Source organism: Pseudorca crassidens, chromosome 4 (genome assembly GCF_039906515.1).
Source record: "Pseudorca crassidens isolate mPseCra1 chromosome 4, mPseCra1.hap1, whole genome shotgun sequence".
Classification (NCBI taxonomy): Eukaryota; Metazoa; Chordata; class Mammalia; order Artiodactyla; family Delphinidae; genus Pseudorca; species Pseudorca crassidens.
The window spans coordinates 121,483,908-121,555,996 of record NC_090299.1 but is presented as its reverse complement, the minus strand read 5'-3'; the positions used below and the strand labels follow the sequence as shown (position 1 = coordinate 121,555,996).

The 72,089-nt window shown below is 36.9% G+C and overlaps 4 protein-coding genes across 7 annotated transcripts in view; 1 reads left to right on the top strand and 3 right to left on the bottom strand.

The window, feature by feature from the left end:
- Window positions 1-12,254, bottom strand: part of PLRG1 (pleiotropic regulator 1) — a 13,884-nt gene extending 1,630 nt beyond the window's left edge. The window contains exons 1-14 of one of the 3 annotated variants that reach the window (XM_067736605.1): window positions 12,108-12,244; window positions 10,609-10,715; window positions 10,244-10,315; window positions 9,434-9,576; window positions 8,683-8,736; window positions 7,719-7,812; window positions 7,422-7,503; window positions 5,897-5,998; window positions 5,060-5,152; window positions 2,860-3,009; window positions 2,668-2,769; window positions 2,068-2,170; window positions 1,237-1,345; window positions 98-237 (exon numbers count right to left, since the gene is read on the bottom strand). In XM_067736605.1, the coding sequence (XP_067592706.1) occupies window positions 98-237; window positions 1,237-1,345; window positions 2,068-2,170; window positions 2,668-2,769; window positions 2,860-3,009; window positions 5,060-5,152; window positions 5,897-5,998; window positions 7,422-7,503; window positions 7,719-7,812; window positions 8,683-8,736; window positions 9,434-9,563 (1,159 nt within the window). In that variant the 5' untranslated portion in view covers window positions 9,564-9,576; window positions 10,244-10,315; window positions 10,609-10,715; window positions 12,108-12,244. Of the gene's footprint in view, window positions 1-97; window positions 238-1,236; window positions 1,346-2,067; window positions 2,171-2,667; window positions 2,770-2,859; window positions 3,010-5,059; window positions 5,153-5,896; window positions 5,999-7,421; window positions 7,504-7,718; window positions 7,813-8,682; window positions 8,737-9,433; window positions 9,577-10,243; window positions 10,316-10,608; window positions 10,716-12,107 lie in introns of all 3 variants that reach the window. The other 2 variants (XM_067736604.1, XM_067736606.1) reach the window with 2 other exon arrangements.
- A 7,709-nt stretch (window positions 12,255-19,963) lies between these two features.
- Window positions 19,964-27,628, top strand: FGB (fibrinogen beta chain). Its single transcript, XM_067736603.1, has 8 exons — window positions 19,964-20,093; window positions 22,731-22,922; window positions 23,402-23,585; window positions 24,528-24,755; window positions 25,289-25,402; window positions 25,740-25,865; window positions 26,076-26,361; window positions 26,969-27,628. Exons 1-8 carry the CDS (start codon window positions 19,989-19,991, stop codon window positions 27,198-27,200), a joined length of 1,467 nt encoding a protein of 488 aa, XP_067592704.1. The 5' UTR covers window positions 19,964-19,988; the 3' UTR covers window positions 27,201-27,628.
- A 24,003-nt stretch (window positions 27,629-51,631) lies between these two features.
- FGA (fibrinogen alpha chain) lies at window positions 51,632-59,532 on the bottom strand. The gene is made up of 6 exons (XM_067736602.1): window positions 59,409-59,532; window positions 57,392-57,517; window positions 56,414-56,597; window positions 55,174-55,319; window positions 53,287-54,586; window positions 51,632-52,546 (listed from the first exon to the last, which is right to left on the bottom strand). Exons 1-6 carry the CDS (start codon window positions 59,460-59,462, stop codon window positions 51,837-51,839), a joined length of 2,520 nt encoding a protein of 839 aa, XP_067592703.1. The 5' UTR covers window positions 59,463-59,532; the 3' UTR covers window positions 51,632-51,836.
- Window positions 59,533-70,096: 10,564 nt separating this feature from the next.
- Window positions 70,097-72,089, bottom strand: part of FGG (fibrinogen gamma chain) — an 8,355-nt gene continuing 6,362 nt past the window's right edge. The window contains exons 9-10 of one of the 2 annotated variants that reach the window (XM_067736601.1): window positions 70,842-71,011; window positions 70,097-70,317 (exon numbers count right to left, since the gene is read on the bottom strand). In XM_067736601.1, coding sequence (XP_067592702.1) covers window positions 70,303-70,317; window positions 70,842-71,011 — 185 coding nt within the window. In that variant the 3' untranslated portion in view covers window positions 70,097-70,302. Of the gene's footprint in view, window positions 70,318-70,637; window positions 71,012-72,089 lie in introns of those variants that run through there. The other variant, XM_067736600.1, reaches the window with a different exon arrangement.

Here is a 72,089-nt window from a genome sequence, read left to right as displayed (position 1 = left end):
CTGCTATAATACTTAGGTGTGATGACTTAGAAATTTTACTCACTAAAAGAAAAAAATGACAGACTAAAACATATTTATCATAAAAATCTTATTTTACCTCCAGATACAAGCACTCCATCAGAATTTACTGTCAGTGTATTAATAATAGCATTGTGACCAGAAAGATTTTGAATGAAACTTCCATCGGGGAATTTCCACTGTTTTATGTTATCTGGAGAACCAGACGCAAATGTGTAACTGAAATGAGATAAAGAATTAATGATAAAGTAAACCAAGTTAAATACAATGGTGGATTTTATAAAATCTGATTATGGTTGTATTTTGCATGTGTAGTCAGGATCTATGCAGTTTTAGCAAAATATTATCATCATACCAAGAGATAAAAATATCAAGATATTTGTTCCAAGTTAAATCAGATTTTTAAATTATTTTAAATGTACGTTAAGTCCTAGGTTGAAGTTTTATTTTCCTCTCATTTCCCCAATGCTCTACACTAAGCTAAAGCAATAAACATACAAACCCCTAAACTCACATAAAGGGCAAGGGGTGATGTAACTATTTTCAAGAAAGCAAGAGAGAAAGCCAGAGAGAGAGGAGAGAGAGACAGAACAAGAAGAAAGGGAGAAAATGAAAGAAATAGAGGCAAGAGGAAGAGAGAAAGGGAGGGGGAGGAATAAAGGGAATGAGGAAGACAGGGAAAGGGAGGAAGGACAAGAGTGAAAATAAAGGTAAGGGAGAGTGGGAAAGAGAGGAGGAGAGGCAAGATATGACTTGTGACCAGAAAGTGCCAGGTGATATAGTTTCATAGACAACAGGTTGTGATATTATGCTCCATCTCTTGGGATACTCTGACTATAATGTTCATGATTACTACTATTTTTTCCGATCGTATTAACTTCCTCCTTAAGAATTAACTATTCTATGTATAGCTCAGTGCCTAATAATATTTATGTCTAAAACATTAAATATAGCTACTATTAGCTTCGATTATGACATGCAACTTTTAACCATGATTTATTCGTGTTATTTCATTTGACATCATTTTCACCATGCAGAAAGCTTTCCTTGTCTTATAGAGGCCATGAAGCAAAATACTACGCAAGGAAAATAAAAGAAATGCATGTTCATATGTGGCACAGGTGAAAAAATGACAGTGGCTAAATGACTACCAAAGTATTTCTGTATTATACTAAGAACTGAAGAAAGAAGAGAAGCTACTTAGGAAAACATACTTACTGTCTTGGATGTAAAACCACAGCCCTGACTGATTTTTTGTGATTTGTTAATGTGACTCTTGTTTTTCCAGCCACCAAATCCCATAATCGTATTGTAGTGTCATGGCTTCCTGTAAGGAGAATACACACACATCCCCAAGATACACACAAATCAGAAAAAAAGAATGTGAAAGTTAAATATAATAAGATTGGAACCATTCCTCCACAGACATATATATATGAAATAAAAGTCATATTAACCCTTGGCTAATTGTTTTCTATAGTTCCAAAATATTTGGTTGATTTTAAGTTTAATTCTTAAAAGAATGTAATAAACGCTTGTTGCACTGTCATCTGAGTAACTAGAACAAATGTGAATAACAAATAAAACAAATACATGATGTCATCCCCTAGTGGAGAGGAAGGAAAAAACTCTAATAATCATTTAGTTAATGAAACACACGGGAAGGAATTATTTTCTAGTCTTGAAGATTCAATGATATTAACCATATTTTAAGCAAAACAAGACTCAAACCAGCTCTAAAAGTCTGAGAGTATTTTGTCTTCTAACTTTTATTTCCTAGACCGGTAATTCTGATACTATAAAACAATGCTTAGTTGTATCTAATAGCACTATTTTCTAGTCAGACATTACCTGATACAAAGATTCTATGATATGTAAAAAGTATGAGATAAAAACAATGGGATGAAATGTTACCACAAAAAATTTCAAGTGCACACAGAAACACTGTATATACAACACAAAGCAAGAGTCATAGTAAATATGAAAAGTATATAATCATAATGCACTCTGATATGAATATACTGTAAACTTGAAAAGTATCGATCGTACCAGTAATAATTTGTGGTTCCGCAGCTTGACACCTCACTGTAGCCACCGCATTAGTATGTCCAGATAACGTGTGTACACTGGCTTTAGTTCTCACATCCCAAATCTATCAAAACACAACAGACATACCATCAAAGAGAACAGGTATTCATATCTCAGGCAGGTAACTAGATCAATGCAAGCCTGGGAATCTACTCGACAACTTTGTGTGCCTGCCTTGAATATAATGAAGAAAGTGAGTAAATGAAATAATCACCTGTAAGCTGGCTGGGGAATGTATATAGGAGGCAGCCAGTGGGGAAAAAAGCTACAAGATCAGGGGACCTACTGACTAGAATGGGTATAATGGGGCTACTGAATGAAACAGCTAATGGACCACAGCTGTGGTGATAGACTGGCATGTGAGAGGTCGCATATCAGGGGCGGGGCCTCCCAATTATAGACATAGTGGGGCCACAGAACTCAGAAGATGAAGACTAGGTAGGGCATTGATGGGTCAAGGCAACTGTCTTTAAATACTCTATCAAAAAATACATGACTTTAGGACCAAATAAGCATACTGTAAGATGCAATATATGTACAGATCAGCTCTATTCCATTTACCCGTGCAGTTGAGTCTCGGCTACAGGTCACCAGCACATCGATTGTTGGGTGCAGATCTAAACCATACACTGCACTCAGATGTCCATGATAGTGCCTTATAACCTAAAAAATAAGAAAGAAAGTTAAAATCTCTACAATTAGGAAGATAAAACAGGGGCCCATAATGTCTCCAATCCTTAACTTCATGCTTACCTTATTATACTCAAGATCCCAGCATTTGACTTGTTTGTCTTCTCCACAGGAGAACAGGTACGGGCTCCTCGTGCTCACTATCACACCACGCACCGTACTGATGTGCCCAGTTAATGACAGTTTTAACTTGCCACTAGCCAAGTCCCAGATCTGCAATCAAAAAATATTTAATTTTTCTTATTATTCCAAAGCAAATTTTTAGAATCTTGATGTTAAAATTGTCTTCAAAAAGTGAAAGATAAAAATATATAAAAGTTTGCAAAATGACCCCATCAACAAAAATAAAATCAGGGAAAAGAGAATTAAAGGGCATGATCAAACTGGGAAAATATTTGCACAGATGACAAAAAGTTAATATTCTTAATATATAAAGGATATCACTGATAGTAGAAGTATGAATACTGAGGTATTAAATTAGTCAAGGATGGCATCAACTTAAAAAAAAAACCCTAAAAGTAGCAAATAAAGGTATCAAAAACTTCAACATCACTGTAAATTTTATACACAGTTTTTGAAAGATTAGATATTCACTTCTGCTTATCACAATGGTAAATATTTTTTAAAAAACACAAGCAATGTGCTGAAAAGGATCCTCTCACATGCTGCAAGTATCAATTCACCCATTTTGGAAAATAATTTTTAACTTTGGGTGTCAACTTCAAGAATGCCTGACCTTTAATACTTTTTTCTGGGAAACTATCATAACAAAACACTTTAAAATACAGAAAAAGCTTTAGGCACATATTAACTACAGCATTACTTATGTTAGTGAAAAATCAGGAAACTAAAAAAACTTTAATGCCTAACAGAAGGAAAATAGATTATAGAATATCTAAATGACATAATACTATGGAACCATTTAAAAACATGTTCAGGAGAGGAAAAGATAGGAGTTTGGGATTAGCAGATGCAAACCATAATACATAGAATGAATATGTAACAAGGTCCTACTGTATAGCACAGGGAACTATATTCAATACCTGTGATAAACCATAATGGAAAAGAATATGAGAAAGAATGTATATATATGCATAACTGAATCACTTTGCTGTACAGTAGCAATTAACATATTGTAAATCAACTATACTTAAAATAAATTTTTAAAAAAAGATGTTCAGTTTTTGACAGGAATATGCCTTTGACACAATATTAACTGAAAAAAAGCTGGGAACAAAATTACATATCAAACATGATTTTTAAAAGATACACATTTATATACACAGGAAAAAAACGCAGAAGAAAATGCAGATACACATACACAGAAATAAATGTTAAAAAGAAAATTCAAATATGACAGTGGTAGGATTATGCATGGGTCTATATTCTTTTTCTTTTCTTTCTTTCTTTTTGGCTGCATTGGGTCTTCATTGCTGCACGCAGGTTTTCTCTAGTTGCAGCGAGTGGGAGCTACTCTTTGTTGTAGCGCGGGGGCTTAGTTGCTCTGTGGCATGTGGGATCTTCCCAGACCAGGGCTCGAACCCAGGTCCCCTGCAATGGCAGGCGGACTCTTAATCACTGCGCCACCAGGGAAGCCCTGGGTCTATATTCTTTTATACTCCTTTACATTTTCCACATTTTTTATAGATAAGCATGCTTTAATTTTGTAACCAGAAGGAGAAAAAAATATGAAGAAATTAGTTGTAAACAGTCAGCATGTACTGTTTGGAAAAAAAACTGTTGCTTAAATACCACTTTTCAAACAGATATTTATTTGAGACTTTTTTTTTAATTTATTTATTTTTGGCTGCATTGAATCTTCATTGCTGCACGCTGGCTTTCTCTAGTTGTGGTGAGCAGGCGCTACTCTTCATTGTGGTGCACGGGCTTCTCGCTGCGGTGGCTTCTCTTGTTGCAGAGCATGGGCTCTAGGCACACGGACTCAGTAGTTGTGGCTCGTGGGCTCTAGAGCGCAGGCTCAGTAGCTGTGGCACAGAGACTTAGTTGCTCCACAGCATGTGGGATCTTCCCAGACAAGGGCTTGAACTGATGTCCCCTGCATTGGCAGGTGGATTCTTAACCAATGCACCACCAGGGAAGCCCTATTTGGGACTTTTAACTGGTATAGATAATAAATTTTACTCCACACTCGGGTCTAAGAAATCAGAGAACTAGAACAGCAATTCCCACCAGAGGAAATAAAACATTAAAATTACACGGCAAACACAAAATCATGTTTACATTTTTCTTCCTTCCTTATTACCTTTATAGTTCTGTCAGCAGATCCAGTAACAAACCACTGGTTTCCAGGTTCCACAGCAATACATCGAACCCAGCCAAGATGCCCACTGATCACCTGTATTTAAAAAGGTAGAATGAGCAGGCTCACTACACAGAAGCTAAAGTTTATTCAATTTCAACTCATCACACTTATGTTAAATATGATACAACTGAAAAGTACAACTACAGTGATCGAAAAAAGATGAATGGTTGGCAGGGGTGAGAAAGGATATGATTATAAGAAAACAGCACAGGGGTGTTTTTGAATCAATGGAACTTCTATTATCCAAATTGCGGTAGTGGTTACCCAAATTCATATATATATTAAGATTTGTTAGATCTATACACCAAAAGGAAGTCTATTCTAAGGTATGATAATTTGTCTAGCTGTACGTTTCCTACTATTTACATTTTATTTTAGATTTGGTACATTTTGAATCATTCCAATTTACTATAATTAAAAAGATAACTGGTAGGGCCACAGAAATGTCCTGATGTATGGATTTTCTCTTTGGCCTTCGCATAGAACACCTCGAACACTTTCCTAAATTTATTTTGTCTGCTCTCCATTTAGTAGCCTTCTATCAATACTGTATACTGTATCTTATACAATATACAAGTATAGCTTCCATTTAATGAAGTCTCCTTCCCAAAGTATCTTTTAAGATACTGTCTAAGCCCCTCCCTCCACCCCACCTCAGATCACTCTACCAGCTCTCATATTCACTCTGTTTCCTCCTTATTCCATTCCTCGGCTCTTGTTTAACTGGAAAGCAGTGATCATGTTTCATGTAGTGGAATAATATACAGATTCACTCACTCTGTAGAGTTTCCACGGTGGGTGCCACTGAGGTTTCGGCATTGTAGGGGCTTTTTTAGCCATCAGTGCGGAGTTCTTGGCATTGCCACTGTCCATAACAACCTAGATATGGAATAGATTAATTATTAAAGATATCTTACCTAATGTTTCATGTTATCAATTCAAAAATGGAAAGTCAAAGGGATTTATGAAAGTTTTTTTCCTTAAGAAAAAAAGATATCTGAAAAATATCTGCATACCTAGAAAATGAGTCTAAGACTTCCAATCAGAACTATATTTTCCGTATGTTAATTTTAACTTTAAAAAACAATTAAAAAATCTCAGAGAGGCAGAACCTTAACATTGAGAGCACATATCACTGTGCATGGGTTCAAAACCCAACTCTGTCCGTTACTAGCTAATGACTTTGGGTATAAATTATGTAACCTCTGTGCCTCATTAGTAAAATGGAAATAACAGCAACTATCTCATACAGTTATTATGAAGACTGTAACAGAGTAGTAAATGCTAAATGTAAGCTCCCATTATTATTTAAGTAAATATATGTGGATTAATGCCGTTGCTTTTGTCATATTTTAACATTATTGATTTCATACTACAAAGGAGAAACCGAAAGTTCCTTCTATTTATCTCCCACAAAAGTATTTCAATACTATCTTAAAGGGTATGCTAGCTGATATAACCATATACTGATAGCATCCACCCGTCCAAAAAAAGTTTGTAAAGTTACTGCCCTCAAGAAGCCTATGTTATATCCTAAGGAGGCAGAAAGCCTGGGCAGATGCTGTGAATGGAGGCTAAAGACCCTGGTAGGAGGACTACAAATTCATTCACTTCACAAAGCAACTGCATAATAAACTGAGGAAGTAAAGACTGCACTCACTTCAAGTAACAGCATAATAAAGCAAACTGCATGTTTTCAGTTATTCTTTCTATAACTACTTTCACCAATAACAACAGTAGCTGCCATTTACTTACAAACAAATAATATATTTCTAAATGCTCATTTGTAAGACTGTAAAGATTGTTAAGATTGTAAAAGATACACATTTATATACACAGGGAAAAAACGCAGAAGAAAATGCAGATACACATACACAGAAATAATAGCAGTCAACTAATAGCACTCAACTCTAACCGTACAAACCAAATGAGAGTTTAATAAAAAAACACTTTCATATCTAACACGTACTAATAGAAGCTTCAGAATAACCATGCTTGCATTTTTAATAGTGGGTAATAAAGAGCATCATCACATTATCTTCATCAAAATAAATGTTATGTCCAACGTGCAAGTAGACACAGAATTAACAGAACTTTAAATTATTCTGTCAATCCACTAGCAACTTAAATTTTAGGGCTATGAAATATTAGCAACTAGCTCAGGCCGCTATTTACTTGAACAAGTCCAACGAAAATGTTCATTTATTAATATTTAAGGTAAGAATCTTGGAATAAATGGAAATAGGCAACATGTTAAAGTTAGAAACCCACAGTGTGATGTGATTTGACACAGACAACTTACCGCCCCTGCAGGCTGTGACCGGTCAGAAGCCCCAGGGTGTCGGTATTCACCTCCAGCAGGTGCACTACGGTTTGCATCAACCCTGAGGCAAAAGAAACACCATATTCTAAGTACTTAATGTCTCCAGTCAGGTGTTCTGCAGGACTGACTCTATATTTTAAGTTTTTGTAAGCACTGGTAAAGGAAAATGTCATACAATACATAACTACAAAGAAACAAATTTAAAAATGAGAAAAAATGTGAACAGTAAACTATGCTTTCAAAATCTTTGTTATTTAGAAGCATAGTATCTCCTACCTGGCTTGAGAAGTAGGTAATGCCACAGCTAAGGACTGTGCAGCTGATTCACTTGGCATTCTTTGGATCTTAGTGTCCGCTGTTAAAGCAACCCCTGTTGAAATAAAAAAAAAATCAACTCCTTTTAGTATCTATCTTTGCTTCCATTTACATGCATTTACAATAAAATAGTGGAGGAAAACATAACAAAAAGGTAATGGTGATTATCTCTAGGTGGTGATATTACAAAAATTTTTGTTACATTTTGTAGGTCTTTTGTTTCTAATTCTTTTACAATAAATATTGCCCAACAACATATATCTCAAATTTGTCTCATATATTTAATCAAAACAGCTTAATATTAACATAGCCCAAGATAGTAAAGTTAAATTTCTATTATCTTGGGATATTACCTTCAAATATAAAAATTAAGCAGTTCCCCAAATACTAACAGAATGTTTCGAAGGGTAAATGTAAATTCCTACAACAAGAAGCACCAATTCATCTATACTTGAATATGGTGAATTCCGTCCTCTAAAATTACTAGAACCTGGATATACTAAGCTTTTTGTCCTCCACCCTGTTATACTGGCCACTCCATTTGTGTGCTAATTCCTCTTCACATACAACACACCCAGGATATGTTTCTATCATACCTGCTTCTATACTAACACTTCTAACACTTTTATAAGCTTCGTGATATTTATGTGTCCGACTAAACTTCCAGGTAATAAGCTTGTCTTAGCCTAGAGCAGTCTTATTGTCTTTGAATTCTTAGCACAGTGCCTAAAAAAAAATAAGTGGTTAAGAATGTTTGCTGAATGAATGCATGTGAAACTTAGTTAATTATCATCTAAACAGCTATGCCTGGATGCCTGGTTATTGAGCTTATCTTATATTTTACAGGCAATGGGAATCATATTATTGGCTCAGTCATGGAAATATAAGTGACAATAAGACATTTTCAAATATAACAGCTACTTACCAGGTCCTGGTGGATATGGATGTGTACCTGTCACCAAATATTCAACTTCTTGTCCTATTAAAAAAAGGGAGAGAGAGAGAGAGAAAATTCATCTGTGGCAAAATTATCTTATATACAAGTATCACGTCTTTTAATGAATTAAATAATATTAAATTATCAACTGGATATCTCAAATTTTCCCAACTAAGCCCAAGCCTCAGAAATAAGGTAAGTTGATCATTTTGCTTTGCCTTCTGAAGACCATGTTCACAGGTAGTTCTCTGATCATTTGCTGATGTGGTGTCAAGAAAGCTTGTACATTTGCTATATAGCAATGGTGTGTAGAGAGGTCATCTTATCAAGTAATAATCCACTCAGGTTTATCTTCCAAACAAATGGTTTTCCTGTGGAATCTTGGATTATCTTTATTCACTACAATTTTAGTACTTAATATCATCTTTCTGAATTATAGCCAAAACAGATAGATGAAAGAAAAATTCCCCACAGGTTAGGAATTTTTCCTTTAGTCTCCACTATGACTATCTCCATATCCTAAGAATTTCTGCCATCATTATACCACTGTTTTAATTTCCTATAAGGGAAAAATCCACCAACCAATAATCTCACTCACTACTCCAATGAGGAAATCAAGCTGTTAAATAGGGTATGGCTCTAATAAGTCCTTCCAGAAGAAGCACTAATAAGACATTTCATTTTTCTATTTTTAAAATTCACATATAAATCCTGACATTTCTGACAATGCCATACTCACCTTGATTGGCAGGATATTGTTTGTGTCCATATGAATCTGATGCATTCTGAGGGCCTTTCTCTTTAAGATTTTCTTTTGAAGTAGGCATATGCAACACAGGACCATACTCATTACGCAGCTTGATTGCCATTTTTCGTTTGTGACTATTTAAAAATTATAAACATAAAAATGTATCTTTGAGTACTTTAAATATATTCACCAATGTAAATATATTCACAGATATCCAGAAAACAAGTATTTAAGTAGCTTAAGTTTGCCTAATCATGTAGAAAAAGTTACTATTAAGATTTTAAAGTTAAACAATATTTTAAAAAATTTCCAAGTGCATTTCCACACTTTTGTTCACAATCTACCACATAGCATCCATTAAGTAATAGTTTAGTTTGTTAACCAATTATATAAAAACTTCCATGTTGATTTATCAAAGGTCTAACTCATTTTAAAATATATAGAAACTAATATATCCTTTAAAAAAAACCTCAAAGTCAGTATACTTTCCTTCAAATGTCTAAATATAAAAATACAGTAAAAGCTTCTATAGTAACCTTTCCTGGATATACCTAGAAAGATTAGTTCAAACTAATCCAAGTACTTAACTCAGCATTTTAGAAACAAATGCACTTATTATGCTACTTTTAAGGATAGTCCACTTGGTAAATTAAATATAAATGCTTGTTTGAGGAATTAGGTAGATTTTTAAAGAAGGGTAAAGGACAAAGAAGGAACACTGCACATAATGCAATCCCAGACTGGAGCTGGAGATGTAGAACCAAAAATATGCCACCACTCAAAAATCTTCATCATACTAACGAGAAAAGATGGGAGTAGAGGTACTGGCCAGGTACAATTTCAGCTCAGCAAGGCTCTGAGAGCAGCAGGAAGCTGAAAGCACATACAAAGTGATTGATTATAAAATATAACGCCTAAAAGGGACTCTCCTAATTACTGGGTATTTGTAAAATGCAATTAATTAATGGGACTTTTACTGTAAAAGATAAGGCCAAAAAAAATAAAGTTAACTCAGCTTAAATTATGCCCAAACACCACTCATTACTGAATAGATATCCTATGAGTTAGTATTACTTACTAATCTTTAAACCTTCCCCTCTCCCTGCTCTCTTCCCCCAATATTATAAGTTGAAATATTCTAGCAATTGAAAAGGAACTATCCCTACCTCTCTTCATCCAAAGGCACAGGTTTTCCATTATCAGCCACAAACATGTCATGGGTTCTCTTCAATGACCTGAACACAAGTGTGTGCACAGAATGTTTCTGTACCTCCTAGAACAAAAGAGTATAATTACATATCTAGCTACAAATTATATATACCATAACCTAAATTAAAGTGAAATTAGTTATACACTTTACATGTTTAAATATGTAAAAAGCTTTGTACCACTCACCACAGCTATCTGTAGCAAGCTATAGGAGTCAAGTTCAGAGAAGAGGAAGAAGCTCCTCTTGGGCCAGAGCCCCAGGTATACCAGCTGAGTGATGCCTGAGATTAGTCATTTACTCAATAAATATTTACTGAACTCCTACTAATTGAGTGGCAGGTATTGTGCTAGAAACTAACAACAGAATGATGAAAGGCAGCCACGGTCCCTGTGCTCAAGAGGAAACAGGCAAGTAAAAACAAACAAAGTAACTCCACATTTTAATAAGTGCTATGAAGGAAACAAGCAGGGGGCTGAGACCGAGGACAGAAGAAGACCTTAGGGTGGTAATGAAAGATCTCTCTGAGGTGGCAGTTAAGCAGAGAGGGAGTTAGCCTTGCACAAAATAGAGGTAAGAACAATCCAAGCAGAGAGAAAAGCCCATGTAAATACAAAGGCGTTTGGTAACCGAAATAATGCCAGAACCTGCAGTACAGCTGTGTATGTTTGGTGAAAGGGTGGGTTGATGATGCAAGACGAGGTTGTAAGGATAGACAAGATCCAGATAAGTTTTTTTTATACCATTGCAACGGTCTGCATTTTTGCTCTAGATACATAGGACCACTAAAGGGTCTTAAGCAAGAAAAGCTCGAACATCCTACGTTTTAAACTGATCAATTTACTGGGGGTGGGGGAAGGGTGACAGAAACAGAAGCAAGGAGACCACCAAAGAGCTAATGCATCAGCGTTGGTGGAAGATGATGTGGTCTGAATTCAGGTGATGGCAGTGGGCCTGGACAAGAGTCAAGAATTTTGAGATAAAACGAACAAGGCTTGCTAATAGTTGTTCAAGCTAGCGGAAAATGCAAAAATTCAAGAATGGCAGGTTTTCCCGGGGAAGAGCTTTAGTAAGACAAAAAATGAAGACCAGAGAAGACCGCCAGTTTTGTAAGACACAGAATCACCGACTCGACCCAGCAGGCAGCGAGTACCACTGGTCGAACATCGACAGAAACTCCGCCTCAGAGGACAGTGCCCAGCTCAAGCGCCCAAGGGCCAAATGAAAACTGGAGGAATTATCTCAGGCTTCCCGCCCAGACAGAACCTCCAACTTGTGCTCTCATCCGGCTTCTCTGCCTCCCTAAAAACCTTAAGAGACTACCCGGCCTCGGCCAAACAGCCTCCCCTCGCAGCCGCTACTCTCCCCTGACTCCCAGCACCCTCGATCCCTCACGCCCGCCGCCAAAGAAAAATAATCCAGAACAGATGGCCCCTGGGCACCCAAGTGTCACTTTACCTCGACCATGACGCCGCGGTCTACCCACTCGCTCCAGCAAGGATGAAACTCCAACCAACTGGACAGAAACCGCCGCCACAACTACTCGGCCCCTTCCTGAATCGGCCGTCCTGGCGCCGGATGTGACGTAAGACTCTGCGCACGCGCGCTGGTGGGCCGCAGGCAGTCGGGGGCCAAAGGGCGGGCCTTTCTCCTCGGGGGCCGCCTGTGGGGCGGAGCTTCGAGACTGCGGGGCGGAAGCTGCCGGAATCGCGGGAGTAAAGGTTTTACTCGCTTCTGCAGAAATCTTGAGATAATATCGTTTTCTGCCTTACTCTCAGCCTTAAATATTTTGGTTTAGGGCTGTGGTTGTTTGCACTCTGTTCTCTGGAATCTTAATACTTTTTTTTCAGACAACCTCAGCAGTCAGTTCTAGGGAAGGTCCGGAGAGCGCGAAGGCTCTTACCCCTCCTTGCCTTCTTCGGGGGTCGCCTCCGTGATTTTTGTCGCCTGATTCCGCTACTTGGCTCAATTTGGCTGGAAGCATTTAGAAATCTTTGTAGTCTTGGTGCCTAAAAAACAATTCCACTTACACTGTCCATGAAACACTTGTTGAGTGAATATTGCGGAATGGTTTCAATTTGAGAAATTTTGCAAAAGATTTTGGCTTTAACAACATATGGCAAAATCTCAAATTTATTTTCAGCCAGCATAGTTTTTTTTTTTTTTTTTCAATATCCCAACAATGGCATAACTCTTGGCCATTTCCTCGTTGTCTGATGATGAATGTGGCTTCAACAATGCCAGGGTACAGTTTGTCAAAGCTGGTGGAAGAAAAACACAACTGAAGACTTTAGCCATTTTTGTGTGTATACACACTGGTGCCAAAGGATTGGCATTTTGTTTTATACCCAGGTAAAATCTGCAGTTTGTGATCAGTCGTGCCTATTTTTCCACATAAGAAGGAAAATTGATGGAACTGGACATTTGCAAACTTGAATAGACAAGCATTTTACTGACTCTGCTTGTTCTTTAACCATAGTCAGTTTCCACAGATCTTGTCACCAGAGCATGTTGTGTATACTTTGAGAGGGAGAAAAATCTATCAAAAGTATAGCAATGTGAATTGATCATCTCATTTAGGAATTAATTTTTAATTCATTACAAAAATTAAGACCATCCTTCTATTTGAAAATACAGTCATCTCTGAATTTGAGTGTAAATTTGGCCTTACGAATTGATTTTCTATAGCAGTGGCCACTGATGGCAGGCCTTGCAAGGAAATGCCATAATTATAAAATATGTACTTGGGAAAATAAATCAGAGTATACCTTACCTATAGATAGAAATAACTATACAAAAGAACATGACCAGCAAAGGGCAATAAAATTATAGAAAGATAAGCAAGGTTCTAATATATCTATGGCAATATAGTTAAAGATGTGGTACATGTATACAGTGGAATATTACTCAGCCATAAAAAAACAAAATAATGCCATTTGCAGCAACATGGATTGTCATATTGAGTGAAGTAAGACAGAGAAATACAAATATCGTATGATACCGCTTATATATGGAATCTGAAAAAGATACAGATGAACTTATCTACAAAACAGAAATAGAGTTACAGATGTAGAAAATAAATTTATGGTTACCAGGGAAGGGGGAGGGATAAATTGGAAGATTGGGATTGACATATACACGCTACTATATATAAAATAGATAACTAATAAGGGCCTACTGTATAGTACAGGGAACTCTACTCAATACTCTGTAATGGCCTATATGGGAAAAGATTCTTAAAAAGAGTGGTTATATGTATATTTATAACATATTCACTTTGTTGTACACCTGAAACTAACACAACATTGTGAATCGACTATACTCCAATAAAAAAAAAAGAAAAGAAAAAAAAAAAAGAATCCCTGTCCTGGCTGACAGCTAGAGCTGCCTTATTTGAGCAGTAGGGGTCACTGCTGCTCTTCATAAGTGTAGGAGGTTTGTTCCCAAAAGCACACATGGTGAATACTTTATTAATATATATTATTAAGTCTGTTTGGGTGAAACCAATAGTACAAATCTTAAGGAAAGTCTCCCTTCATTAGTTAAGCTAATTTTTTTTTTTACTCACCAATATAGGACATCTCTATATTCTCTTTCAAAAATCAATAGCTTTTATGTATGCAGTTAAAATATATAATGGGGGAAAATCTCATAACAATAAATGAAAAGTATGCAAGTCATATGAAAAAAGCTTAAGGGACATAAAGAAGAAAATTTGAATCAATGAAAATGCATACCTTATTCTTGGATCAGAAGACTCAAAATTATAAATATCTGTTATGTCATTAATCTAATCTTGGGCATATTTTACAGAAAATACTATTAATTTAATTTAAGACATTTTTATTAAATAGTGAAAGATTTTTTAAATGAATGTTATAAAATACTCCAAATAAAACGTTTTTATTTTCTACAGAGTTTTACTACTGGTACTATATACTTAATCACTTTAAGTGCTTTATTGCATTGTGTGAAAATACAGCTTCTGTTTCCGATGTGTGATTTATGCTTTTTTTAAAAACTCAGTTTGATTCCCAAACATTTGTTTGTTTGTTTGTTTGCTGTACGCGGGCCTCTCACTGTTGTGGCCTCTCCCGTTGTGGAGCACAGGCTCCGGACGCGCAGGCTCAGCGGCCATGGCTCACGGGCCCAGCCGCTCCGCGGCATGTGGGATCCTCCCGGACCGGGGCACGAACCCGTGTCCCCTGCATCGGCAGGCAGACTCTCAACCACTGCGCCACCAGGGAAGCCCCTGATTCCCAAACATTTGATCTTAACTTTCCCTTTGAAATAGTTCAGCAAACCCCAGAAGCTATCTCAGCCACTAATTAACTTACCTTTTAGAGTTTTTTTTTTAATTAATTAATTTATTTTTGTCTGCGTTGGGTCTTTGTTTCTTTTGTTGTTGTTTTTGTTTGTTTTTTTGTTTTGTTTTGTTTTAACATCTTTATTGGGGTATAATTGCTTTACAATGGTGTGTTAGTTTCTGCTTTATAACAAAGTGAATCAGCTATACATATATCCCCATATCTCCTCCCTCCTGCATCTCCCTCCCACCCCTCTAGGTGGTCACAAAGCACCGAGCTGATCTCCCTGTGCTATGCGGCTGCTTCCCACTAGCTATCTTACATTTATTAGTATATATAAGTCCATGCCACTCTCTCACTTACCCTTCGTCCCAGCTTACCCTTCCCCCTCCCTGTGTCCTCAAGTCCATTCTCTACGTCTGCCTCTTTATTCCTGTCCTGCCCCTAGGTTCTTCAGAACCTTTTTTTTTAGATTCCATATATATATGTGTTAGCATACGGTGTTTATTTTTCTCTTTCTGACTTACTTCACGCTGTTAACAGTCTCTAGGCCCATCCACCTCACTACAAATAACTCAATTTCGTTTCCTTTTATGGCTGAGTAATATTCCATTGTATATATGTACCACATCTTCTTTATCCATTCATCCAATGATGGACACTTAGGTTGCTTCCATCTCCTGGCTATTGTAAATAGAGCTGCAATGAACATTGTGGTACATGACTCTTGTTGCTGTGCGCGGGCTTTCTCTAGTTGTGACGAGCGGGGGCTACTCTTCGTTGTGGTGCGCGGGCTTCTCATTGCGGTGGCTTCTCTTGTTGCAGAGCACGGGCTCTAGGCGCCCGGGCTTCAGGAGTTGTGGCTCGCGGGGTCTAGAGCTCAGGCTCAGTAGTTGTGGCACACAGGCTTAGTTGGTCTGCGGCATGTGGGATCTTCCCGGACCAGGGCTCAAACCCGTGTTCCCTGCATTGGCAGGAGGATTCTTAACCACTGCACCACCAGGGAAGCCCTAACTTACCTTTTAAATAGTACTCCCCTGCATTAACTTACCAAAAAAATATGGGGGTACTATTTAAAAGGACAATCAGGTGTCTCAGATTTCGCAGAAGAATCAGATGATCAAGTTTGGAAGTTTTGGTGGCTCCTGCTGCTGAAGTTGGTAGGCTTTCTCTCTAGAATGCTGCCATGAATATGACCTCAGGCCAATCAACCTAATTATTTCCTTTGCTTATTTCCTTTGCAAACATAAAACTGGGGGAGAGAAGCTGATAGGGCTAGCTTGGGTAAGGGATCTACCCCTACTCAGTCACCTGTGGCTAGAGGGTCAGGGTATCACAATACTAACAGAACTGCCGGAGCCCCACTCCTGCATTTTAGGGGTCATTCCAAGAGAAGGGAGCAGCACTCCAACTGGTGTTGGTCACACCCTTTGTGGTTTTGAGTCTAATGTGACAGAAGCAAAAGAGCATCTCTGTCTTTTCTCTAGCTCCTGTGATTGGCATTGGGTTGAAGGAGAAAATGTCCTATTTTTCTCCTTATTGCCGTGGTATCAGCTTCCGTAAGAAAAGCAAACTGATATCTACCAAGTCAATAGAAGGAGACTTTCCATAAGAGACAGAGCTAGCCCTACCCTTCTTCCCTGCAATGTGCTTTCCCATTGCAGATGCTAACCAGTTATGGCTGTCACTGTCACATTAGTCTCAGGCTTGCCCATCAAGCTCTGATCCAAGCTGGCTTCCAACTCTTCAGTATTAATTTCCCCTTGGATAGTGGTTCTCATACTGTGGTTCAGGGTAAGACAAAAAAAACATACAGAGACTAACAATGATTTAATATGGTTCTCAAAACCTATGCCTTCTTAGACAAAGAGAATCAGTATTTCATTTTATTTATTCAATCATTCACTCATTCTATGTTCACAAACTAGTTCAACAGATATTTGTCAAGTACCTGTCATGTGGCCGGTGTCTGATATAAACCACACAGTCATTCAAACCACAAGTTTCAAGTCCAAAAGGCTTTTCCTTTCAAGTCATTTTTCCCCTGGAAGGAGGTTAGGGTCCCTAAGTTACTGTTCCCAAAGCCTCACCTTTCCTGGTTCAGCACAGGGTCTTAGGTTCAGCACAGATAAGTAGTTTTTATTTTCTGTCTTCCCCTCTAGACACAAAGCTTCATGAGGACAGGGCTTTTGTCTATCTTGGCGACCAAAGTATCCTTGGCCTCTAGCACAAAGTAGGTGTTCTATAAATATTTGATGAACACAAATTGACTTGTGTGCTATAACTGGGCCTGACTTGAATTGTAAAAGTATCAACAACAAATGCTTGACAATCAGTGCTGGCAAGTCTGCCCTTCTTGCCAGAGAGCTGCTGGGCAGGACAGATAATTTCTGTTTTTTTCTGTCACTGATTTACTGCCCTTGACTTACATAAGAGGATCAGCTAATTCGAAGAACCCTGCACTATTGATCTAAAAACATAACTGAACAAATAGTACTCCCTTTCTCCTCCACCAATGACAACAACATTTTTAAAAATTTAAGTATTTTAGAGAGCAGAATCTCTGTAAATGCATTTCTTCTCTTTGAAAACATGGTAATTTACTTTGTAATATTAGGCATTTTAAAATGTTAGTATAGCTCTATAAAAAATCTAGCAAGAAGTAGAATTAAAGAAACTCATAGTTATTATTCACTGCATCAACCATGCCTCTCACACAGACATGAATATCCAGCCCACACCCACATATTACAGTGAAAATGTAAGTGAAAATAAAGGCTAAGGATGGGAGTGCCTGTCTGAGACACTGTAGTCTCAAGAAAAAGAGCTGACCAAAACAACGACAACAGCAAACCAAAAAGGTACAGGTTAATTCTTTATCATGTTTGCATTTTGTTGGGCAATATGGTCTAACAGGCACAAAGCATGAACTGTCTGGTCAGACAGACATGGGTCAAGTCCTGCTACCAGTACTTACTACTTGTATGCTTTGAGTACTTTACTTAACCTCTCTGAGTCTCTGTTTCATCATCTGTAAAACTTAAAGCAGATAAATGATTATCAGAGCTTGGAATCTGAAGCCTGTTTCAATGAAGGCTTGTTCACCCATTCATTCTACGATTTTTTATCAAATGCCTACTATGGTCTGTTTTATTCACCAATGTATCCCCAGCTTCTAGCACACTGCCTGTCACATAGGAGGCCCTCAAGAACTATTTGTGGAATGAATGTTTAGTGTCTGGTGTCATGGAGTATAAATTCTAGTGATTTCCTTCCACCTTCCTGTTGATGATGGCAAGAATGCCTGTCAGAGTAGAAAAACAGTTAGACTTATAGGGGAACTTTCACGTTAATGTTGTATAAGTTACTATAATATGCTAGAAGAAACAAAAAATTAACAAACTTCTGGGAATTAAATAATGGTTCTATTGCTAGTTGATGTAATGTCAGTGCTTGAAAATGAAGATAATATAATGTTACCTCAAAAGAAAAAAAATTTTTAGTTGTCTTAACATTGTCTGTCTTTTTAAATCAGCAAGAACCTGACATCATTAAAATAAAACCCTGCCCAGATGATTAAAATAAACTTTTCCTCAGTTACATTTTGAAGGGAAATATTATTGCATCTTCTTTTAATTGACACATGCATACACACATATTTGCTTTCTCAGTCAGAGTATGTATTCTTATAAGAAAAACTAAAACTAAGCTAATCATAATGTATAGTATTTACCCAGTACTAATGAATGAGATAAATTAGGAAAAATCCAATCAACTATTTTACTTAATTTAAACTCAACACTTTGCTTCTATAAATCTGAGTTAAAAGGATTTGGGAATGCAACTTATGTTACCCAGAGAAGAAAGAAATTTAGTGTGTTTGATACCATTATCAAGAGACTGCTTCAAAGCATTGTTTAAAACATATTCTCCTGATCCAAACCTGGATAACCTGCTATCTTTTTAAGAAAATCACTTAAAAAATTTAACAACAGATGTTTCACTTTGCATACCAAAAAACCCCAGGAAAATGCTGTAAAGAGCACACTTGCTGGGATTTTTGTTTTGGCTTTGGTTTTGCTTTTGATTCTTGTAAGAGTTGTTAATCCTGATTGCAAAAAACAATGAAAAGACAACAAAGATGCATTTGTTAGCTTATAGGAAATTATGAAAGGAAATGGTATCTGAGCTTCTATTTGAAATAGATATATGAAGGCTTCACTAATGTTAAAATAACATTGTTTTTATAAATATTAATAATATAAAATATAATATAAAAATAAAATGTTAAATATGTATCCAATCACCATAATAATGATTTTGATTTAGGAATCTGTAATCTACTAATTATTTTAATAATGTTTAGAATTATTTAAACATTTTAACATATTAGTAAAGAACAAAATATGGAAAGTGGTCAGAGCAAAAAAAGACTACATTTTCTTTTTCATGTTAGTCTATCATAGCATAAGGCATGAATATTATCGATAATTTTGTTATTCTGATTAATGTCTGAAAGATAAAATGAACACATGGTAATATTATTCTTGAGTTTAATGGCCTTTTTAAAACCTGAATTGCAGGATTACCCCAAAACAACACTTATGGTAAACCTCTAGTGAGTTCACAATGTTAGTGGGTGCCTTGTAAGTAGGTTGAATTTTTTTGTGCTTGGATTAAAAATATTTTTTTCCTCAGACATTCTTTGGGAGCCTGTGTAGCATCCACGTTAATTTACAGGAAATGTGATACACAGCTCTTTTAGGAATGTCCCAATTTCCCATCATATTGTCCGATTAAATGAATTAAGGAACTTCGGTGTTACTAAACTCGGCCAACAGGGAACAGTTGTATGACAAGTAAATAAATCTTGCTGGGAACATGTTGCTTAAGGGATAAAATGGTTCAGCCAACAAGTGAACCAAAAAATTAAACGTTAACTAAGGAAGGTAATCACTTGGAAAGGCATAGCTAACAGAGGATTCAGGTATATATAGGATTGAAAATCTCTCAGTTAAGTCTATAGCAAAGGATGGTTTCTTGGAACTTCCAAAAATTTAAAACCATGAAACATCTACTACTGCTACTATTGTGTGTTTTTATAATTAAGGGCCAAGCTATTGATGACTACGATGAGGTGACTTTTAAATATTATTGTATTCTTACTAATATTATTAATATAAAATATAACCAAAACATAATCATATGTGAATATTTATTATAATGAAATTAACATTGATTTTAATTATGAAATTGAATTGTTAATCTCTAAGGCCTATTCTATTTAAAGAATGTTGCATAGTATTTCTTATATAAAAACAAAATAATAATTTCTCATTTTCTGGTTTATCACCTTTATTTTCCCAGGAAGAAGATGTCAGAGCTAATTTAAGATGTGTTTTTCCGATTGTTGCTATCCTGAGTACTATCATTTCCATTGCGTTCTAGCAATATGTTATTACAATTTGAGAACAAATATCTGAAAATTTCCCAGACTATAAAATAATAGAAGAGCAGCATTTTAAAAGAAAAAAGCTGTAGTAGCTAGATGGCTCTTTGGTGAAGGAGGGTAATATAAAGCTCCTGAAATTACAGGCTATTTATGAATGAAAATTGTAAACTAAATCTAAAAGCAGAATAGAGCAAGTATGGTAATAGAAGATTAAAAATTGTTTTTTTAAATGAGAAATTTATTTATTGTTATTATGAGTGGTTATCAAATATATCACTCCATTTAATTTATTCATTTGTAGAACAGTTTTTCCTCAAGAACTATCTTTGCTGATTTACTCCTACTGGTTTGAAGATGTCAAAAATACAAAAATACATTTAGAGAAATGAATATTTAAAGAATTAAAATTTTATTATCAGATAACTCCGGATCAAATTTCTTGTGTATAGCATAGTATCACCATACTAGAAATAAAAGTACACAGTAATACATAAATGAAGTGATTCATTTTGGATCACTTGTTGAATTTGAAGGGAACCTAAGTGTTTTAATTATCAAACTATACATATAAAAAGATAGTTATTTGGTTAATTGAATTAGGTAAGAAAAATGTAAAGAATGTGTAAGAGTAAACTTTTACAAAGTACTTGGCTAAGCACTTTTACACTCCTGCTCACCAACTAATCTACACAGAGACAGTTTACTAGTTTAGCCTTCCAATTGGATTTTCTAGTTTTAGTTATTTCAATAAGTGGTCTTCATAAACTTCATATAATTTCTTTTAAGATGTTTAACCTTTTTCATTTACTTTTCTCTAGTAAAGCTAGATCACCAACACTACCTCTTTAATTATATTCTAAAATAAAAAGGAAATATTTTTCTTCTGTTATAATTTGATCTGTAGTAAACAGATGAATCACATTTCACAAAATTCCTGTCTGGCTGGGACCATGTCTTTGACACAAAATATGTATATTTCCTACAAATCTTCATACATTATTATTTTTCTTGCAGTCACACATAACATATACTATAGTTTAATTTCAGCAGTTAAGCAGGGGAATCTTGATCCAACTTGCCTGGGTTTAAAGCCTAGCGTTCTATCACTAAATGTTAAATATTATTCTAACTTACTGAATAAATGACAGTGAAATTCCAAACAGTCATTTGATGACTTCTAGGCCCACAAAATAGCTAGAGAGCTTAGTCTCTGCAGCAAGTCTAGTCATTTGTTAATTTGTAATTAAGTGCCAAAAGGTGAAAGTACTGACAAAGGTCATATGATGATAATATAGTTAATCTAAGCCAGCACTTTTGTATTGCATTGCATATTTTCCACTTCACTATCTTTTAATGTAATATTTTTTCAATTAGCAAATAATTTTAATTGCAATGCACATACCTTGAGAATTATTTTAAATATGAGAAAATCATGGTATTTGATAAAGGAAATCAAGTAGAAAATTTCATGAGAATGATTTAACAATTTTGTTGATAGAAGTTAAGGTTGAAGTTAGTAGTGGAAAAGCCACTTACACTGTAGTATCTGTTATGTGTGATTGCAATAAAAATAATAATAATAACTCAATATGTGCCAGGTATTCTTCTAAGGGTGTCATATGCAATAAGTCATTTAATCCTAACAATCATCTTATACGGCAGATACTTTTATCATCCCTATTTTACAGATGAAGTAACTTGCCGAAGATCTTTATAGCTAGTAAGTGGTGGGGGTCAAGACTTGAAACCAAGCAGTCTGGCTCCAGAATGCCTTATTCCTCTTCAAACGTGTTAGAGCCAATGGTTGTCTTATTACAAATAAATCCTAAGTAAATTTCGCTTTTAATAAATCTGTATTACCTCTTAAATATTATTATATAGGAGTTAGCCAAATTAATCATCAATTCATAAAAATTGAAAGTAAAAAAATAATTAACAATAATTACAGGAATTTAGTAATCCAGTGCCTTGAGAACATTTATTCCTCCTGACGGTATAGATTTCTTACTATTTTGTGTCTTCCAACTTATAGGTTTCAGGAATCTGAGGTCATTACCTTTCATTATCTAATGCAACATTTTTTAAAGTCTCTTTTTAAAAACTACCCCAGGCACAATAGCTTTTTGCACTGTTTTTCTTTCTACTGTTACTGAAGAGACCTAAGGAACCTATTGATTTACGAACAACAACTAGCTAGTTGATGGATCTTAAGCAAATCCTCAGTCATTTGATAACCTAAGTTATAGAATGAGGGTGTTGGAATAGCTGCATCTAAAATCTCCTATAACACTCTACATTTTATTTCTGCCTGGTTCCCTGAAGTTTCATTTGGATGCCCGTGGTCATCGACCCTATGACAAGAAGAGGGAAGAGCCTCCCAGCCTGAGACCCGTCCCCGCTCCCATCAGCGGAGATGGCTATAAGGCTCGTCCAGCCAAAACAGCTAACCTCCAGAAGAAAGTGGAGAGAAAACCCCCTGATGCTGACGGCTGCCTGCACGCTGACCCAGACCTGGTGGGTGGGCCTGCCATGCGAAGAAGGCCTGTATTCATCATGTCTTCCTGATGTTGTGTTGACCCACATTACCATCATTTTTATTTTGTTTGTTTCTTTTGGATGTAAATACAAAACATAAACTTATTGGGCCCTGAGCTAAGGGTGCCTTTCTAATTTTCTTTGGTCTGGGCCCAAGATTACAAATTAGGACACATGAAACATCATGAAACATCATCTCCTTTGTACTTTGCCCACTTTGTCTGTTCAGATGGTAACATTTTCATAGCCTAATTACCTTTGTTCTGTGGTAAAGATTATTTTTAATCTTCAGAGGAATATAATGATGAACCTAGAATTTCTGGTCTCACATAAAGAAAATCAAATTGCAAGTTTTTATATTGGTGAATGATATCATTGAATATTCACTATGTGCTATTTTCACAAATATCCATAACCCCAATCCTTCATCTAATGTTGGCTATTTTCTTTGTTTGCAGGGCGTGTTGTGTCCTACAGGATGTCAGTTGCAAGATACTTTGGTAAAAGAGGAAAGACTAACCAGAAAGAATGTAGAAGAGTTAATGACTAATATAGAGTCTGTTTCCCAGACCACTTCTTCCACCTTTCAGTATATAACTCTGCTAAGAAACATTTGGAAAGAGAGGCAGAAGCAAGTAAAAGGTAGATGTCCTTGTGTTTCCTGTTTGATTCTGTTATAAAATTGAAACTGTCAGAGTGCCATGGGAATGCACAATTCTGAGAAGATCCATGTTTCTAGATGAGTCCGAGTAGTTCAGTATGAGCCTGATTACCCCAAGGTCCTCACTTAGGCATCTTCACCTGCAACTTGTCTGACAAGCACTATGCAGCTCTTATTCCCAGTCTGGCATCAGCAAGGATGATTCTCTATGAAAATTTTCACTGTGAGTCCTTATTTTTAGTCTATAAAAAAAACTTGTGACTCCGAAGACAGTATATTCACAGAGTAAAAATTTAGCATTTATAGATTTAACATTTGAGGTTTTGAATATAACTGTGTCCAGGATATACTCAATTGAATTGAAGATAATGATCTTACCCTTTGAATCCTGAGATGTGAACTTTGAGTGCTATTGTCTTGGTGGTTAGGAATCAGCTAGTGAGCCAGCATGGCATAGGTGTTTCAGGGAGTAGCAAACCCAAGTTTGGACATTTTTCAAAGGAATCATGGCATTTCTCTTGTGTATTTCAAGTCTCTGCTGTACTTAAGTAAGATGAATAAATAAATCAAGTGTATCTACTCCATAAGATGTTGAACTTCTGAGATGGAAAGCCTAAGTCCTGCTTTCTCCTCTTTTCCTCACCAAAGTAATAAACAACTTATTGTATTTATTATTAGCCATAATTTTTAGCTTAATCTAAGGTAAATTACTATTATAGTAGCTAGACTATATGTTAATTTGTGTATGCCATGGGGAAAATAATTTCCCCTAAGTACAACTACCTATCATGACTGCCCGATGTTCATTCGGGGTCTATAAGTTCATTCTCAGAAAATCAGAATCACAATTGTGTGGTTGAATACATTTAGTTTTTTTATCGAGAGAAAATGCTAACCATTCCTACATAATTTCATTTTTCCAGATAATGAAAATGTAATAAATGAGTACTCCTCACAGCTGGAAAAGCACCAGTTATATATAGATGAGACTGTGAACAGTAATATTCCAACTAAACTTCGTGTGCTCCGTTCAATTCTGGAAAATCTGAGAAGCAAAATACAAAAATTAGAATCGGATGTCTCAACTCAGATGGAATACTGCCGCAGCCCGTGTACTGTCACTTGCAATATTCCTGTGGTGTCTGGCAGAGGTAGCTAGTTAAGACACATATTTCTAGTAGGTTCCAGAAGAACTCACACTCTCTAAAAATAAGAGAACTAAAAGAAGTCCAGTGGATTTCCCAACAGATCCTAATGACATCTTAGCACATCATGAAGATATCCCTAGCATGCCTAATACATTTGCCAGTTTTTGATGAGTAGGAAGCAGTGTAATTATGGTGGTAGCTCCATGGGTGTAATGTACATGCTTTCTTGAAAAGATGCTGGAATCATGGATACATACATGTAAAGATTTCTCCATCACGTGAGTTCTGGAAGTTTATGGATATCACAGGACACAAAAGGTAGAGAAGAGCTTTTTCACCCCCTTGGCAGATAGAATTCCTTGAAACTGAGTTTGATTTTTAGTAAAAGGAAGATTCAGTTTCTACAACATATTCTCAAATGTCTAAAATAAAATGTTCCTTAGTATCTATGTAATCAGTTATCTTACAAAATTAGTGACTAAAGACAAGGTAATGATGTTGTAATTCCTAAATATAATGTTATCTTATGGTTGCAGAATGTGAGGAAATTATCAGGAATGGAGGTGAAACATCTGAAATGTATCTCATTCAGCCTGACAGTTCTACCAAACCATATAGAGTATACTGTGATATGAAAACAGAAAGAGGAGGTAAGCGTTTGATAGCTTTTGACCTATTATGCTGAAATTATTTTAATGCCAGGAAATAAAACCTAGCTTTAATGTAGCTAACAATGAGCCATTTGATTTGGAATTCAATCTGATGTTTTAGAATATCTCTGATTCACAATTTGGGGTAAGATAAGGCACTTGCAGTTTCCAAAGATTTTGCGAGTTTTCCTCTCACATCTATTTCCTTATTATATCTATTTTGGAGCACTAAATATCAATGGGCATGAATTAAATGGGCAAGGAATTCAGACATTGCCCTCAAAGTGACATTATTTGTTAGTGGTAATGTGTGTTATTTTGTTTCTTTCAACCAAAGGATGGACAGTAATTCAGAACCGTCAAGATGGTAGTGTTGACTTTGGCAGGAAATGGGATCCATATAAGGAAGGATTTGGAAATATTGCAACCAATGCAGATGGGAAAAAATACTGTGGTGTACCAGGTAAAAGCTAGGAGTACAAAATAAAATCATTCTTTTTTAGATTATTTTTCTCCATTTAAAAAACATAGTGTTGGTAGTCTGTTTTTAGGAGTTTTAGGAGGTTAAGAAGAATTTACAAAAAGAGTATAAAAGCTAATGATGAGGGGGAAAAGCCAGTTTTTTTTTTAAAGGTTTTATTTTTGGTGAGATTTTATTTTATTTTTCCTTTAGGTGAGTATTGGCTTGGAAATGACAAAATTAGTCAGCTTACCAGGTTGGGACCCACAAAGCTTTTTATTGAAATGGAGGACTGGAAAGGAGATAAGGTGACAGCACTCTATGAAGGATTCACTGTACAGAATGAGGCCAACAAATATCAACTCTCAGTGAGCAACTACAAGGGCACAGCTGGCAATGCCCTCATAGAAGGAGCTTCTCAGCTGGTGGGAGAAAACCGGACTATGACCATCCACAACAGCATGTTCTTCAGCACATACGACAGAGACAACGATGGCTGGTACGTGCTGGTTCTTCCCTCCTGCTTTTAGCACCGCTGCTAACATAGCTGCTTGGAGTCATTAATGATCACTAATGTGATTAGTGACTCTCATTTCTTGGGTACTTCCTGTGTGCCAGCCACTGTGCTAAGCTCTTTCTGGGTCACTCTAAAGCACTCCAGCTATAACGTTGCCATTACTATCCTCATTTTACAAATGAAAATTAGAGAGATTAAGTAATTTACACAGAATCACATAACCATAAAAGATACAACTGGAATTTGAGCACAGTTACAAAGTAGTGCGTACTTAGACAGATTTCCCTGTCTCTAAATTGGACTGTGTATATCAAAACCTCCATTTTGTTTTCCAGGGATCTGTAACACTAAGGGATCTGAAAGCTATCATTTCAGGATAAAGTAACAAATATAGAGTAATTTGCCACATAGGCCCAGTTCTCTCCCTTTCTTCCTATAGGGCAGAGAAGACCTTTGCTGTGTAATTGTGACTTTACATATAGAACCAGAGGGAAGGAATATTGCACCCAGCACTTCTCTGTGCGTACTTTGCAAAGAATTAACTTGAGGGCACTGCAGTTCTAATAACCCCAAACAAATTTCCTTTCAGGAAAACTACAGATCCCAGAAAGCAGTGTTCTAAAGAGGATGGTGGTGGATGGTGGTATAATAGATGTCATGCGGCCAATCCAAATGGCAGATACTACTGGGGTGGCCCTTATACCTGGGACATGGCAAAGCACGGCACAGACGATGGAGTGGTGTGGATGAACTGGCAGGGGTCCTGGTACTCAATGAAGAAGATGTCCATGAAGATCAGGCCCTACTTCCCAGAGCACTAGTCCTCCACACATAGATTATTATTCTTCCCCATGTGACAACATTTTTATATATCATGTCATCAGAATTTTTTTTCATACCTTCTATCCCTCTAAAGCTATCAAAATGTAGTAAGTGTGACTTTTTGGAAACATTATTTAGGCAAATGACATTTAAAACAGCACATGATTTTCTTTCATATTCATCATTTCTATTGCATGCCAAGATGTAACTAAAAGGATGACTGTGGATAGTCAGTGTTCATAATTTCAGTGGATTGTGAAAAGTTTCAAATTAGGAAGATAAATGTTCTATCCTTGTGGGAAAACTGTGAGGTGAGCTAAAAACCTGTGTTTAAAAGTCCACTTTTAAACCTCTCTTTATTTATGTAAGATCTGTCACAGAAAACTCAAAAAGATTTATTCATTAAACTGGTTTCTGTTACAATAAATTAATGTTTTCTTATTTTGTACTCCACACGGCCACTGAATTAGGCTTTGAACTTGTGAGAAAAGAGAAGCATTCACAACCTCAAGTAGCTAATGAAGTGGCAGTGAACCCCTGAAGTTTCAGCATCTCCCTCTGCACCATGAAAATCCACTGCTCTGCAGGGAACTAGACTTGCGGATCAGAGATCCCAAGAGGACAGTCACGGTCAAGTCTTCACCATTTGTTTTTTGAGGGAAACAGCAAGGGAGGAAGCAGCATTTGCCTGTTGCCTCTGGAAATTCGGCCTATTGGCCTCAACTGGGTTTTTGTTTTTCACATGGTCACACCAGAACTGAAGTAGAAGTGAATATCTCTTCTTTCTACTTCTCCTCAGCAAATGAGTATATCAACTCAACTTTCTTTTACTCTGTATTCTCCATCTGCCCTGTGCAACCATCTGACCCTTAGTCCTCCTTCCCTCTTGTAGCATCATTGCCACTGATTTTCATGGAAACATTGTCCTGATGCTCATCTTCTTAACCTTTGCATCTAACCAAAGGTTATTCTTTTCTATCATGGAAATACCATCACTCCCTTAATTCCTCATCATAGCCAACTTCAACTTTTACCTGGTTTCCCTGCCGTAGGTTCTGTCCCACCTATATTCAATTTGTCTGTTACTCTGCCATCACATATACCATCCTAAAAACAGAAAATTCTGACCAATTTACTTTCCTGCTTAATGTTAGCTCGTTGTTATCTAAGTGTTAAAATCCAGATTTCTTAGCTGGGAGTGAAAATGGCTTGTTACTTCGTCCCAGCACTGTCTCCTTCCCCTGTCCCCCTTCACTATACATCTGCACTTTTGTCACAGTGAATTTTTCACCATTTCCGGAAAGGTCAGGCCCTTTTATATTGTGCTCCCATTGTAAACAACATCTTTCCTCCAACACCATCTGACAAAATTGCTGTCCATTTCAAGCTTCGCTTTAAATGCAATTTGTCTGTTCTACACATCTTTCTCCTTCTTTGATAATGAGCTCTTACTCATCTTTGATTCCAGAATCATCTGCTTGTCAGAAAGTCAGATTTTCATAAATTTATAAATATTCTATGACTAAACCCAATGATTATCAAGATCTTGGATAGCCCTTTTTTAGGTAAAACCCATTTTCCAATAAAGGCACACATAGAAACTCAATATGCAAGATACTGGAAATTAGAAATTTTGCAGCAAGCCTGAGTGTATCAAAAGCCCACGAAATAAAGGATGAGGAGGTGGCAGGGGCCCAATCTAAGGGCAATATCCCTCAGATCTTTGCTCAACCCCCTTATGTACTCAGAGAGGACTAAGAGAATCCTAGAGTTTAAAGTAAAACCACAGATTAAAACCCACTAAAGTAGATAATCCGATGGTCAATTTCTTAGTTAATGTACAAGTAGCAGAAACACAGAGCCCACACCTGGGTAATATGTAATATCTATCTAGAAGGAAGTAAGCCTTCTTAAGGTATCAGTTGGTAAGAAATGTTACCTATCTGATTTTGCCCATTCAAGCTTCACAATTTCAAATACAATCAAAAGGTAGTGTCCCCTAGTTAGAATATATAAAACAGTATCTAAAAAGGTTAACTCATGACTTTTATGAAGATAATAAAAAGATGAGTTGAAAATTAATAATCCCACACTCTGGCATGAGAACTATAATATATTTATTATACAATTAAGACTGAAAGTATGGAACAAACTATAAAGGATATATGCACTTGGGATGTAAACTTCCCATTCCTCTGCATTTAGGAACCAAGGAAAACAAGTAACCAATGTTAACTGAAGCCTTGTTTTTTAAGGTGAAAACACATGGGGCAAAAACGTAGATTATCTAGCATACCACGAGCCACAGTAGTTGAACTGACATTTCTGTTCAACCATTACACACAGCAATCATCTAAACCTGCAGAGCTTATTTAGAAAAGAGAGTTCCTGGAGTCAACCCAGGTTTATTACATCAGAGCCTCTACATGGGAAGATCCTAAGAATATATATTTTTAATAAATGTCCCCAAGAAATTCTGATCACCAGCTGGATTTCGGAACGAGTGATTCAGGCTACATTTGCATTCACCTGAGACTCCCATCTTTCTTATCTAGCACTCTTCCCACGCAAGCGGTGACTGTGAGGCAATATTTAGAGCAAGAGGTCATCTTTGAAATTACTGTGACTTCATACTGTGACCACTGACTATCTTTAAGGCTCAACTTGGATTTAGCAGCTAGAACCACTATTTCTTTTCTGGTATCTGTCAGTCTCAGCTGATTCTTTAGTTGGACTTTTAGTTTTTCTGAGGTGTAGAAACAAATGAAAGACGCTACCTACCATTTGTACATAGAGCTGAAGCTGTGATCTGAACACCATGCATTCCCCCACTGTGCCATGTGATCTGATGCTCCCTGCTTGATGCTCCCACTGTCACTCAGCTCTGCACCAAGTCACAATGTGTTGGTGCATAATTATGCCTAAACCTAGCAAATGGAATAACTTCTGTTTATTTTAACATTAATTGTGGTTTTAAATAACGAAAGTAGTACATATTATGTGTAGATGTTTTGGGAAATACAGAGAAATGTAGAACAATTTATAATTTCAGCACTAAGAGGGAAGCAGCTAATATCTCAGTAGATGTTTTTCTTTTTATCCTGTGTGCATTTTAGAACTTGAATATTTCACATTGTGGCACAGAAAATTTTCCATGTTACTTAATATTCTTCTATAGTGTTATTTTCTATATGATTTTTAATGACCATATAATATTCCATTGTGTGCCATGTACTCTTCTTTTTTTTTTTTTTTTTGTGTGGGGGCGGTTCGCGGGCCTCTCACTGTTGTGGCCTCTCCCATTGCGAAGCACAGGCTCCGGACGCGCAGGCTCAGCGGCCATGGCTCACAGGCCTAGCCGCTCCGCGGCATGTGGGATCTTCCCGGACCTGGGCACGAACCCGTGTCCCCTGCATCGGCAGGTGGACTCTCAACCACTGCACCACCTGGGAAGCCCATACTCTTTTTTAAGCAAGTGTCTCTCTTTAGACATTTAGATTTTTCTGACCTAGTCCTAATAAAGACAATACTGCAATTAGCATCCTTATGCATAACTTTTTTGCATATATACATAATCTGTATTATCTATAATATAGGTTTTTATCTATTTCTTTCTAGAATAAATTCCTAGAAGCAGAATTTCTAGAGGAAATAAAGGATTCTGGCATTCTAAAAGTTTTTAAAATAAATATATTACCAAATAACTCTCCATAAAGATTGCATTGATTTACATGTAACACACAGAATTAGAGGTGTTTGTATTTTTATTTTTCTTCTCCTTCATGAATGCTGAAAGTTATGATTAAAATATTGACAATTGCTTTAATTTTCATATCTTTAATTACTGGTGGAACTAAGGGATTTTAAAATGTTTAATGATCATTTGTGTATCTTGTTTTGAGAGTTTCCTTTCAGGTCCTAGCCCCAATTTTCTATTAGGAGAATCATCTTTTATATGAATTCTTAACCATTCATTATGTATGCAGGATAGCAATCAGGAGCATGATATTACTCACTATTTACTCAACTATTTTATTTCCTAGGTGATTACACTGGGAGAGTCATATGCTTATGCAAATAGTCTTAACTGGTATGAATATTAACCATTGTACCCCTTTCTCTCCTCCCAACGAAGATGTGACCAACAGGTGATATGTTTTTTGGTTTTGTCTTTTGACTGAATTATATTTATTTCCCCAACAACTTTTTGTTTGAAAAGTTTCAGTCTTACAAAGAAATTGTAAGAATAGTTTAATGAATACCTCTATGCATTTCACCTAGATTCACCAACTGTTTGTTACATTTGCTTTATCTCTCAAAAGGAGATACTTTTTTTTTTTTTTTAAAGGAGATACTTTTAATGCAGTTTTGCAACAGGCTATGTAGGCATATGACCCTGAGGTCACAGATCTATTGCAGATAGAGCCAAAGGTGGATTTAGCAAATATTTTCCAGAGTGCTCTGTTGCAATCAACAGAGCCACCTTCAGCAATGAGCTGATGAAGAGGCAGACCACTGTTTAATAGCTAAGCATTTCTCAGCTCAATCCTGGCAGGTTACCTTAAATTTCCTTGCCTCTGTGGTTTTGAAGTGTTGCTTTTACAAGTGGAAATGGAAGACAAAATGTCTAACTCTCATATGAGAATATGAATCTCTTCCCTGGGTGCAAATTCCTCACCATACTACTTACTCCCTTCTATGATGTTTAAGGCCCTGGCACCCCCAGCCTCAATTAATTATAGATTTTTCTTCATAAATGAGACTTATAAAGTATCTGAGAGTCAATTAAAAAGAAGATATAGGTGAATTAATAAATGCATAAATAAATAAATATGATAGCTCCAGAATGCTTTCTATGTAAATTTCATTAGCTACAAGCAATTTGTATAATATTCACCAAAATCTAAATGTTGCTACTTCTCAAGTTGTTTCAGCAAAAATGGTATTACTTTGTTCAAGTATAGCAAATACTTAGCTTATGATTTTTGCATCCTGCATGTACTTATATTAATATGGTATCATTTTCTTTCAGGCTTTTCTAGACATGATTTGAGATAAATAATGAACTTGGATGGATGGCTCTTGTTTTGATTCACCAGCTGCACCCCTAGTGTTGGCTAACTTGGAAATGTATTTTGTTGTTTATAAGGGGAACACATGACAGTATAATTAGATCAGTAATACTACTGGAAAAGTAATTAAAATTAAATGCTATTTGCAATACGCTCATGTTTATCTATAAACTACAGTATCATTATCCTAGAACTTAGAATAAATTATGTGGGCAACTGAAGTGGTTAGAGCCTGTAAGAACACTGTTGTGAGCTTCATCCCCAGATGTGTTTCTTATCATCACATTATTTAACCTCCCTAAGCTACTATTTTCTCATCAAAAAATCAATTTATAGCATGTCCTCACCTTCATTAAAGGAACTCTAGTAATTATCAATTAAAAATATTCTTATAATATTTTCTGGAAATGTAATACTTTATTCTAAAAGGTTTCCAGACACTAAAAATAAATATGTAAATAGAATACATGAATCAAAATGTAAATAATTTCTTTTAATAAAAATGAAATATGACATCAATAGATACAGAAGGGATTTATGCATTCAGTAGGAGCTTGAAATGGAAGACCTTTAAAGTTCCTTTTAACCCTTAAATTTCTTAATTCACAAATATTTTATTGGGTCATTACTTTGTGCCATACCTTGAGTGAAGTAGTAGGGAAAACAATACAGTCTCTGCACTTAAGGAAAGAGTAATCAAGAGGTTTCTCATGCACCACTGCATGCTAAAGAGAGCATCAAGGTGGCTACAGGCTAACAGATGAAGATGGATCTATCTGGGTATAAAATTAAGATACAGCTGAATATTTTTTACATTTCTTACTCAGGAACAAACTCCCTAATTCAGCATTTTCCTCTGTAGCAGACATATTTAAAAACCATGTACTTTCCTGGCAAAACTTTCAGGTTCATATCTATTTTATTAATTTATTGATTCATTCATTCAACTAGGGGTTATTTTGAAATGGGTAATCTAAACAGAACTTGCAGATTAAGAAGGGGTTTGGGTGGGTGGGTGGTGGGAGGAGCAGTAACACCACGAGTAAGTAGCAGAAGTTAAGGAAAGAGGAAACAAAATAATTTAAAAAGTCAATGTAAAATAGAACTGTTTTTAAAAAATTCATCAACTGTAATAAAATCTTCTACATTGAGTGATAGAGAAAGTTTGGAAATAAAGGAACAACATACAAAAAATTAAAGAAAGAGGAAACAATAATAAAATTTAAAAAATTAACTTAAAATTGTTTTAAAATGTATTTATTATTTTAGGAAAGCTTTTTGAATAAAGTGATAATGTTAAAAATAAAATGACTTGTAAATATATCTAGGTAAATGCAATAAAAAACAAACTAGGAGTAATGGTAATACTAATATTTAACAAGGGGAAATTCAATTCTAAAAGGATGAAACAAGTAAAAGAGGCACATTATATAATGACTAAAAAGTATAATCCATGGAGAAGATATAATACTCATAAACTTTCATGCACTAGATAATAAAAGAGCCAATCACACAAAACAAAATTTCTAGAACAGGAAAAGAAAAAACACATACACAAAACACTGAGTGAGACCTTACTATATCCACACGGAACACACATAAAAGCATGTATGTGGCGCAGTGGTTGAGAATCTGCCTGCCAATGCAGGGGACATGGGTTCAAACCCTGGTCTGGGAAGATCCCACATGCCATGGAGCAACTAGGCCTGTGAGCCACAACTACTGAGCCTGCGCGTCTGGAGTCTGTGCTCTGCAACAAGAGAGGCTGCAACAGTGAGATGCCTGCACACCGCGATGAAGAGTGGCCCCCGCTCGCCACAACTAGAGAAAGCCCTTGCACAGAAACAAAGATCCAACACATCCATAAATAAATAAATAAATAATAATTTTTAAAAAAACATGTATGTGTATATAAATATATGTTCATGCATACATGCACATATTTTAAAATATGATACATCAATTATATAAAATAAAAAAGGTACAGAATATTTAAATATTATCAACAAACTTGGTAACATAAAATTTTGTAATCTATAAATGTAAAAATATAATTCTCTTTGCCTATGAAACAATCACAAAAATTCATCATGTACTTGTCCACAAAGAATATCTTAATTCTAAAACAGAATGAAAAAATTGGTTAAATTAAATAGTTGATGAAATACTTGGAAATTAATAAGTAAAAGATGACTCACCAATTCCACATCAGGTCAGGGTTATAGAAAAAAAAGATAACTCACCCGAACCCCTTAAAAAAGTAACTAATTGGAAACTAAGAAAGGCTTTTCTAAATAGCCCCTAGAACAAACAAAATAAGAAAAAATTGAAATTAGAATATTTCTAGACAGAAAGAAAAAAAGTGAAGGGTAAGAGGGAGAATACTTCATCCAAAAGCTGTACTTTAAAGATGACCAAGGCAGTGTAAGCACTGGAGAGAGTCTGTATATAGATCCAAAAAGACTTTTAATAAAGTTGGCATTTCATTTACCCTGGCAAAGAATGGTTTAATAAATGACCTCAGCATAACTGGCTAGAAAACAAAAGTTGACCTTCTTCATAACATATTAAAATGAATTCTAGGTTAATGAAATATTTAAATGTAAAAGAAAAAAAAACAATAAAACTATTTAAAGAAACTTTAAAAACCCGTCTGTGCCTCCCCTCCCGGGAGCCTGTTCAGCCTGCCACTGCCAGGGTCCCGTGATCCAGGGACAACTTCCCCGGGAGAACACACGGCACGCCTCAGGCTGGTGCAACGTCACGCCGGCTGCTGCCGTCACAGGCGCTGCATCCGTAATCCCCCCCTCCCCACGGGGCTGAGTGAGCCAGAGCCCCCGAATCAGCTTCTCCTCTAACCCTGTCTTGTCTGACCTAAGAACAGAAGCCCTCAGGCGACCTACATGCAAAGGAGGGGCCAAATCCAAAGCTGAACCCCCGGAGCTGTAGGAACAAAGAAAATAAAGGGAAATCTCTCCCAGCAGCCTCAGGAACAGCAGATTAAATCTCCACAATCAACTTGATGTACCCTGCATCTGTGGAATACCTGAATAGACAACGAATCATCCCAAATTGAGGAGGTGGACTTTGGGAGCAACGCTATATAATTTTTTTTGCCTTTTTCTCTTCTTGTGAGTGTGTAGGTGTATGCTTCTGTGTGTGATTTTGTCTGTATAGCTTTGCTTTTACCATTTGTCCTAGGGTTCCATCTGTCCATTTTTTCCTTTCTTTTTTTTATTACTTTAAGAAAATTTCTTTCTTAATTATTATTTTTTATTTTAATAACTTTATTTTATTTTATCTTCTTTTTTAATTTTTTTTCTCTCTTTTATTCTGAAGCATGTGGGTGAAACACTCTTGGTGCTCCAGCCAGGGGTCAGGGCTGTGCCTCTGAGGTGGGAGAGCCAAGTTCAGGACACAAGTCCACAAGAGATCTCCCAGCTCCACATAATATCAAATGGTGAAAATCTCCCAGATATCCCCACCTCTACGCCAAGACCCAGATTCACTCAACGACCAGCAAGCTACAGTGCTGGATGCCCTATGCCAACCAGCTAGCAAGACAGGAACACAACCCCATCCATTAGCAGAGAGGCTGCCTAACATCATAAGAAGGCCACAGACACCCCAAAACACACCGCCAGATGTGCACCTGCCCACCAGAAAGAAAAGGTCCATCCTCATCCATGAGAACACAGGCACTAGTCTCCTCCACCAGGAAGCCTACACAACCCACTGAACCAACCTTAGCCACTGGGGACAGACAGCAAAAACAACGGGAACTGTGAACCTGCAGCCAGAGAAAAGGAGACTGCAAACACAGTAAGTTAAGCAAAATGAGGAGACAGAAGAACACACAGCAGATGAAGCAGCAAGGAAAAACTCCACCAGACCTAACAAACGAAGAGGAAATAGGCAGTCTACCTGAAAAAGAATTCAGAATAATGATAGTAAAGATGATCCAAAATCTTGGAAATAGAATAGAGAAAATACAAGAAACGTTTAACCACGACCTAGAAGAAATAAAGAGCAAACAAACAGTGATGAACAACACAATAAATGAAATTAAAAATTCTCTAGAAGGGATCAATAGCAGAATAACTGAGGCAGAAGAACGGATAAGTGACCTGGAAGATAAAATAATGGAAATAACTACTGCAGAGCAGAATAAAGAAAAAAGAATTAAAAGAATTGAGGACAGTCTCAGAGACCTCTGAGACAACATTAAACACAGGAACATTCGAGGTATCAGGGTCCCAGAAGAAGAAGAGAAAAAGAAAAGGACTGAGAAAATATTTGAAGAGATTATAGTTGAAAACTTCCCTAATATGGGAAAGGAAATCGTTAATCAAGTCCAGGAAGAACAGAGAGTCCCATACAGGATAAATCCAAGGAGGAACATGCCAACACATATTAATCAAAGTATCAAAAATTAAATACAAAGAAAAAATATTAAAAGCAGCAAGGGAAAAACAACAAATAACACACGAGGAAATCCCCATAAGGTTAATAGCTGATCTATCAGCAGAAACTCTGCAAGCCAGAATGGAGTGGCAGGACATATTTAAAGTGATGAAGGAGAAAAACCTACAATCAAGATTACTCTACCCAGCAAGGATCTCATTCAGATTCGATGAAGAAATCAAAAGCTTTACAGACAAGCAAAAGCTAAGAGAAGTCAGCACCACCAAACGAGATCTACAACAAATGCTAAATAACTTCTCTAAGTGAGAAACACAAGAGAAGAAAAGGACTTACAAAAACAAATCTAAAATAAATAAGAAAGTGGTCATAGGAACATACATATCGATACTTAACTTAAACGTGAATGGAATAAATGCTCCAACCAAAAGACACAGGCTTGCAGAATGGACACAAAAACAAGACCCATCTATATGCTGTCTACAAGAGACCCACTTCAGACCTAGGGAGACATACATACTGAAAGTGAGTGGATGGAAAAAGATATTCCATGCAAATGGAAACCAAAAGAAAGCTGGATTAGCAATTCTCATATCAGACAAAATAGACTTTAAAACAAAGACTAATAGAAGAGACAAGGAAGGACACTACATAATGATCAAGGGATCAATCCAAGAAGAAGATATAACAATTGTAAACATCTTCTTCAATCCAAGAAGAAGATATAACAACATAGGAGCACCTCAAATTATAAGGCAAATACTAACAGCCACAAAAGGAGAAATCGACAGTAACACAATCATAGTAGGGCACTTTAACACCCCACATTCACCAATGAACAGATCATCCAAAATGAAAATGAATAAGGACACACAAGCTTTAAATGATACTTTAAACAAGATGGACTTAATTGATATTTATAGGACATTCCATCCAAAAACAACAGAATACACATTATTCCCAAGTGTTCATGGAACATTCTCCAGGATAGATCATATCTTGGGTCACAAATCAAGCCTTGGTAAATTTAAGAAAATTGAAATCGTATCAAGTACGCTTTCTGACCGCAATGCTATGAGACTAGATATCAATTACAGGAAAATATCTGTAAGAAATACAAACACATAGAGGCTAAGCAACACACTACTAAATAACCAAGAGATCACTGAAGAAATCAAAGAGGAAAACAAAAAATACCTAGAAACAAATGACAATGAAAACACAAAGACCCCAAACCTATGGGAAGCAGCAAAAGCAGTTCTAAGAGGGAAGTTTATAACAATACAACCCTACCGTAAAAAACACCTCAAAGAAACAACCTAACCTTACACCTAAAGCAATTAGAGAAAGAAGAACAAAAAAACCCCAGAGTCAGCGGAAGGAAAGAAATCATAAAGATCATATCAGAAATAAATGAAAAAGAAATGACGGAAATAATAGCAAGATCAATAAAACTAAAAGCAGGTTCTTTAAGAAGATAAACAAAATTGATAAACCATTGTGACCAACAAGAGATTAATCTCTAAAATTTACAAACAGCTCATGCAGCTCAATATCAAAAAAACAAACAACCCAATCAAAAAATGGGCAGAAGACTGAAATAGACATTTCTCCAAAGAAGACATACAGATGGCCAAGAGGCACATGAAAAGATGCTCAACTTTGCTAATTATTGGAGATATGCAAATCAAATCTACAATGAGCTATCACCTCACACCAGTCAGAATGGCCATGATTAAAAAGTCTACAAACAATAAATGCTGGAGAAGGTATGGAGAGAAGGGAACGCTCTTGCACTGTTGGTGGGAATATAAATTGATGCAGCCACTATGGAGAACAATATGGAGGTTTCTTAAGAAACTAAAAATAGAGCTACCATATCCAGTTATCCCACTTCTGGGCATATATCCAGAGAAAAACATAGTTCGAAAGGATATATGCACCTCAATGTTCATTGCAGCGCTATTTACAATAGCCAAGCCATGAAAGCAACCTAAATGTCCATTGACAGAGGAATGAATAAAGAAGATGTGGTACACATATACAATGAAATATTACTCAGCCATTAAAAAAATGAAATAATGCCATTTGCAGCAACATGGATGGACCTGGAGATTATCATACTAAGTGAAGTAAGTCAGACAGAGAAAGACAAATGTCATATGACAAAATTTACATGCAGAATCTAAAAAAAAAATGATAAAAATGAACTTATTTGCAAAACAGAAACAGACTCACAGACTTACGGTTACCAGGGGGTAAGGCTGAGAGGGAGAGACAGATGAGGAGTTTGGGACTGACATGTACACACTGCTGTATTTAAAATAGATAACCAACAAAGACCTACTGTATCGCACAAGGAACTCTGCTCAATACTCTGTAATAACTTAAATGGGAAGAGAATTTGAAAAAGAATAGATACATGTATATGTATAACTGAATCACTTTGCTGTACAACTGAAACTAACACAATATTGTTAATCAACTCTAATCCAATATAAAATAAAAATTTTAATAAATAAATAAATTTTAAAATTATTAATTAAAAAAAAAAAACCATTAGCCAGACTCATCAAGAGAAAGAGGGAGAAGATGCAAATCAATAGAATTAAAAATGAAAAAGGAGAAGTAACAACTGACACTGCAGAAATACAAAGGATCATGAGAGATTATTACAAGCAACACTATGCCAATAAAATGGACAACCTGGAAGAAATGGACAAATTCTTAGAAATGCACAACCTTCCAAGACTAAACCAGGAAGAAATAGAAAGTATGAATAGACCAATCACAAGCACTGAAATGGAAACTGTGATTAAAAATCTTCAAATAAATAAAAGCCCAGGACCAGATGGCTTCACAGGTGAATTCTATCAAACATTTAGAGAAGAGATAACACCTATCCTTCTCAAACTCTTCCAAAATATAGCAGAGGGAGGAACACTCCAAAACTCATTCTACGAGGCCACCATCACCCTGATATCAAAACCTGACAAAGATGTCACAAAGAAAGAAAACTACAGGCCAATATCACTGATGAACGTAGATGCAAAAATCCTCAACAAAATACTAGCAAACAGAATCCAACAGCACATTAAATGGATCATACACCATGATCAAGTGGGGTTTACCCCAGGAATGCAAGGAATCTTCAATATATGCCAATCAATCAATGTGATACACCATATTAACAAACTGCAGGAGAAAAACCATATGATCATCTCAATAGATACAGAGAAAGCTTTTGATAAAATTCAACACCCATTTATGATAAAAACCCTTCAGAAAGTAGGCATACAGGGAACTTTCCTCAACATAATAAAGGCCATATATGGCAAAATCACAGCCAACATTGTCCTCAATGGTGAAAAACTGAAACCATTTCCACTAAGATCAGGAACAAGACAAGGCTGTCCACTCTCACCACTATTATTCAACATAGTTTTGGAAGTTTTAGCCACAGCAATCAGAGAAGAAAAAGAAATAAAAGGAATTCAAACCCAAAAAGAAGAAGTAAAGTTGTCACTGTTTGCATATGACATGATACTATACATAGAGAATCCTAAAGATGCTACCAGAACTACTAGAGCTAAAAAACTACTAGAGCTACTCAATGAATTTGATAAAGTAGTGGGACAAAAAATTAATGCACAGAAATCTATAGTGTTCCTATAAACTAATGATGAATTATCTGAAAGTGAAATTAAGAAAACACTCCCATTTACCATTGCAATAAATAGAATAAAATATCTAGGAATAAACCTACATAAGGAGAAAAAATATATATATGCAGAAAATTATAAGACACTGATGAAAACAATTAAAGATAATACAAATAGATGGAGAGATATACCATGTTCTTGGATTTGAAGAATCAACATTGTTAAAATGACTATACTACACAAAGCAATCTACAGATTCAATGCAATCCCTATCAAACTACCACTGGCATTTTTTCACAAAACTACAACAAGAAATTTCACAATTTATATGGAAAAACAAAAGACCCTGAACACCCAAAGCAATCTTGAGAAAGGAAAAAGATCTGGAGGAGTCAGGCTCCCTGACTTCAGACTATACTACAAAGCTACAGTACAAAGCTACAGTAATCAAGACAGTATGGTACTGGCACAAAAACAGAAATATAGATCAATGGAACAGGATAGAAAGACAAGAGATAAACCCACGCACCTATGGTCACCTTATCTTTGATAAAGGAGGCAAGAATATACAGTGGGGAAAAGACAGCCTCTTCAATAAGTGGTGCTGGGAAAACTTGACAGGTACATGTAAAAGAATGAAATTAGAACACTCCCTAATACCATACATGAAAATAAACTCAAAACGAATTAAAGACCTAAATGTAAGGCCAGATAGTATAAAACTCTTAGAGGAAAACATAGGCAGAACACTCTATGACATAAATCACAGTAAGATCCTTTTTGACCCACCTCCTAGAGAAATGGGAAAAAAAATAAATGGCAACTAATGAAACTTAAAATCTTTTGCAGAACAAAGGAAACCATAAACAAGACCAAAAGACAACCCTCAGAATGGGAGAAAATATTTGCAAATGAAGCAACTGACAAAGGATTAATCTCCAAAACATACAAGCAACTCATGCAGCTATATATCAAAAAAAAACCCAATCCAAAAATGGGCAGAAGACCTAAATAGACATTTCTCCAAAGAAGATATACAGATTGCCAACAAACACATGAAAGAATGGTCAACATCATTAATCATTAGAGAAATGCAAATCAAAACTACAATGAGATATCATCTCACACTGGTCAGAATGTCCATCATCAAAAAATCTACAAACAATAAATGCTGCAGAGGGTGTGGAGAAAAGGGCACCCTCTTGCACTGTTGGTGGGAATGTAAATTGATACAGCCACTATGAAGAACAGTATGGAGGTTCCTTAAAAATCTAAAAATAGAACTACCATATGACCCAGCAACCCCCCTACTGGGCATATACCCTGAGAAAACCATAATTCAAAAAGAGCCATGTACCAAAATGTTCATTGAAGCTCTATTTACAATAGCCAGAATATGGAAGCAACCTAAGCGTCCATCAACACATGAATGGATAAAGAAGATGTAGCATATATCTTCAATGGTATATTACTGAGGTATAAAAAGAAACGAAATTGAGTTATTTGTAGTGAGGTGGATGGACCTAGAGTCTGTCATATAGAGTGAAGTAAGTCAGAAAGAGAAAAAAAAAATACCGTATGCTAACACATATATATGGACTCTAAAAAAAAAAAAAAACTTGCTCCTGAGGAACCTAGGGGCAAGAAGGGAATAAAGACACAGACCTACTAGAGAATGGACCTGAGGATGTGGAGAGGGAAAGGTAAGCTGTGACAAAGTGAGAGAGCGGCATGGACATATATACCCTTCCAAACGTAAAATAGATAGCTAGTGGGAAGCATCCACATAGCACAGGAGATCAGCTCAGTGCTCAGAGGGGTGGGCTAAGGAGGGTGGGAGGGAGGTAGATGCAAGAGGGAAGAGATATGGGAACATATGTATATGTATAACTGATTCACTTTGTTATAAAGCAGAAACTAACACATCATTGGAAAGCAATTATACTCCACAAAAGTTGTTTAAAAAAAAAAAAGCATCTGTGCAATCATGGAGTAGGTGAGACTTTTTTTTTCTTTTTTGAATTTTTTTTTTTTTCCCTGCACGTGGGCCTCTCACTCTTGTGGCCTCTCCCGTTTCGGAGCACAGGCTCCGGACGCACAGGCTCAGCGGCCATGGCTCACGGGCTTAGCCGCTCCGCGGCACATGGGATCTTCCCAGACTCGGTCACGAACCCGCGTCCCCTGCATCAGCAGACGGACTCTCAAACACTGCGCCACCAGGGAAGCCCCTTTTTTGAATTTTATTTTATTTTTTTATACAGCAGATTCTTATTAGTCATCAATTTTATACACATCAGTGTATATATGTCAATCCCAATCGCCCAATTCATCACACCACCATCCCCACTCTCCTGCAGCTTTCCACCCTTGGTGTCCATACGTTTGTTCTCTACATCTGTGTCTCAACTTCTGCCCTGCAAACTGGTTCATCTGTACCATTTTCTAGGTTCCACATACATGTGTTAATATACAATATTTGTTTTTCTCTTTCTGACTTACTTCACCCTGTATGACAGTCTCTAGATCCATCCACGTCTCAACAAATGACACAATTTTGTTCCTTTCTATGGCTGAGTAATATTCTATTGTATATATGTACACTTCTTCATCCATTCGTCTGTCAATGGGCATTTAGGTTGCTTCCATGACCTGGCTATTGTAAATAGTGCTGCAATGAACATTGGGGTGCATGTGTCTTTTTGAAATATGGTTTTCTCTGGGTATATGCCCAGTGGTGGGATTGCTGGATCATATGGTAATCCTATTTTTAGTTTTTTAAGGAACATCCATACTGTTCTCTATAGTGCCTGTATCAATTTACACTCCAACCAATAGTGCAGGAGGGTTCCCTTTTCTCCATCCCCTCTCCAGCATTTGTTGTTTGTAGGTTTTCTGATGATGCCCATTCTAACTGGTGTGAGAAGATACCTCATTGTAGTTTTGATTTGCATTTCTCTAATAATTAGTGATGTTGAGCAGCTTTTCATGTGCTTCTTGGCCTTCTGTATGTCTTCTTTGGAGAAATGTCTATTTAGATCTTCTGCCCATTTTTGGATTGGATTTTTGTTTCTTTAATATTGAGCTGCATGAGCTGTTTATATATTTTGGAGATTAATCCTTTGTCCGTTGATAGTTTGCAAATATTTTCTCCCATTGTGACGGTTATCTTTTCATCTTGTTTATGGTTTCTTTTGCTGTGCAAAAGCTTTGAAGTTTCATTAGGTCCCATTTGTTTTTTTTTTAAATTTCTGTTACTGTAGGAGGTGGATCAAAAAAGATCTTGCTGTGATTTATGTCATAGAGTGTTCTTCCTATGTTTTCCTCTAATAGTTTTATAGTGTCCGGTCTTACATTTAGGTCTTGAATCCATTTTGAGTTTATTTTTATTTATGGTGTTAGGGAGTGTTCTAATTTCATTCTTTTACATGTAGCTGTCCAGTTTTCCCCTCACAACTTATTGAAGAGACTGTCTTTTCTCCATTGTATATCCTTGCCTCCTTTGTCATAGGTTAGTTGACTATAGGTGTATGGGTTTATCTCTGGGCTCTGTATCCTGTTCCATTGATCTATATTTCTGTTTTTGTGCCAGTACCATATTGTCCTGATTACTGTAGCTTTGTAGTATAGTTTGAAGTCAGGGAGTCTGATTCTTCCAGCTCCATTTTTTTCCCTCAAGACTGCTTTGGCTATTCGGGGTCATTTGTGTCTCCATGCAAATTTTAAAATTTTTTGTTCTAGTCCCATAAAAAAGGCCATTGGTAATTTGATAACGATTGCATTGAATCTGTAGACTGCTTTGGGTATTATAGTCATTTTCACAATATTGATTCTTCCAATCCAAGAACATGGTATATTGCTCCATCTTTTGGTATCATCTTTAATTTCTTTCATCAGTGTCTTATAGTTTTCTACATACAGGTCTTTTGTCTCCCTAGGTAGGTTTATTCCTAGGTATTTTATTCTTTTTGTTGCAATGGTAAATGGCATTGTTTCCTTAATTTCTCTTTCAGATATTTCATCATTAGTGTATAGGAATGCAAGAGATTTCTGTCCATTAATTTTGTATCCTGCAACTTTACCAAATTCATTGATTAGCTCTAGTAGTTTTCTGGTGGCAGTTTTAGGATTCTCTATGTATAGTAACATGTCATTTGCAAACAGTGACAGTTTTACTTCTTCTTTTCTAATTTATATTCCTTTTATTACTTTTTCTTCTCTGATTGCCATGGCTATGATTTCCAGAACGCTGTTGAATAATAGTAGTCGGAGTGGACAACCTTGTGTTGTTCCTGATCTTACAGAAGATGCTTTCAGTTTTTCACCATTGAGAATGATTTTTGCTGTGGGTTTGTCATATATGGCCTTTATTATGTTGAGGTAGGTTCCCTCTATGTCCAGTTTCTGGAGAGTTTTTATCATAAATGGGTGTTGAATTATGTCAAAAGCCTTTTCTGCATCTATTGAGATGATCATATGGTTTTTATTCTTCAATTTGTTAATATGGTGTATCACATTGATTGATTTGTGTATATTGAAGAATCCTTGCATCCCTGGGATAAATCCCACTTGATCATAGTGTATGATCCTTTTAAAGTGTTGTTGGATTCTGTTTGCTAGTACTTTGTTGAGGATTTTTGCAGCTATATTCATCAGTGATATTGGTCTATAATTTTGTTTTTCTGTAATATCTTTGTCTGGTTTTGGTATCAGGGTGATGGTGGCCTCATAGAATGAGTTTGTGATTGTTCCTTCCTCTGCAATTTTTTGGAAGAGTTGAGAAGGATGGGTGTTAGGTCTTCTCTAAATGTTTGATAGAATTCACCTGTGAAGCCATCTGGTCCTGGAATTTTGTTTTTTGGAAGATTTTCCATCACAGTTTCAATTTCATTACTTGTGATTGGTCTCTTCACATTTTCTCTTTCTTCCTGGTTCAGTATTGGAAGGTTATACCTTTCTACGAATTTGTCCATTTCTTCCAGCTTGTACATTTTATTTGCATAAAGTTGCCTTTAGTAGTCTCTTAGGATACTTTGTATTTCTGGGGTGTCTGTTGTAACTGCTCCTTTTTCATTTCTAATTTTATTGCTTTGAGTCCTCTCTCTCTTTTTCTTGATGAGTCTGGCTAATGGTTTATCAATTTTGTTTATCTTCTCAAAGAACCAGCTCTTAGTTTTATTGATCTTTGCTATTGTTTTCTTTGTTTCTATTTCATTTTATTTCTGCTCTGAATTTATGACCTTTCCTTCTGCTAATTTTGGGTTTTGTTTCTTTTTCCTTCTGTAGTTCCTTTAGGTGTAAGGTTAGATTGCTTATTTGCAGTTTTTCCTGTTTCTTGAGGTAGGCTTGTATAGCTATAAACTTCCCTCTTAGAACTGCTTTTCTGCATCCCATAGATTTTGGATTGTCGTTTTTTCATTGTCATTTGTCTCTGGGTATTTTTTGATTTCCTCTTTGATGATCTGTCCATTAGTGTAAGTGAGATTTTAAAGTCCCCCACTATTATTGTGTTACTGTTGGTTTCCTCTTTTATATCTGTTAGCAGTTGCCTTATGTATTGAGGTGCTCCTATGTTGGGTGCATATATATTTATAATTGTTATATCTTCTTCTTGGATTGATCCCTTGATCATTATGTAGTGTCCTTCCTTGTGTCTTGTAACATTCTTTATTTTAAAATCTATTTTATCTGATATGAATATTGCTACTCCAGCTTTCTTTTGATTTCCATTTGTATGGAATATCTTTTTCCATCCCCTCACTTTCAGTCTGTATGTTTCCCTAGGTGTGAAGTGGGTATCTTGTAGACAGCATATAGATCTGTTTTTGTATCCATTCATCAAAGCTGTGTCTTTTGGTTGGAGCATTTAATCCATTTGTGTTTAAGGTAATTTTTGATATGTGTGTTTCTCTGACTGTTTTCTTAATTGTTTTGGGTTTGTTTTTGTAGGTCCTTTTCTTCTCTTGTTTTTCCCACTTAAAGAAGTTCCTTTAGCATTTGTTGTAAAGCTGGTTTTGTGGTGCTGAATTCTCTTAGCTTTTGCTTGTCTGTAAAGCTTTTGATTTCTCCATTGAATCTAAATGAGATCCTTGCAGGGTAGAGTAATATTAATTGTAGGTTCTTCCCTTTAATCACTTTAGGTATATCATGCCACTCCCTTGTGGCTTGTAGACTTTGTGCTGAGAAATCAGCTGTTAACCTGATGGGAGTTCCCTTGTATGTTATTTGTCATTTTTCCCTTGCTGCTTTCAATAATTGTTCTTTGACTTTAATTTTTGCCAATTTGATTACTATGTGTCTCGGCATGTTTCTCCTTTGGTTTATCCTCTGTGGGACTCCCTGTGCTTCTTGGACTTGGGTGGGTATTTCCTTTCCCATGTTAGGGAAGTTTTCAACTATAATCTCTTCAAATATTTCCTCTCTCTCTCTCTTCTCCTTCTGGGACCCCTACAATGTGAATGTTGTTGCATTTAATGTTGTCCCAAAGGTCTCTTAGGCTGTCTTCATTTCTTTTCATTGTTTTTTCTTTATTCTGTTCCCCAGCAGTGAATTCCACCATTCTGTCTTCCAGGTCACTTATCCGTTCTTCTCCTTGAGTTATTCTGCTATTGATTCCTTCTAGTGTATTTTTCATTTCAGTTATTTTATTGTTCATCTCCGTTTGTTTGTTTTTTAATTCTCCTAGGTCTTTGTTAAACATTTCTTGCATCTTCTCAATCTTTGCCTCCATTCTTTTCTGAGGTTTTGGAACATCTTCACTATCATTATTCTGAATTCCTTTTTCTGGAGGGTTGCCTATCTCCACTTCATTTAGTTGTTTTTCTGGGGTTTTATCTAGTTCCTTCATCTGGTACATAGCCCTCTGCCTTTTCATCTTTTCTATCTCTCTGTGAATGTGGTTTTTGTTTCACAGACTGCAGGACTGTAGTTCTTCTTGCTTCTGCTGTCTGTCCTCTGGTGGATGAGGCTATCTAAGAGGCTTGTGCAAGTTTCCTGATGAGAGGGACTGGTGGAGGATAGAGCTGACTGTTGCTTTGGTGGCCAGAGCTCAGTAAAACTTTAATTCACTTGACTACTGATAGGTGGGGCTGGGTTCCCTCCCTGTTGGTTGTTTGGCCTGAGACAACCCAACACCAGAGCCTACCTGGGCTCTTTGGTGGGGCTAATGACGGACTCTGGGAAGGCTCACGCCAAGGAGTACTTCCCAGAACTTCTGCTGCCTGTGTCCTTGTCCTCATGGTGAGCTACAGCTACCCCCGCTTCTGCAGGAGACCCTCCAACACTAGTAGGTAGGTCTGGTTCAGTCTCCCCTGGGGTCACTGCTCCTTCCCCTGGATCCCGATGCACACACAACTTTGTGTGTGCCCTCCAAGAGTGCAGTCTCTGTTTTCCCCAGTTCTGTCAAAGTCCTGCAATCAAATCCCACTAGGCTTCAATGTGTGATTCTCTAGGAATTCCTCCTTCCATTGCTGGACCCCCAGGTTGTGAAGCCTGACATGGGGCTCAGAACCTTCACTCCAGTGGGTGGATTTCTGTGGTATAAGTGTTCTCCAGTCTGTGAGCCACCCACCCAGGAGTTATGGGATTCGATTTTACTGTGATTGCACCCCTCCTACCATCTCACTGTGGCTTCTCCTTTGTCTTTGGATGTGGGGTATTTTTTTGGTGAGTTCCAGTGTTTTCATGTCTATGATTTTCTAGCAGCTAGTTGTGATTCTGGTGTTCTCACAAGAGGGAGTGAGAGCATGTCCTTCTACTCTGCCATCTTGGTTCCTACCAGCTTAGCTCGTTGAGTCATTCTTGTTCATGGCAGGAGACACTAGAAATGAGCACTGGCTTAAAGGAATCCACAATCTGGTGCCATAATAACATAAACAAATATGGCAGAGTTATAGATGGACTGTGTTATTTTTGAGATGTGCACAAAAACTATGAGGGTTCAGAGAACAATTCCTGGTCCTATGTTCTGTAGTAGGCATTAAGGAAAGGGTGACAGAAGGAACATTGCTGAGCTGTATTTTAAGCGATGAAGGGGAGGCTTCTAGGAAGCATAGGGAAAGACACAGAATCTTTAAAGGAGCTGGTATCCCAATACCAGTGAGAAATTCAATGTAATTGAAGTGTAAAGTGAATGATTGTAGAGACCTAAGGAGATCAATTTGCGAAACAGCTTGTATGCAAAAATAAAACCTTTTAACCCAACCTTGAGATAAGTCCTTAAGCAGGAGAAAGACCTGTTTGGATCTATTTTTTAAGGTAATTTGTAGAGGAGGAATGAGCAAAAGAATGGTGGTGAAAGACAACGTACAGATTGGGAGAAAATATTTGCAAACTATGCTATCAACAAGAGATTAATTTCCAAAATATATAAACAGCTCATACAGCTTAATATCAAAATAACAAACAATCCAATCCAAAAAAATGGGCAGAAAACCTAAACAGACATTTCTCCAAAGAAGACATACAAATGGCCAATAGGCACATGAAAAGATGCTCTATATCGCTAATTACCAGAGAAATGCAAATCAAAACTACAATGAGATATCACCTCACACCAGTCAGAATGGCCATTATTAAAAAGTCTAAAAATAATAAATGCTGGAGAGAGTGTGGAGAAAAGGGAACCCTCCCACACTGTTGGTGGGAATGTAAATTGGTGCAACTGTTATGGAGAACAGTATGGAGGTTCCTTAAAAAACTAAATATAGTGTTACCATATGACCTAGCAATCCCACTCCTGGGCATATATCTAGAGGAAACTAACTCAAAAAGATACATGCACCCCAGTGTTCATAATAGCACTATTTACAATAGCCAAGACATGGAAGCAACCTAAATGTCCATCAACAGATGAATAGATAAAGAAGATGTGGTATATATATATATATATATATATATATATATATATATATATATATACACACAATGGAATATTACTCAGCCATAAAAAAATAATTAAATAATGCCATTTGCAGCAACATGGGTGGACCTAGGAGAAAATATACTCACTTGCAGAGTGAGAAAAGATGGACTGCTAATTGCTTCCCTCAACCTCTATCCTCCGTCTCCTCCTAATTTTAATCTTGTGTCTAAGAGAACAGGCAAGGTGTCTTGACTTCTTCAGCAGCTTGGCCTGTGTGACTTATGGGACATAGAGGATGTGCTCTATGGAATGTCCTAGAAAGTTTCTTAAAAGAGGGAAGGCACTCCTTTCTCTTCTGTCTCTCCTCTTCCAGATTGCGCAGGACAGAATGTTTGGGACATGATGTAAACTTGAGGATGGAAGTTATTTATTATGATGCAGCCTTCCTAAAGACCATGGGAACATATTCTTGTAGAGTTTTCCATCTTATTTAAGCCACTTGTGTCAAACTTAATCCCAACTAATAAAAATGAGTACTAATGTTATTGCAGTGAGAAACTCCTACATTTAAGGAATGATCTGAGAAGGAATTGCCAGTTGCAAAGACTGAGAAAGGTGAAACAGAAGGGCAGGGCATACTAGAAAGCACGAGAGAAATATAGCTTGAAGAGGTAGATGGAGACAATAGTGGCAGATGTTTGAAAAAAATCAGGCAGAAGGGACTTGAATATAGGACCTTAAATTTAGAACTCCAAAATTCCTGTTGACTTTTAAGAGAGCAATGTCAAGAGAGTGGTAACCGAGTGAAAGCTAAGTTAAAGTGGGCTTCTAAGTGAATGAGAGTCAGAGAGGCTGAATTAGTATTTAATTTCAGGAATTAGGGAAATAGGGCAATAGGTTAAAGATAAGATAAAGTGGAAAAAGAGATGTTTGGTGTCTCTTCTCACAACTAAACTGTATCTCCAATTATCATGATTCTGCTAATATTGGCTATTGTTTATTAAGTTAGGAGGTTGCTTATTCTTTGCTAATAAACTCAAAGCCTTCAAAATAAATGAGAAATGAATGGCCCTTCACAATCAAAGTTGATTTCATTTTGGGACCCAATTCTGTCCCTAATAGTGTGATATTCTGGAAAATAAAATACTTCCAACTCCAATTCTGTGGAGGCAGATGTGTGGGTGTAAAGGTGGTAGGCCGAGAAATACTATGGCACTCTAATGTCTGAAATGAATGAAAATCCTTTTAATTTTGAAGAAGTTCATATCCAGTTATACAAAGTTGTAGGGGACGTCACTTATTTGTATGAAGGGTTTTCAACAGCACATAAGGAAATGCAAGGATACTGGGGCTTCATATGTGACTCATTTGCAAGTTCTTTTACTCACCTTTTTTCTGCTCCCCAGGCACTGGACAAGAGCCCTGGTGTCTTTCCTTCTTCTCTCCCCTCCTCCCTACCTCCTTCTTCTTCTCCCTCTCTTCCTTCCTTCCTTCGTTCCTTCCTTCCTTCCTTCCCTCCTTCCCCTTGTTTCCTTCCTAGGAGAAAGGATGCATTTACATTAGGATAGAAACTGTGCAAGTGAGGGCAATGTACTGGGATCCCAATATGCTTGGAATATTTTCATACATTTCCAAGGGTAAGTGGCAAGTGGTTCTCACTAGAAGAAAATGTGAGTTAAAAATTGGGGCCAGGAGCTAAGTTCACCAAGATCAAAGATGATCTATTTTTAGATCATATAAAATACTGACCAATGTAAACATGTTGAATTTATGGATATGGCATAGATCATATTTAGTGAGATGGTTTCAAGCGAATGTCTTACTTTAATAACAGGTATTACATCACAGGATATACTTTATGATTGGTGAAAAATGAAGTCAAATGAATGCTGTGGGGATTTTTTATTAATGTGTAAGTTCAATGTTTTTGGACTACTTGTAAATATTTAAAAGATTTTAAATGCTTTTTTTTCGTGTATTTTTCTGAAAGAAATTGGTTAGACTCTAGGGAAAAAATTCTATGTGCATTATGGTCTTCATTGGAAGACTTAAGAAGTAGATAGATCTCTATTTCTGTTAGGAAAGAATGCTTCTCCTGCCTTGCTGGATTTCCTTGCCAACAGAAGAGATGAATGTACTTAGTAACGTGTAAATTCCTATACAAAGTCCAGCCAGTGTTCAGTTCAATGATTCGCAACTTAAGATATTGGCTTAAAACCATTCAGGTAGAATGGATGAAATTACTTTTTTACTTTACAATGACCTGATGACTTTGGGTGGTGTGGGAAATGGAGACGTTCTCAGAACTCCACCCTTAAGTGTTGCAGAGAAGACCTTCCACTCAACACCCCCTTCCTGATGTACCGAATGTCCCTTGGTGCATTTTAACAAAAATTTTAAAACCCACAGAGCTATTTTAAAGCTTTAAAGTTCATATATCTTTATTTTTTAAAGCACTAATATGTCTCAGTTACATTTAGCTACAGTACAAAGAATAATAAAATAGCACCCGAGAATTTTTAGTAGGCTGTAAAGAATCTCGACTCCTATCGCCTCCTTAATATTTTCTCCTCTTCACTAAACACAAAAACAGAGTGCTCTCACTGCCACTCCTTCAGCCTATTGTGTCCCAAAAGGCCGGATTTTCATGCGAACAGCCCTGAGGGAATAATCCGCACCTCTGAAGGGGACCCAGACCACTCCATTCTCAATCTCATAGGGACTGTTGTCCCTGGGGTCATAGGAGCCCCCGGGGTAGTAGATGCCATTGAGATTGGCTGCTTGGCAGTTGTTGTACCACCAGCCTCCTCCGTAGACTTCGGCACAATTGTCTTCCCACTTGTCTGCATCCCTGTCGAAGGTGCTGAAGCGCATGCCAGCATGAGAAGTGTACTCTGTCCCTTCCTCTACAGAACCCTCAATCAGAGCATCACCTGCCGTGCCCTCGTAGGAGGAGACCTGCAGGGCATAGCCTTCTGCCTCAGAGCCTACCCTCCAGTGATATTCTGCATAAGCCCCTTTCCCAGCCCAGTCTTCTAGTTCAACCCGAAGGATGGAGCCTCTCAGGGTTAGTAAGTGGAGGTATTCGTTGCCTAGCCAGAATTCTCCTTCTCCCTTGTCATTTAGGCTGCCGAAACCTTTCTTGTAGTCTTGCCAGGTCCGGTTAAAATTCAGTGAGCCATCCATTCTTTGCTGGATCAAAAGCCATCCTCCCAAACCGGTCTCTTGATCACAATAAACAGAAAAAATCTTACTGGATCCCGGTAGCTTGATATTGAAAATGCCACTTTGGGCACCTGAAGGATGTGTTTGGAGGGCATCATAACAGTCTAAAAAAAAAAATTAAGCTGGTTGGAAGAACTTACTCTCATTTAACTTTACAAAGTTAAATGGCCCAGATTAAATGAAGGCAGATACTGGCTTTCTTTCCCTCCCTCCCTTCCTTCCTTCCTTCCTTCCTTCCTTCCTTCCTTCCTTCCCTTTATAGAGAAAGGATGTGCTTACACTGGGATGGAACTTATGCAAGTAAGTAGCATTTATACATACACATTGCAAGGGGGATTTTTCTCAATGAATTTGGAACTTCACTTGCACATCCTGATTAATGGCAAGTAACCAGCAAAGATATCTAAGCATCATTTAATACTAATATCACTTGTTTCTAACCTGATCTCAATGTCAACTGAGACACACACTAAAAATATGATTAATCAGTTGAGTGACAATTTCCAATGGCACACATTTTGAATGGTAAAAGAATTTGGTTAAACAAATTTTAAATTGAGTTCCAGAGGGATTCATTCATTCATTCATTTAACATGTATTTATTGAGTGCTGACTCCACACTGCTAGGCATTTGGGAATACAGAGATGAACATGATAGACAAAGTCCCTGCCCCCATGGAACTTACAGTCTAGCACAAAAAAATAAGCAAAAACCTGTAATTTCAATAAAGCATGATAGAGGGCTAAGAAAGAAGTAAAAGGTGCTATGGGAGACATATTGTAGGAGTAATGAACTTAGTCTAGGGGGTCACGGAAGGCTTCCCCAAAGGAGAAGTGCGGATACCTCTGGCAGGGCGAGTTTTAGCATGGCCTTTCTTGGTGGCATGTGCTCCTTTGAAGCCAAGATCCTCTTCACTTCCAGCCTCATCTGCCATTTTATAGCCCTTGCTTTCAAACGTGGAGCCTCCTCTGTTGATAGTCATGCTACTGCTTGCAAACTCTCTGCCATGACTTGAAGTTTTACTACTGGAAGGGACCTCAGGTAGGCCGAGGTGGTGAGAGCTGATATCCCCTAAGCCTGAGCCCACAGAATGGATCTTACTGTCAAGCTCTTTAAACGTAGAGGAGAAAAAACCATCATTGTGCCTATGAAAGAAATCATCTAGGTTACCCCTGCCAGACAACTGCAAGTCTAAATCTGTGTCAGTACAGTCAGAGCCATCTTCGGAGTTTACCACTTCTTTGGTCGTTTCTGTGCGACCATCGGCATGTGTAATAGTCCTTGTGATGATTTTAGAGCATGAACGACGAGTGGTGGCTGTGTAACCAGAGGTCTTCTCACTACCAATCAGAAGCTCTTTATCTCCTTTAGTAGTGACCAGTTTACCTGTGTGAAGCTCTTTCTTTGTCCCTGGACTTACCTTTCCTGACACCTCTTCAAATGTGCCCCAGTCTGGGTTGGAAGGCCTGATGTTCCCATGCCCTGAGCTATCTGGCCTAAAACTTGTAGACACAAAACTTCCAGAGCTCCAAGTGCCAACACCTCCAGGCTCAGGGCGTCCAGTGTTCCAAGTGCCAGCACTTCCGGAATCAGGATGGCCAATGTTCCACGTGCCAGCACTTCCGGGCTCAGGGCGTCCAATGTTCCAAGTGCCAGCGCTGCCGGGATCAGGATGGCCAGTGTTCCAAGTGCCAGCACTTCCGGGATCAGGATGGCCAGTGTTCCACGTGCCAGAACCTCCAGGTCCATAGATCCCAGGGTTCACATTTCCAATACTACTAGTTGCAGGCCTCCTGGGGCTTTCTGATGCTGATCCTGTTCCATGAGATGCAGAGTCTCCTCTGGCTTGCCCATCTCCACCAAACCTCTCTAACTCCATTTTCATCTGCTGCGTTTCCAGCAGTGCCTTCCACTCTGGAGGGGCCTCCTGAAGCTGGCTCTTGAACTCTCTGGGAATCAGGCCTGGAACTGGCCTCATTTTTATCAGTGGTAAATATTGACTGTCTCTAGAGGGAAGTAAGTCTATGGCAGTAACCTGTTCAAGTTTCTTCTGCTGATCTTTATAGTCCTCCAGATCTACTTTATGTTCTAAAGCCCTACTGCATGACCCTTTGCAAGATCGGATCTTAATATCAATGTCCACCTAGAGGGGGAGGGGAAGATAAAGAAAAAAGGTAGCTATAATAAACTAGGTCTATTGAGTTCTTAGTAGTTAATTTAATTTTTGGAAACTGGTTTCATTTCTTTGACTTGGAGACCTACCAACCAATACTTCATTTATGTAGTATCCTCAGTGAAAGAGAGGTTGGGTATTCTAAGGCTGGTCAGGATAAGCAATAGGAGCATCTGGATTTATCTTAGAATAGATCAAGAGCAAAGTGCTATTCCCTCTGAAAGGAGACACTGATGATGTGATCCTCTGTGAGACTGAGGCTGAAGACTCAGAGACACAGTGATGTCAGGGACAAGCAGGGGCTGGAATAAGACGCAAGGACTGAGTTTTTGCTTTTGAACTTTACCATTTTACGTGCCCTTGGAAATTTTACTTACTAGCACTGAGATTTTTTTCTTCATCTGTAGAGTGGGGAAAATAATACTTACTTTGTAGGTAGATGATGGCTATAACACATTGCTTTACATAGAGTAGGCATTTAATGAATGACTATTGCCTTCCTTTCCCTGCTATTCAAAAACAAAGAAATCTGGGGTCAGAGCCACATAATTACTCACCTCCAGCCGTTTCATATCTATCAGCTGATCCCTGACATTTTTCTGCAGAAGGTGGATATGCTGTACTTGTTCTATAACTTTGCGCTTCAGGATCTCAATTCTGCTTCTCAGATCTTCTGACACTTGGCTAAATGTATTTTCATTGTCTGAAATAGCAAATATGGGTACTGAAGTAGCTGCTGAGTGATTTGCTTGTAATAGCCAGCAAAAGAAGGAAATTTGCTTATGGATATTCCCCATTTTACTTCTATAATAGTTTGGACATTTAATTTGGGATTTCTAAATCTATTAGGCGTTTGATATTTGGACAATATCCTTCAGTCATCCATGGATATCACTTAAGATGCCTTATTAGTAATCCAAATAAATGCAGAAGACAAGAACTCTGAAATTTTAAAGGCATAATTGAGATAAAATAATCAGTTTGATTACATTCCAATTATTTCATTATATCCTTAATCAAGGGACGTGAATATATTCTTGGATTTTCTTACTGAAAAGGTTTTCTTCACAGTTATAGATTTGAAATTGTTCCTAAGCTTTTTTTAGGTCAACAAGATCATGCACTTGCCAGTTGCTCTTGCACCATCAACTTTAAATTAGCCATGTGCCTCCCAAGGATATGAAGAGTCAAGGCAAGGTTTCAGGAGCTGAGGCCTTACTAAACTCACTGCCCATGTCCAGAGTGAGTCCAGAGTTTCCTAGTCCTAAAGAGACTTAGTCCTAGACCTATGAGAAAGAGACAACATGGCTCTATATTTTAAATTAAACAAAACAAAACAAAGCAAAACACTTCATAATAAGCTAGGTGGAGTCTGTGGGTTGCACTCCCAGCCCCACCACATGATAGCTTTGTGCCTTTGGCCTTTGAGAAAGTCCCCTGACCTCTCAGTTTCCTCCTTTGTTAGACAGAAACAGAAGTATCTACTCAAAAGTTTGGGCTCATCTTATTTTCCATGTATACTCTTAAAAAAGAACACACTTAAATTCTAGTCTTTGGTCCAAAATGCTGACTTACTTTGTGACCTTAAAGCAATTCTAAACCAACCTCCTTTACATGATATAAATAACAAAAACAAGCCCCTTCCTTAAAATTCAGGGATATCATAAAGGTATATTTTTCTGCATAAAGTACTTTGGAATAAAATCACAGTTGTAATAAGGAGACATCATATCTACTTCTGATTTTTGTTGTTTTGGTTGTGTGCTATAAAGTCAAAGCACTAACTGTAATACTTACTCTTAGAATTGGCAAAATCCCCTCTCAAAATATCGATTATGTTCCTGGTCAATATGTTAGAGTCCTTATTGTTCTTCTGATAATCAAATAGTGAATTTTTTAGTTTATTTATTCTGTTTGTAAAATCTTGATTGACTTCATCAATCAATCCTTTCATCCTGCAGCCAGAAGGGCATTTGTAGTTCTGGAATGAAGAGGAAAAATTACATTAAGAGTCTATCTCTTGGAAACAGACATATGGGTGCCAAGCAGGAGGGAGGGTCGGGGGGAGGATTGGGAGTTTGGGATTAGCAGATGCAAACTAGTATATGTAGGATGGATAAACAGCAGGGTCCTACTGTATAGCCCAGGGAACTATATTCAATATCCTGGGATAAACCATAATGGAAAAGGATATGAAAAAGAATATATATATATATATATATATATAAAAAACTGAGTCACTTTGTTATACACTAGAAATTAACACAACATTGTAAATCAACTATATTCAATAAAATTTTTAAAAATAAAATTAATAAAAGAGTCTATCCCTCTGATCCAGTATAAATTTGAAGGTTTCTATGAGCCCCCACTGCTCCCCTCCCCAGTCTCTTCAGATCATCTCTTGACCTAAACGTAGTTTAAGAGGGCTAGTCAGAGATCTTAAAGAAATTCTGGAATGGGGGTCCACTTAACCATAAATTAGAACCCATGAAATCCAGAGGTCGTAATACTCAGGTTCCTAGTATTTGCCTGAACGTACAACTAAAATCCAATCTGTTAATCCCACCAATGACCCAGAGTCTCAGAGGTAATATAAACAGTGCTCTCAGGACTAAGTTCCTTTCCATCTGTCTTCTTTAATTTGATATGTAAGAAGCTATTAGATTATTTCCCACTGGACAAGTTTTTTGTGACCTAAAGTATCAGCCTGTGTGAGCTGCCAGCAGCACAGCAAAGGACCGTCCTGCTCCACTCCCTGTGCCCACGGCTCACCCAGTCTTCATCAGAGCAGAAGGGCCAGTCCGACTCTTTGCAGGCAGACTGCTGTTTTTCCACGAGCCTTGGGCCACGCACACCTCCTCCTTCAGCGAGAAATTCACCTTCACTGGGATCTGCCGCCTTTAAGGATTCATAAACACACAAAAGAGAGGTCTTTAAGCAGATAAGGAGGAGATGCTGGCATGCCTGTAAATCCCAAGCAAGGGATCCAAGGGGCTCTGCAAGTTTCAGGTTTCTTATATTTCGAATGAAAATCCTAATGCCTATTTCGTGGAGTAGTGAGATTAAAGGAGATGAGTGTACAAATCTCAACTGTGTTCTACACTAAACAAGCATTTAATAAATGTTAGGAGCTTTAAAGGATCCATTATAAAAGGAAAATTATTTGAATCAACAAGCGTAGTTAAAACTGCCTTTACATTTTCATTCATGTCTGGAGATAGAAAAATAATGGAAAAACTCAGTTCTTTCTCCTCTAACTCTGTTTTAGTAGGAAAAAACCTACACCATCTTAGCTTCAGGTCTGTCTCTCCTTCAAGTATCTACCACAATGACCTTATGGGTCTATAATTTGACCAAGTATATACAAGGACACAAATGTAGCCAATTCAGACTTAGAAATGCTTTTTTGGGTTACTCACATAATAATTTATTTTTATTTGAAATGAAAAAAAGAACACTGAGAGCAAAAAAATATAAAAAGGTCCATGAAAGATACTTTTTTTGGAACACCTTATAATTAGAAATACAGATTTTTTAAAAAAAATTTCTGTTGTGATCAAGTGAAATAAGATATATAGCTATTCTTCCAACAAGATGTTATATCCTAAGAAATCAATGTTGGTTTTAGGTTTTAGCTATTTTTATTTTGTACCACCAAGTTACAAGGATTTTTATGACTATCAATCTCAGTAGTTTATTCTTATAATTAGTTAACATTTTCTGTCTCATTCAAAAAAATACCCCAATAATAGTAATATTAACTCAAGCAATCAAGAACAACTTATTTAAGTGAACAAGTACAATCTTTTCATCTAAGAAATAAAATCATAAATTCAAACATACATTGGAAAAAGTGTAAAAACAGGCAAAAATTAAATATTTATACCAATAAGGGAGAAATAAATGAAACATGTATTATGCAAAGTATAACCTTAACAAATGATGTTAGTCTTGTTTCCCATAAAAATGTTTACTTATTATTTGTATAAGGGAGAAAATTATGTTAGAAACACTCTTTAGTTTCTTCTGCTCTGGTATTAGGGTTTATGAGCAATAAAGGAAAAGAAATAAAACAGAATAATTCACAGTCTGGAAGTAACTGAGATTTTGGAACATATTTACCATGTTTTTATAAGATAGAAGTTGAAAAATCTTGTTGAATGAAGTTTCTCTTCTTTTGCATAGGTCTCTGGAGTCAAACTTTAGGAATTATTGCAATATTTGTAATTATCTTAAAAGAATACAATTGCTTCCAAAAAACGTATTGCCTATCAATAATTAATCTCTTCCAATTTTGCTATGTAATATGTTTTCAAAGATAACTAATTTGCTTTTTATTTGTCTTAAAGAAACACAAAAACAACCTTTCAGAAAAGCTACATTAAACCACTGTTCTGCTTTTTATGGACAAATAGCAATAAAATAATAACTAGGTTAAAAACTCTTATCATAAGAATGATCTGTTCTGTTAACTAGCAATCCCAAGGCTTTACAGCAACAAAGATGGCAAAAATTTCTTCTCTTTGAAAAAATCCAATGTAAGACCAAGCTATAGGTGTCGAAGATTCCCCTGTGAATTTATACACTTTGGTCCCACAAAGTCTCCCTCTGAGGGTGATATTACCCTGTATTCTTGAGGTGTCAAGCCCATCTAGGGACTTGCCTCCACTGGCTACAGCTTATAAAGCTAACAGTGTGTGAGGACGTACACATGGCTGACTCAGACCTGCAAGCTCTTTATGGAATAAACACCAGAGAGAAAGAGAAGAGGAAATAAAGAAGGCCATACCTGAACTGCGCCCATCACACTCAGGACCAGGAAGAGGACCCTCACAGAATCCATCTCTGCCGGGGGTGGGGCTGGCTCAAGAGCAGCACTCCAGCTGAAAGAAAGGAGGACTGCCTCCACGCCAAGTTCCCATCCCATTTAAGTCTGCAGGAGGTCTGATTAATCATTATCTTTGTCCCGTTGACACAGTCAACATGCACCCTGCATCCCTTGCTCCTTCTGTAAAGTTGGTGTCCCAGAAGTTCTTGCTCAATTCCCTAAGCTTGTTTGCTTCAGATAAACTGTTGCAAAGGTAGCCCAGTTCGTGGAAGATCCCACATTCCAGGAACAGGGTGACTTTGGGAATGCAAAGGGGAACATGGGAGGACCTATCTCTACTCGAGTACTTGAAAGAATATAGAGGGTGGTGGAGGCAGGCTAGCTGTAGCCCACCAGCAGAGATCTAACAACTGAGATTTCACTTTATGCAGGAATTATGGTTGGTTGATCTGACTTTTGACTGACTGTGGTGATGAGCTGATCCTGAAGGCCTTCGATAAGCTTCCTCTATCCAGAATGGTTAAAACAAGCAGCCCCTGGAGCCAACCATTCTAGGTTCATATTTCCAGCTACACCATTTCCCAGCTCCGCTTTTGGACAAATTACTTTACTTCTTTATACCCCAGATTCCTCATTTTTAAAGTGGGGATAGTAATAACCTATCACACATGTTTTTATGAAGAATAAATGAGTTAATCCTTGTAAAGCCCTCAGATTGCCACATATCCAAAGGTACAGAAACTGGAAGGAAATAGTATTTTCATGGCACTTTATGTTCTCCAATAACAATTATTATTTCTTTCCAGTTTCTGTACCTTTGGACATGCTAATTTATTTTCCCCGATTTTCATCTCCATATCAAATTTTCTTGTCTAAGAGTTGTCAGATTTAGCAAATAAAAAACCAGGATGCCTAGTTAAATTTGAACGTCAGATAAACAGCAAATATATTTTAGTGTAAGTTTGTCCCATGCAATATTCAGACGTATTCATACTAAAAATGTGTTGCTGTTGTTTATCTGAAATGCATATTTAACTGGGCATCCTGTAATATGACTGCCAATCCTACCTTGTCTCAAATGTTGCTTCCTATGTGAAGCCAATCCTGATCATAGTATAACAGCCAAAATTTATCGAGTGTTTACTAAGTGCTGGGGACTTTGTTGGACACTTTACATAGTACCTGATTTCATGTCTCCAATTGAAAGCAATCTCTTGTTCTTTCATATTTCCTTAGACCATGTACCACTCATGACATTTATTACTGCAGGAACATTGTCCATCTCTTCCACTAGATCATAAACTTGAGAACTGACATGTTTTAATGGTCTTTATATTCTCCCCAAAAGGTGTGGGGCTTCATTGAGCAAGAAAGCATGAGCGGGTTCCACTGTTGTGAAATTGAGCCCTGTCTCAGGCTCTTCGGGCATGTGAAGCTTGCTGTAAATGGGTGAGAGCCCTGGTACAAGGCAGCACCCTCCTACACTGCTTGCTCCATGGAAGGTTCTTTGTCTGATCAAGCTCACCTCTGATGTGGCTTTTTTGAAGCAGCTTCAGGGCTCAGAGAGAACCCTAGAGTCTTATCCAGGTTATGAAGGGCAATGACTCCATGGAAAGCTGGGTTACACTTGTCCACAGTGGTTGAACTAGCAAAATGCCAGGAATGTATAGGATCCGAGACTGACTTCCCAAGATGTTTTCCTCTGCCCACAAGAAGTGCCTTTCTTAGGGGTAAACATGGTATATGGAAGAAGTTCCCAGACAGTAATCTGGTGAGTTTCAGTTGACTTGGCTGGACATAATCTGATTGAAAGTAAGTTAACAGAAACCAGTGTGACTGAATGCCAGCACTCTGGTGCCATGTCTGGGCTTTTCCAAGGTACCACCTGTGGCACCATCCTTGCTGTTCCATGGCTCCTTCAAGTATCTGCGTGTCTCACTCCCTTACTTCATCCAGGGCTCTGCTCAGATAGCACCTCTTCAGAAATGCTTCCTTTGACCACCCAACCTGAGTTGGTTTTCACTCATTTTACTTTATCACTACTGGACAGTATATATGGGAAAGTTATTTGTTTATTTTTTGTCTCTTCCACACTAAGTTTCCTGAAGCCAAGGCACACTGTCTAGTACAATGCCAGGCATAGGGTAAGTACCAGTAAGTATTTGTTGGAGTGATGGAAGGCTGTAACAGTGGCAGCACAGTGTGGTGGAAGGATGGTGGGCTTTGTAGAGAGTGAGATCTGCATACCAGCTGACTGACATGGACAAATAAAATTCTCTGAACCAGCTTGTTTGTCTGTAAGATGGAGATGACAATAATTATCTTGCAGTGTAGAGATGACAATATTTATCTTGAAGTGTTGTGAGGATTACATAAAATGTGACACTATGTAACATGTTTGACATACACATTACAAGCTCCAGAAATGGCTCCTAGAATGTTCCAATGTCCCTAATTAAAAAGTTCCTATGTTATCTCTCCAGTGCCACAATTCCCTAACCAGGCACCTTTGGGGCTCTCTTTGGGCCCAGAACTGCAGGAATGAGCACCAGGCTGGGCTCTTTCCCTCACAAGCAAGCCTTATTATCAGCTATGGAGAAGTAGGTTTTGTTTAGACAGAAAGACATGCAGGTGAATAGGCAACAAATAATGCAAGGAATATCATTTTTTTATTGAGGTATAGTTGATGAACAATATTATATAAGTTTCAGGTATACAACATAGTGATTCACAATTTTTAAAGATTATAGTTCATTTACACTTATTATAAAATATTGGCTATATTCCTGTGTTGTACAATATATAGGAGTATCATTGTTTAAAATCATGTGACAATAAGGATAACTTTACAAGTGTAAAAGTGGGAAAAAATTAAGAAATTTCCAGTTTCTTAGACCAAAACCGCTGTGTATTGCATTTTTCCCACAGATGACTATATCCCATTTTCCTTAGCTCTAATGAGAGGAATGTTTCATTCAGTTATCCTTTGAAATTAATATAATTTCTCACAAATTATAAATAAACTCAGGGATTCACATATTTGTTATGCCATCACATCAGGCAGCACTGGAATAGATTTTATTTGTATGATGTATAATGTATGTAAAAAGAATAGAAATTCTATAGCTGTAATTATGTTTCACTTTTAAACTGTATCTACACACCAACATTTATACATGAGAGTAAAATACAGATCCAGTCATTTAAATATTTGCCACTGTGTAAGCATAACTTTAAAATACAAGCAAAATAGGGCTTCCCTGGTGGCGCAGTGGTTGAGAGTCCGCCTGCCGATGCAGGGGACACGGGTTCGTGCCCCGGTCCGGGAAGATCCCACATGCCGTGGAGTGGCTGGGCCCGTGAGCCATGGCCGCTGAGCCTGCGCGCCCGGAGCCTGAGCTCCGCAACGGGAGAGGTCACAACAGTGAGAGGCCCGCGTACCGCAAAAAAAAAAAAACAACCAAAAACAATAAAATACAAGCAAAACAAAATAAAATAAAACAATCCTCAGCTTTCTTTTGAATGGGTATTTGTCCTTCTGGGGGGCTACATCCCAGGAAAGTAAAAGAACATCCCTTTCTTTACCAATTTATTTTAAATGTACTGAATTCTGAGGACAGTTCACTTATTCATTCGTTTGACTATAACAAACATTTATTGTATGTCTACTATTTGTCAGTCTTGCATGCCGTGTTCTTGAGATAGAAAGGCAAATAATGTATAGACCTGTACATTCAAGTTGCTTACAATTGGGGAGCAAATAAATACATGTGCAGCTAAGAAGTTAAACCATATAAAATTGCCATTTTTGTAGATCAAAATGATGAATGTCTGCAATTTCATATGGTTTAATCTGATATAAAACAATGAAAAAAATTCCATGAGGTAAGTTCAAAGTACTTTTAGAGCACAGAGTAGAGGCTGAAATATTGTTTCTGCATTGTTTTCTGTCACATTTTGTGTAAAATGTTCCTTAAATTATCAGATTTAATTCAAGCCTAACAATGAAAGATGCTTTTGAAAAAATACTAATTGTAAGTCTTTTAGCATAAAAATCTGTATGAATCTATAAATTTATTATTCTCCTAATAACAAGAAGATAATGGTACCTTGACAGGAAATATTTTGTTAAAATAATATTAAGTGTACAACTGGAAAGTACCAGAATTAATTTCTAAATTTTGAAATGCCTGAATTATAAATATATAGGAGGTTCTGGCACTTACACTACTCTTTCAGGGCCTCTGCCTCAGGTTTGGACAGCGGTGACAGATCTATAAAGGATTTACTGGAAAACACTGGCAAGGCTCCTTAGCTCTGTGTATATTAGTTTCTCTCCTTGTCTCCTGCATTTCAAGAGTATTACAGAAATTTGTTTTTAACCAATCTGCTTACTGTGAAAGGTGAATGGGATAGTATGATGATTGATCTGAGAGGAACTAATGGGACTTTTACTTTCAGAACTCATCAGTACTCTGACTGCAGATGGTTTTCCTGGAAGTTATAGCTGTAGAAAGAAGTTGGGAATTTCCTTAAATACACAGAAATAATTGTGAACTACACTTATGAAAATGAGGAAGGAATAAAAGAGTTTTTCTTGATGGTTCCTGATTCTATCACACTGCATTTCTCTTTAATCTCTTTATTCAGGAAAGAAATCTACTTTATTTCTTGTAATTAAACTGTTCCAGGACGAGTAGCCTTTTAATTGAATAATTTTTTAACATTTTTGGAATTAAATTCTGTAATGTTCCAACAATAGAATGATCATCCTCTATTTTGTTTTTATGCATGATTTTCATGGTCTTTTACTTAAGCACTTTTTTTTTTTTTTTTTGCGGTACGCGGGCCTCTCACTGTTGTGGCCTCTCCCGTTGCGGAGCACAGGCTCCGGACGCGCAGGCTCAGCGGCCATGGCTCACGGGCCCAGCAGCTCCGCAGCATGTGGGATCTTTCCAGACCTGGGCACGAACCCGTGTCCCCTGCATCGACAGGCAGACTCTCAACCACTGCGCCACCAGGGAAGCCCCTACTTAAGCACTTTTAATCAAGTTTCCACTAAGTCTTTATGTGTGTGTGATGTATGTATGTATGTGTGATGAGTGTGTATGAGAGAAAGAGAGGTGAAGGTGACGTCCCTGAGTTTTTGCCACCGCTTTACTTCCTTTGTTTTTTAACTGCATTATCAATTAAATAATTCATTTTTCAAGATAGATCAATTTTACTTATGTGCCTTACTAAATTTTACTGGAATTATCAAATTCTTTGTTGAATGTGTATTAAAGTATAAATCCTTTTTTGAAATGTAAAACCATTATGCAGATGAGTAATCAAGTGATGTATTAATATCAACAACATGAATCCATTCCACCATCATACAGCTTAAATCCATTTAATTTGGCACACTGCCGATTTCATTGTGGTTCTTCTATTAAAGGTTAGCAAACATGATCTATCAGTTGGTATTTATTTAAATAGGGATGCATTGAGATCTGGGGAAATAGTATCTGTGAGGTATTTAGACTTTCCACAGCAAGGAATTATATGAAAATTATGGGGTAATTTAATTATCAAGATCCATTTAATTCTCTGTGATTCTTCTTGAAACCTATTTTTAACAGACCATTCTATAGTAAAACCAAGGCAATTTAAAGAAGGCATTTTGGTAAAATTTTACTTAGATAAAATTCAACAAAAAGTTATTGAGCATAACAGAGCAGAAACCCAAAGTGAGGGACATTTTACACATACTTGACCAGTCCACCAGAATATACTCTAAACAGTCAAGTTCATGAACAACAGGGAAAGACTAAGAAATTTTTACCAAAGCTGACTAAGGAAATATGACAACTAAATGTAATGTATCCTGGATGGGATCCTGGAACAGAAAAAGGACATTAGTGTAAAAACTGATGAAATCTGTATAAAGCATGGAAGTTAGAAAAGAGTGACTACTGGGGTTGGTTTCTTAAGTTTTGACAAATGAGCCATGGTAATGTCAGATGTTAACATTAGAGAAACTGGGTGACAGGGGTAGGGAACTCTCTGTATCTTCTTTTCTGCAAATTAAAATGTATTCTGAAATTTAAAATTTATTAAAATATAAAAGCCAAAAAATTAAAGTTTTAAAATGATGTTTCCAAACTTAACTGACATTAGATTCAAATCTCATGCAGCAATACCAATCTTAACAGCAAAAAACAATTCAGTTTTGTTTTTGTCTCTGGAGAAATTTCACATGTAATCTCATTTGACCCTTCCCACAGCTTTGTGATATAAAAAGAGCGATTTAGGAAGGAAAACATTTCCAGTCCAAGGTCTCTTAAATGTTAGATGATTTTTTTTCTAAAAGTCACACTTTACCTATTTGTCCCTGAGGCCACTTTCATCACAGAATGGAATCTGCCCTACTCTGTTTATTTAGGGAGAGTCAACATTCAGATTTATTTAGGAAGGATTCCCATCTACCTCAGGTTACTTCATGCTTTTAAGTTAACAGCAGAAGCAAACCTGGGTGAAGATCTGGGAAATGGGAGAGAGGGTCAAGAATACTGGATTTGGGATTTGGAAAAGACAGTTTTGAGCCAGTTGAAGATCTGATTAACTGTCATGACCTGAATTTATCCATTTGGACTTTCAAATATTTCCCAATGAAACTGAGATGAACAAGAGCTTGAAATTTCACCAGTTAGCCTTTCCAAAAGGCTTTCAAACCTGCAACAAAGGTGTGTTCTACAAGTCAGTGGTCAAACCTATTATCGATGCTCATAACGGGCCATGGCTACAAGGCCATTTGGGCCAAAGCTCATGTTTACAAGGCCAATCACTATCTACCTTTAGTTCATTTTCCTTCTTAAAGGAAAAAAATATATTAATACTCTTATTGGATGCAGATCATTATTGGAGAGTGGTTATGATTTATGTATATTTTATGGAGCCAATTAATTCTCTGATAATTCCTATGTCCCAAAGTAATTTTTGAACTGTCTCTCAAGAATCAGTATCATCAAAATTATGTTCTTTGACCATAATGAAATGAACTTAGATGTTAATTAAAAATACAGTTTTAAAAAGCACAAGCTTTGGAACCAAATTATATTCACTTTTTAAGTCTTCAGTTCAAAAGGAGATCACAGGAAGTTACAAAATACTCAGATTGTGGGTAGATCTTAATGGTGCTGAATGGAAAAAGTAATAAATACAATGAAGACCTTAGTAGTGTTTCTCAAAGTGTTTGTTCTAAACGACCAGTTTTATTAAATTTCTAATCAGTCACAGACCTATTAGCTTATAAAATGCAATAAAAATAATTTCTAGTAAAATAAAATGTAAAAAAGAAAAAATATAGGCCAATTTTTTAATTATTAGATTCCAAAGACATATAATTACATTTGAATAAATACAATCATCACATACACAATATAGGAAAAATGTTTCTACCTGTTAATTCTCAATTTTTTTACTTATAATGCTGACTAACAAAAAATTTGTGGATCAGCATTCTGAGAAATACTGATGTATAGCACGATGCCATTTATATAATTTAAAAATACATAGCACAAACAACCCATGATTTATAAGAATATGTACAAATAAACATGCATCAAATCTATTACAATGGTTGATTATTAAGGGATTAAAGGGAAGAATCAGAGTGGCCCAGCACATATGGATGTGAATGGTGTGCCAGAAGTATGACTAATTTAACTTCTGTCTCTGGGGGACACACACTCACACACACACACACACACACACACACACACACACACGGGAAAGGTATATGAAACAGTTTTTCCCACACTCTTGGTCTCTTTATCATCAACTTGGTATTTTCCATCTACTTTAACCCATCTTACTATCTTTAACTCTTTTTTTCCCCATTCTTTTTGAGCTACATCAAACTGATGAGAAATCTTCAGTAGATTAATTTTCCCCAGGGTTAAATGTGTATTTTGTTTTTCACTCCAATCACCTGAATTTATATCTACAAAGATACCTACTATGTATAACTTGGCTTAGTTTATACTCTTCAGAGTTAAGAACTTTAGACCTTGTAAGTTCTCAAATATGCTGTCTATACTTACATGTTTTCACTTCCCACTCACTTTCAGCCTACCCATAAATCTGAAACATGACCTTTAAAACCAAACTACTAAACATAACAAAGAATTGAAAAAAAGCTATAGCATTTCAGAGGTATATTTAAAAATCTTGATGTTGTCCAATAAATGACTGTTCCTGTCTGCTGATTAAAGAACTCTGCCCTGTAGTTCATGACCTGAAGTCATAGTATAGGTGCATCTGTACCAGTACCCTTATTTTTGGAAACTTCCCTCTGTGGGTTTTTCAAAGTGTGTGACCATGCACATCTGTTTTGTACTTAGCCGTCCTATTTTGCAGTGACCTGAGTTTTGCGTGCCCAGAAAGTGAAGGGAAGGGTTGGTTATTAGTTATCTGTGATTTGAGCTGTGCAGAAAAGTAATCTGTCGCTAGGAGGCTCCAAACTCTTTGTTTCACTTAAAAGTAAATTTTTAAAAGTTGATTTGTTAAGATAATCCTTTCATTTCTATTTTATTTGTGGAGACATGATCCAATTGAGTGTGGAAGTACATATCTTGCTTCATTTCTTAAGCTACAACCCTTCAATGTTCACCATTGAATATTAATAACTAAACAAGTAAAAATTTGAAATTCACCTTTTTATCTCTACCTAATTGGGTTTTAAATTAACTACAAAACTAACAACGTACTCATTATAACAAATCAAACAATGCAGAGGTATAGAAGGAGAAAGTTAGAAGCCCCTTCCCACTAATCAATCCTGAATTACCCAGCATGCAGACCATATATGTACTCTGGACACTCAAAAACAGGGGCCTCCAAAATGTTTATGAAAGAATGTCATAATGATATTTCAGAAGAAGCATTGGAAAAGTGATCATGGGAAAAATAAGAAACTTTTGGACTTGTTTATATTTATTTTGTTTAGTATTTTTATTAAATTTTATAAATCGATTGGGGAAAACAAATACATACAAATAATGCATGCATGTCAAGATTACATTTTGTTCAAAAGTATATGCATATATACTTTTACAAACTTATTGTAGAATTGTTTTTCATCTTAAAATTTCACATATTATTTAGTAAATGTCTCTATGCTCATACAGAGATATTATACTTATTATGTAATCATTGCATTCTCTTCCATTGTACTAATAAACCACCTTGCTTGTGCATTTTTCCACTGTTAAATATTTTCTAAATTTCCCACTGTAATTAAATATTTATTTAATATTTAAATATTATCTATATTTCTATAAAGAGCTATTTTCTTTTTCAAAAATAATTTTCTTGGGATAAATCACTAGAGTGATATTATTGCATTTAAACTTATGAATATTTACATAACTCGTCCTGTCTATGACCAAATTGCTCACCCAAAGGATTTTATAGATTCTCAAAGGGTAGACTATATGCATTCTGAATTTAGAAGCGGTTTGGAGCATGATGAGGTGGGAACAGGTAAAGCTGGAAGCAAGATGGAAAACAAGAAGGAGGCATTTGCCATTATCCTGGCAAGAGATATATATCCCAACTAGAACGGTGGCAGTTGGCATAGAGAAGGAAATGAATATAATAAATATTTAGGAGGTGGATTTGACAGGCTTGAGGATATGGGGAGGGAGGAATAAGGAAGACTTATTGCTGGTTTTTTGGAACTTGAGAACTGGACGGAATAGAACAGTACTGGGAGAAAGGAGGATGCTACTATGTGCTATATACCCAGCACAGGGGCTAGTACAATGAAGGAAGTCAATAAATGTTAGTTGAATGGGTGCCTCATGCATACATGAATGAATGAGTGCTACAGACAATGAATCAATGTTCCTATTTTCCCAAAGTCTCACAAGTATTTGGCTGTATACCTAGAAGTTTACTTAACTGGTTTTTATCTCCTCAATAGGATGCTTTTAAAATCGGGACTTATGAGAACAAGGAAGCGAAAGAATTAGGAAAGAAATTGTGAAAAGGAAGAGAATCCAAAGTCAATGCTCAGGACTTCAGAACAACCAGACCTCCCCCCATGACCCCATAAAATTAGTCAATTACTTTTCATGTTCAGCCTTATGCCAACTAATGTAAATGCAGCTATTCCTTACAGAAAGTTAGCGATTCCTGATCTCTGGCTACTGCAATAATGGCTTCATTCTGCTCAACTTATTCAGCAGTGAGGAGCTGAGCAGACTGTTCCCTGGACCTTTCTGTTCTGAGTTATAATCCTCTCCAAGTGCCCACATATGGCCACAGGAGCCCGGAGCTAAAAGGATTTACTGGGAGAATCCCCAAACAGCCTTATGTCTCCAGCGGCACTGGGGTACTATGAACCTGAGTTATGTGATTGTGACATGTGTTTATGTTTTTATATCAAATTTTGTCATTTTGGGTTACTGTATTTTTCTGTATTTGTCTTATAACCCCTAGAGGGCAAAAGCCATGATTTCTATTTCCTTCATAACTTCCCAAGAGTCAGGTACAATGTTTAGCATAAAGTGAACACTGAGCAACTACTGATGATTGTCCAACTGTAAATATTAAATTGAAGGAAAGTGATGGCTTTTAATGGTCAATAAAATGTACCATGTATCTAGTCTTAGGAAACAAAATGTTTATTGAAATGGTGTATAGATAAATTACAACCAGCATGAAACTGTTAGTGGAGTTTTCAGCGTGGGTTCTTATTACTCTTAAAATGAAGTGAGGCTTTGCAAGTCCATTGTCCCATAGGAAAAATATTATATTTTTCTTTTTAGATAGAGTCATTTCATAAGTAAATCACTTTTGAAATGGCCTTTTATACGTCTCCAGCCTATGACCAAAACAAAAAATATATTAAAAAGATACAATTATCTCCATTTAAAAAGAATAATTAAATATGAATGATTTAGGGGTAATAAATATGGAAAAAATACTTAGTCATTTGAAATGCTAGAGTTTGCTCCTATTATATTAGCATATACTAAACTATGTAAGACATAATTTTAAAAATCACCAAGACACAATGACGTGTGATCATTAAAATGCAAACTATCACAATGATTTTATTACATCTTCAGGAAATAAGCTAAAATATTATTATCTCATTAAATAAACAAATTTTAAATTATTCTGCATTCAGTCATTTGGGAATACAGTCCAAAGTGAGTTTTAATTGCCATTCAAGGCTAACTATTCTTAATAAAAGACTTAAAATTAATAAATACAGTAAGAGAAAATGGGAAGAAAATTTCATAAAAGTTTCTGAAACTTTGTGGGTTAACAGAAATGAACATCTAATCCTCAGGGTAAAATGACTTAGTCATATTCTATTTCAACATGATGTTCTGGTCTGACCTGTTTGGCTCCCCCAAGGTGGTGTTGCTGTCCTTCTCCAATGGCGATTCTGTTATATGGGATTAATTTCATGGTGGTTTTCTTCATTGAATACCACCGGGATTTCCAAGTGGCCCAAATAATGCCATTATCATAACCATTAGTAGTAGATGTTTTTGAGTAGGTGCCGCCTAAAACAAATTGTAGATGCACATATCACTGCTCTTGAATCTCTTCCCCTCAGAAAGTCTATAAAAAACTGTCTATTATGAAGTCCATTGCCATTTACATCAGATTTTATAGTGTTATCTACTTGCTGAAAATATCCTTAAAGACTCCTAAAATCTCCATTTACAACTGACATAAACTTATTATTAAACAAACTCTTACAGCTGTGTTGTGCTTTCTGGTCACATCCATACTTTAAATGTATTCACTGCTAACAGGCTTAGAACCCCAAATTTCCCTAATTGGTCTCTCTCCCTAAGTTTAGCCATCCTGGATTCAGCTATGATGGACCACCTTTCTGAAAACAGGTCATAATTCCTCATCAGATGATCTCAGGTCATCTGAAAAACACAATTTTACTGGAAAATACGAGGAGCTCAGTTCTGGAATGTTATTTTACATCTCCATTATAAAGTGGAGGCTAGGCTGAAGTGCTTTCACCTCGTTCCTGGACACTAGATCTCCTGTGATTTTGTAAGGGATTGTCGGAGTCTAGTACTGGAGGGTACCACAAGCTATCAACATGGCTACTCTGGACCATATGGGTCAGGCACCTTCCCTGAGAGCTTCTTCTAATTACATGGTTTGTTGGTGCAAAACTAAGTTAGGTTTCAAAAAAAAAACATTGTGAAAACCAAAAGGTAAGTTTAAGTAGTTTTTAAGAGGATTCCAAGTCACCTCTTGGCTAGGACAGTGCCCTAAGGAGGGAAGATTGCTCATTTTAATGGATGAGGATTTCTCCATGCATACCTGTTGGGTAGTTACAATAGTTTGTCAGTAAGTAAAACCAGTGCTCAGAACTACTCCAGTCTTAGAGCAAACTATAGCTTGCCCTCCCCTTTTCCTAAAATAAGTGTCTACACTCCTCAGGCTGGACTCTTCTCCTCTTAAGCTTTCATAGACATCTGCCCTCACCAATACATCCCTGCTCTTTGCTTAATTCCTCCAGACACCTACTCACTGCTTACTGGATCTATCTGACACATAGCTCATGGGAAGCTGAACCAAGCTACCGTGTTAACAAGCATAAACGTGGTAATG

Coding starts and splice junctions, on each gene's coding strand:
- FGB (XM_067736603.1), top strand. CDS start 19,989: ATGGTTTCTTGGAACTTCCAAAAATTTAAAACCATGAAACATCTACTA. Junction 20,094..22,730: donor CTATTGATGACTACGATGAG/GTGACTTTTAAA, acceptor GGTTCCCTGAAG/TTTCATTTGGATGCCCGTGG. Junction 23,586..24,527: donor GAGGCAGAAGCAAGTAAAAG/GTAGATGTCCTT, acceptor TCATTTTTCCAG/ATAATGAAAATGTAATAAAT.
- FGA (XM_067736602.1), bottom strand. CDS start 59,462: ATGGATTCTGTGAGGGTCCTCTTCCTGGTCCTGAGTGTGATGGGCGCA. Junction 57,518..59,408: donor GTGTGATGGGCGCAGTTCAG/GTATGGCCTTCT, acceptor GAATCCTTAAAG/GCGGCAGATCCCAGTGAAGG. Junction 55,320..56,413: donor GGATTTTGCCAATTCTAAGA/GTAAGTATTACA, acceptor TTGCTATTTCAG/ACAATGAAAATACATTTAGC.